General features: G+C 44.7%; 1 protein-coding gene across 1 annotated transcript; it reads right to left on the bottom strand.

The window, feature by feature from the left end:
* Window positions 1–53,539: 53,539 nt before the first annotated feature.
* On the bottom strand, window positions 53,540–59,874 carry LOC119185230 (uncharacterized). The gene is made up of 4 exons (XM_037434322.2): window positions 59,721–59,874; window positions 59,555–59,643; window positions 58,338–58,385; window positions 53,540–53,965 (listed from the first exon to the last, which is right to left on the bottom strand). Exons 1-4 carry the CDS (start codon window positions 59,752–59,754, stop codon window positions 53,609–53,611), a joined length of 528 nt encoding a protein of 175 aa, XP_037290219.2. The 5' UTR covers window positions 59,755–59,874; the 3' UTR covers window positions 53,540–53,608.
* Between the last annotated feature and the right edge of the window lie 12,215 nt (window positions 59,875–72,089).

The raw sequence follows: 72,089 nt of genomic DNA, 5'->3' as shown, positions 1-72,089 counted from the left end.
ACTTCGCTGACTCGTTTTTTTTTTTTTTGCTTCAAGCTGCGGTTACTCTTGTCGAAGGAAGCTGTTTATGCGAAGCAGTACTAAGCACCAGTTTCAACACATCTTTCCCACCAATTTCGCAATCGCCCAGGTAAATAAAATCCCGCCGAGAATACACCTTATAGCAAAAAATTGAAAGCTCAAAATATATAAAAACTGTGTAAAATTCGTCGTAGTGCTCATTGTCTTAGCAAGGCAACCTAGAAAAATAATTCTGGCCCACTCAGTACTGCGGGTATGGTCTGTGATGTCAATCGGTTGTGACCCACATCTCAATCTGACTAGACGTGCGCATACGTGCTCCCGCCGTTCGAGATGGCAGGATTGCTAAGCCTGACGAAGCCTGTCGTGGGGTGCTCGTGTTTCTTTTGTGGACGGCGTGAAGATGACCGTGTTTTTCCACGCTTGTTAATTACTGCGCCTGATGTGATGTGCTTCGTTTCCTGAATGTCCACCTGCTAGCTCACGCGATGGGCCCTGCTGCGGGTCGATCTCTACTGGATATTGAGAATGCGGCGGAAGTTGGAGTGTTTTTATTCTCAGCGGACTACCGATTGATTGATTGATTTGATTGAGTGACATGTGGGGTTTAACGTCCCAAAACCTCCATATGATTATGAGAGACGCCGAAGTGGAGAGTTCCGGAATTTTCGACCATCTGGGTTTATTTAACGTGCACCCAAATCTGAACACACGAGTCAACAGCATTTTGCCGCCATCGGAAAGGCAGCCGCCGCTAGACCACCGCAGTGGGCTGGTCACGTCTTTTGAGTCATTATATATAGTAATGCATATAAAATCTCTGCTACTTATATATTTACACATAAACAATAAAACTTCATAATGTTACATTCGAATCAGCGCCCTTTATTCCTTGTATTTCACACCCACAAGACAGCACTTTCAGTGCAGAAATGCAAGCAATGGTGTCAATGTAACGTGACTGGTAAATTATCTTACCTTGTCCTTCGGAGAACTTACGTAGCGCCGATAGAGCAACATAATCTGTGCCAGTTTCGAGCCCAAATTGGCTTTTTGACGCAAGTTAGTGACTTTTGCACAATTCGGCGTTTGCGAAGGCTTCTTTTATTGAAACAATTTCATCCTTCGTGAAATGACATTGCCTGTGTCCACCACTTACAAATTTTTTCAATGGTGACGCACCCACCCCCTTATTTTCGCGGAAGAATGACCTTTGGACATCGCTTTTCACATTGACGTTCACATAGTGTATTGCACGGGAACGGTTTTCCATCTCCGGTGGTGCAGCACTTCTTGAGGCAGCCGCGCTGACAAATGTTTGTGAAGACCTTGCGGGTTGCCTGCAACAAAAAAAGACTTATTTTGTGTTATAAGAAACAGATTCCGGATATTTACAGTAAAAAAATCGCACGAAAACACGCATTTCGTATTATCGTATGGTTGTCAGGATGAAATAGGAAAAACTCAGGTGGTAAAAATAAAACGCTTTGGGGCTCGAAGTTCTGCCCAGTAAAACAAGGAACATTTAACTTGAGGCGAAAACGGCAACACATTCATCGGTCCTGGGTAATGTTCCGTTAAGTTTGGTCGCCTAAAAGAACTCGGCCCATACAGAAAAAGGGGTTCAGTCCCCCTGTACCTTATAAAACGTATTTAGACACTAGGCCGCATAAAAAAAGTTACTGCTTTGCCACAAAGGTGAATCAATGAACGCGATAACAATGAATTGGATGGTCACAAGCAGAATGGCAAGTAGATCCAAATGTGTTGCACTTATCACGCACAAACAATGCACCAAACGTTCTCAGAGGTACATATGAATGCAAATAAGTCTCAGTTGTCACTTCACTGTGCCTGAAAAGCGCGCCCATTTCGCAAACTGAGGCTGTGTAGTGTTTGCAGTGACCTTTGTGCGCCCCATAACTACAACAGAATCGTTCCAGTGCAAGCCCTACACGTACCACGACGAATGAACCTCCCCACCGAGAGACAAGGGTGCGTGAGAGACCGGCCACAGCCCTCTCCTCCTCTCCGCGGGCCAAAGTACGCGTGAGAGATTAGAGCCGCCGTGCGGTCATTGCGCCATCTTGCAGATAATGCTGAAATTACGATAGTTCACCCCCCGAGATTCCCGCCTACAACGGTAAGTGGTAGGTACAAATAGCTTGCAGTTTGAGCGTCGAAGAGGGCACCCCTCGGTGGCTCAATAGTTCAGGTCTCTCATTTAGACGCGGAGGTCGCATGATATATATATATATATATATATATATATATATATATATATATATATATATATATATATATATATATACGATGCGTGATATCGACGTCGATGCCAGCGGTGAAATCTAGCTGAGAGTGTCTGTATAATTTCTATCGCAATAAAAAGATTCGGAAACCCAGAGATGAAGTGGACATGGAGGAGCCCTAATGGCGTAAATAAGAACGAAATAGACTTTATAATGACTGCACACCCAGGAGTCGTGCAGGATGTGGAAGTGGTTGGCAAGGTAAGATGCAGTGACCATAGAATGGTACGGGCTCGAATCCGCCTAGACTTGAAGAAGGAACGACAGAAACTGATACGCAAGAAGCCAATCCATGAGCTAGCACTGAGAGGGAAAGTACAGGAATTCAGAGTGTCACTGCAGAACAGGTATTCTGCTCTTAGCGAGGAAACCAACCTTAGCGTAGATACAATGAATGATAATCTGACGAGTATCATCACGGAGTGTGCAGTGGAAGTTGGAGGCAGGGTAGCTAGACAGGACACCGGCAAGCTTTCCCAGGAAACGAAAAACCTAATTAAGAAGCATCAAATCATGAAAGTGTCAAGTACAACAGACAAAATAGAACTGGCAGAGCTTTCGAAGTTGATTAATTGACGTAAAGTATGCGATGTAAGAAGGTATAACATGGAGAGAATTGAGCACGCTCTGAAAAACGGAGGAAGCGTCAAAGCAGTTAAGAGGAAACTTTGGATAGGCAAAAGGCAGATGTATGCACTAAGGAACAAAGAAGGCAAAATAACTACCAATATGGATAGGATAGTTAAAATAGCGGAGGAGTTTTACAGAGATCTGTACAGTAGCCGAGACAACCATAACCTTAATACTATAAAAACTAGCAGTAACCCAGACGACACCTTACCGGGAATGATAGAAGAAGTCAGAAAAGCTTTAGAGGGCATGCACAGAGGCAAAGCTGCTGGTGAGGATCGGGTAACATCAGATCTACTGAAAGATGAAGGACAGATTGTGTTAGAAAAACTAGCCACTCTATTTACGAGGTGTCTCCTGACGGGACAAGTACCAGAGTCTTGGAAGAACGCTATCATCATCTTAATACATAAGAAAGGAGATGACAAAGACTTGAAGAATTACAGGCCGATCAGCTTGCTCTCTGTAGTATACAAGCTATTTACAAAGGTAATTGCTAGCAGAGTAAAGAAAACATTAGAATTCAATCAATCAAAGGAACAAGCAGGATTTAGAACAGGCTACTCAACAATTGACCATATTCATACTATCAATCAGGTAATAGAGAAATGCTCAGAGTATAACCAACCACTATACATAGCCTTCATAGATTACGAGAAGGCGTTTGATTCAGTGGAAATATCAGCCGTCATGCAGACACTGCGGAATCAGGGCGTAGATGAAATATATATAAACATTCTGGAAGAAATCTACAGGGGATCAACTGCTACCATAGTGCTTTATAAAGAAAGCAACAGAATACCAATAAAAAAGGGTGTAAGCCAGGGGGACACAATCTCCCCATTGCTATTCACTGCGTGTTTACAGGACGTTTTCAGAAGCCTAGATTGGGAACAGTTAGGGAAAAGAGTTAATGGAGAGTACCTCAGTAACCTGCGCTTCGCCGATGACATTGCATTGCTGAGTAACTCAGGGGATGAATTGCAACTCATAATTACGGAGTTAGACAAGGAGAGCAGAAAGGTGGGTCTTAAACTTAATCTGCAGAAAACGAAAGTAATGTACAACAACCTCGGAAAGGAGCAGCGCTTTGTGATAGGTAATAGTGCACTTGAAGTTGTAAAAGAGATGAAAGGTAGAAGCAAAAAGGCGAGAAACAATTTTATCCTTCAGCTGGTACCACTAGCAACGTAAGCTTTCAGTTGTCAGAACATAACGTAGCGCACATAGAACAGCACTGCGGCCCGAACCAAACTGACTGAATGTAGGGAAGCTCTGTTATTGTTTGTTATTACCGGCGCAAAATGTCGCGATTTTTACAATAGTGAACGCACCTTGAAGTCTAAGTGCTGGTTCTCCAGTAAGCTATCGAACAGGCTTCACCAGTCGCGTTCCGCACGTAATCTCAAAGTAATATTTAGAATTTTTTTCTGAAAAATTATACGATATTACGTGCATGCTTGTGAAGTTTCTTCGAGAGCTTACTCATTAAATAAACGCTGCAAGCGCACTCAAATGGCTGAAGTACTCGGCTGCTGACCCCCCCCCCCCCCATTCGCGGGATTGAATCTGGGCTTCGGCAGCAGCATTTTCCGTGGAAGCGAAATAGCTGTAGGCCCGTTTTCTCCGATTTGGGCGCGCGTTAAAGAACCCCGGTGATCTAAACTTCCGGAGCTCTCCACTACCGCATCTCTTATAATATGGTGCTGTTGGGAGGTCAAACGCCACTTATTATTCAACAATAATCCCGGCACACGAGGGGGCTTTTTAAGAAACAATTGCTGGAGTGAGGCGAAACGACGGATTCAGAGAGTATATATATATATATGTATATATATATATATATATATATATATATATGTATATATATATATATATATATATATATATATATATATATATATATATATATATATATATATATATATATATATATATATATATATATATATATATATATATACATATATATATATTCAGTGAAAACTACACATAGGTTAGTAAATGAGGAGCAAGATTTTTTAGCATGGTAATTCATCCCGGGAACTTTACAGCGAAATCTCGTGAAGGTCACCTTGCATTGCCGTCAAAGACATTCTGCGCTGTTTTATGAGAACCGCTAGTGCGGGAACTCCTCATATTCTAATACAACTGTTTAATTGTTTTGTTTATTATCGGTGGAAAACAGCGTTTTTTTTTAATCGGTGATTGCATCTTCGCTCTTTTTTGCTGCGCCTGCCATAGGTTGTAGAACAAACTGCACAGATCGCGTTCGCAGCATAATCTCCAAGGAACCTTTTGAAACAACGTTAAACCTTCCAAAAAGTTGTTCCGTAGCTGGTTCAACAGTTTCTGTGGGGGAAAGCAGATCACATAAATATAAATAAATAATGAAATAAGGGGTAAGATGCAGTGACTTCCTTTAAAAAAAGCGTCGTTACGATACTGCAGAAACGAATGAGTTTGAGTTAGAAATAAAAAAATTGCCCACAGCTTCCCTCGGGGGAACACTGAGGAGAATGCGGAGCATATAATTGGTTAACGGGGTGTTAAAGTGCGATTTACTTGGGTCGAAGGCTGATTTGGTTAACGTGGTTGTGAAATGGGGTGTTAAATTGCGACTTACTTGGGTCGATGGCTAAATTGGTTAAGGTGGTTGTAGGAGGGGGTGTTAAATGAGTGAACACGTACACACGTATGCGAAAGGGCGGCGCTGGTCGAAGGGACGTCGTTCATTGTGTTTGTGGATTCGTTGGAATTCATTTCACCGCGACCTTGGACGTCGACGCGCCGTACAAACCAACCGACGAGCGGCAACTGAGCGAGCGAGCACCGACCTTGAGTATATATACAGCGCGACGGCGCATGCACTGTCAGCTGTCGAATGTTCGAGAAGGGGGAGAAGCGCAACGGCGCATGCGCGCGCGTCAGCTGCCGATGTTCTCGAAGCGCGACGGCGCATGCGCGCGCGTCAGCTGCCAATGTTCTCGAAGCGTGACGGCGCATGCGCGCTACATTATACAGCTACCGAATGTTCGTGAAGAGGAGAAGCGCACGCGGTGTGTAGAGGAGGAAGGATGCACAGATGGTGGAGGAGTGAAGCGCGCGCGGTGTGTAGAGGAGGAAGGGATGCACAGATGGTGGAAGAAGGAGGAGGACGCTTACGGACGGCGCCGCACTACAAGCCTCGAGTATTAGATGCTCGGTATCTAAAAAATATATGCCCAGTATACCTGCATATATAAACACAGGACAAGGGCATAATAAAGTTTGATGTCCTTGTTAGCGTGCACAAAACGGCTCAAGCTGCATCGATAAAGACCTCGGAAAGTGTCCTGTTCGTATTTTTGTGTAGTTTTTGCTCAAAAAGCTTGGTAAGGAAATTGTTGTGCACTAGTGTGTTGAGATCAGCTTTGTGACAGACGCAAAAGAAAATACTATGTGACACATTTGGTTTCTTGCGGTATTTTCAAAGTTCCCTGACGCTTCTCGTAAAACTGCGACATTCGCTTCGCGGTAGCTCATCGCTGTGATCAGCAGAGGCAACGGTTATTACTTGTACAGACGATTGTGACTTGAAGGTCATCCCGCCAGCATCCACTAGGAACTTCTACAGCACCACGTCCAAGGTATTTTTTCGAGCAGAGGGTGGTATCATGGAAGCTTTCCTGCTTGTTTTTATTTTCGTTTCTTAAGCTGCGATCACTCTCCTTTGAGGAAGCTGTTTAAAGGAAGCAGTGCCAAGCACCAGCTTCAACACGTCTTTCCCAGCAATTCCGTAATCGCCGGTGGGGTTGAGAGCCCATTAAGAATGCACCTGATCACAACGAATCGAAGGCTAAGTACGGAGAAAAATTGTGTAGAGTTTGTCGCAGTGGCGATCGCCTTAGCAACGCCACATAGGAAAATATTTCACGCCCACTCACTACTACGGCCATGGCCTGTGACGTCATTCATCAGTTGCAGCCTTCATCTCCTGCCGACTAGACGGGCGCATGCTTGCTCCCACCGTTCGAGATAGCAGGATTGCTTAGCCTTACGGATCTGGTCGCTGGGTGCTCATCTTTTTTTTGAGTGACTGCAGGACAATGGCCGTGTTTTTCTGCGCTCGTGAAATACTGCGTGCTAATGCGATGTGCTTCGTTCACCAAATATTCACAAAGTGCACGTACACCTGCAAACTCTCCCAATTGGCAGTGCTACGCGTTCAACCGCCACCGATATTGAGATTGTGCCGGAGGTTCGAGTGCTTTCATTCTCAGTGGGTTAAAAAAAAGCGAAGTGAGAGCGTGCCGTTCATCGCGATGACATCCATATTCGTTACTCCGAGATTCAAAGGAATGTGTTTGTCTGTACTAGTTGCTTTTAGGTTGTTTTGAAAGAACCACCTTTAGCACCTTCGGGTTCCTCCGTTGAATGTCGGGTGCGCTTCTGACTTGTTAGCCAGCCTTGATATTAGACACATTTAGCTGATCACCACTGGCACGCACCCCGTGATAACGTAGCGTGCCGAGATGTTCCTAGGAAGCACACAGGTGTCTGTTTTTTTGTTTTTTTTTACAATCGCGTTTGCCGAGATGCAGTCTGCTTGGCTGCTAAATGACGGTGCAACGAAGTAGACCAACCTTCACACTCTACTCAGCCAAGTTGACGAGCGCAGCGAAATAGGCGTTTAACGCTTCACTGTTCACGCCACAAACGCATCAAAATGAAGTATTAAACGTGCATGTCTATATATTCTCGTAGCAGGCGTTTTTAATTAAGGGTCAGTAAACATTTCTCAATTTGCGCATAGCACCAAGAGATTATTGTGGAATGTCTGATAATCTGATCAAAAGGGAAGAAGAGCTCGCGTCTGGTGTCGTGCATCTGTTACATGCTACGTAGTGCTTTTTAAAAACCGCTGCTTCAATCATTTTTGTGGTGTTATAATTATCTGTCACTCTTCCTAAAGACCTTCGCCTCATTCATTGTCTCAAAATAAGTGAACGTAATGAGCGTCTGTGTATAAACGTCAAGTGCGACTCCATTTAAACTTCGCGCTCAAGTTCAGAAGGCAGTATCACTGACATTGCACTATCTACGTAAGCAAGAGCTTGATATCGCAAGTGGAAAGTGTGCAGTCGTGGCGCTCCCCAGACAGCCGATATCCGCTTACGGTGTAATAATTAGTGGGCGACTGGTGTAGTGCACCCAGAGTCAAAGGTTCTTGGGAGTCAGGGCCAAACCTCATAAGCGCGAAAATGCACGCGACAGCGACGAGTGATACGACGTAGATCGTCTTCACGCGATCAGTCGCTAGAACAGGCAAACCTGATTACCGCGACGGCTTCGGCGAGCGAACTGCACTGTTGCTGGCATGAGGCCGTCTACTCGCACCAAAAAAACTGCGTAGCGAGTGGTATAGAATTTAAAAATAAGACATATATTTGTGTAATGGAAAGGAAAGTATTTATGAGTGCCTTGCAGCAATTTTTTTATATGCACATGCGTAAACATTGCGTTATTTCTTGTTGCGCATACGTGACTCGGGCAGGGTCACGTGCACCTATGTACTCGTTGTCTTTTGTGGTTTTTCGCTATTGGCTGCTTGAGCCCAGGACTTCCGGGCGATAAGCGACGGTTTCCAAATCTGGAGAAACGAGCAATCGCGTGAAAAGGAGCACCCGACACGTCGCGCGAACTCCCTGTTTCGTCGTTCATAGCATCGCTCGTCGCTGTCGCTTGCATTTTCGCGCTTCAGAGGTTTGCTCTTCATGATCGACCGACACAAGTCTTGGACATCCCCCACCCCTCCCCCCCGGTCAAACGCGTTATAAAGCGGCTGACTGCCATTCGCACTGATTCAGGTTCTTGCAGGCAATACTAGGACAATGTCCTTGCAGTCTATATTACAGCTGTACAGGATATTATTTGAGTTTCTGTGGTAGAGCTTACCTCTAATATTTACTACGTACAAAACTAGCATACGCACACCCCCAAACACTCAAGCCCAGGTTCTCAGGATATGCATTCATTTACGAAAAAGTGCATCAAGAATTGAAATAATTGCCGTTGCACGGGCTACTCGATCATGATGCACATCACTGTTGGAAAAATGTGTACTTGCCTCGGACAAAATTATAGGAAGCCATCTCACTACTTGACAATATCCGCTGTTCAAAGGCCCCGTACGATATTCTGTGCAATTGGCTGTTCGCATTCTGCATCAATTACTTCAGATTATACGCCTGTGGAGAGCGGCTGTATTCTCAACGGTGCCTGACCCTTCCACAAGTACGTCTTGCAATATCAGGGCTGCAGAAAAAATCGAACTTGCCTTCGATAGCCTTTAAACAATTTAGCATGCTTCTCTTGCATGACATTTACAGTGACCACGTGCATACCTACACAAATGGTTAGACCGCAGCGTCTTGGTCTGGTGGCTCGAGGAATACGAACTCGAAGAAATAACCGATGCGAATCGAGCTGTTACATATCACTACATCTACGGTGGCAGAAATACCGGCTCGGTGCGGTGGCCTAGGGCACGTCGATTGCCAGAGATCAAGCAACTGGACTGTGTTTTCTGACTCGAAACCAGCCTTACCGTTCATGCAGTTAGTTCTCCGACGAGGTTTTACGAGCAGCTCACGCCTGAGATTTTCAAGCCTCATCATCACGTTACAGAAACACGCAATGAGGTAAACTTACAGTGGTTACCTGGTTCTTGTGGGATCAGTGGCAATGCTTCCGCAGACAACGCGACTCACACATCCCATAAAATAGAGCACACCCTTCCGATACCCAAATCAACGACAGACACTCCAAAGTAACTTCTTCGCCTGGCACGTAGTTTGTGTCTGCTGGAGTGGAATACCGAAAGCATAAGACATACAAGAATCCATCAAATAAGCTTTCAACTTGACCTCCAACCTTCATCCGGACTCTCTTTGCTTCTTTTTCAAGTTTTGCTTTTTGTAGGTTTTAGTTAGGGGGCTGCCTTCACAAAAGCATATACAACGCTTATTGGAATGACCGAAATTGCGGAGTGCGACTTCTGCGGCACCGAAGAAGACATCGGTCATCTGCTCTGCTATTGCCCTCGATTTGCCTCTAAGAGAAGAAAACACCCTGACGCGTTGCGACAATTAAAGTGTTGGCCACTACGTGCAGATGCTTTTGGAGCACAGTCTATCCTTCATCGGCTCACAATGCAATCAAATTCTTTTGTTCTTCTTTAGCACTACGAATCTAGACGATTGCCTTGGACTCTTGTATAGTGCAACTAGTGCCTTGATGTCAGCCCATGTGCTGACACATTTCTTGTTTTTTTTTCTCCGTCTCTCTTATCTTTCTCTCTCTGTCTCATCTCAATACTTAGCTTTACGTTCCCTCAGTTTAGGGTAGCCAACGTGGCATACGCCTTGGTAAGTTACTTGCGTTCTCTTCTATTTCCCCTCCTTCCCTACTTGAAATAGGTACTCCTGATCTTCAACCATACTTGGATGCCTCTATACACTTCAAAAAATTTTTTTCGGTAGCTTCCCAGTAAACGGCATGCGGAGCCAAAAACATGTGACCAATTGTTTTCCTAAATGATTGTCAGGTGTGTGTGACCTGCATTTCAAACTGAAATGAGGACCACGGTGAGGTACACCAACCCAAACACAGGCAAAATAGTACCAACGCACTCACTCAGCACAGAACACCACACAAGGTTTGCAAATGATACGGCTCATTTCAATTGCAGGTTCTGGACTGTATTCTAAGTGTGTGCGTAAATAAAAAATGAAGAATGAATCAGTTTCTCCTATTTACTTCGTCCTTCTTTTGGGCTTTCAAACATTACTCTTGTTTTAGTCATTGGTAGATTGTCTTACAACTTTATTATCAGAGGAAAAGCAGTGGGAATTGTTATGATGTTTAGGTTCATATTGCGGAATACCGTTACGCAGGCTATTTACCAGAAGCCCCTTGAACTCCTCAACTTATTAATCAACATTTGATTTGTCAGTGACCTGTGACCACTCATTGGCTGACAAGTAATACTAGTAATGGAGATTTTACTTTTCACAACCACAATATGATTACCAGAGACGCCGTAAAGTTGAGGGCTCTAGAACTTTAGACCGTGTAATGTGCTTTAACGTACACTGACATCGTGCACTACACGGGTCTCTGCCATTTTGCATTCATAGAAATGCGACAGCCTCGGCCCTATCAAGCTCACAACCTCTCGATCAGCATCCGAGCACTGTAGCCACCGTTTCGCCTAGGCGGCACTTTCAAAATAATGTGCTCAGGCGTAGTGTAAAACAGTATGTTTCATGCAGCTATGATATATAAAATGTGTGTGCTTCTTGAAGCTGCGGTTTCATTGGCAATTTATATATACAGAGGTCAGGCTTACGTGTCCGTATGCTTGCTCTACGACTAGTGAAAAGAGGATCGCTGTAAGAAAAAGCAAAAAGAAAAACATATATTTGGTATGGTATTACATTCGCCACTTCGTGCACGACCAAATTCCCACATTACTTATTAGAACAAATTTGACAATTTCGCCATCAAATGCTTGAACGTAAGTGAGCAAGACTTCCGCCACATCAGCGGATCGTGGGGCGTAAAGTTATATATCTTTCGCAAAAATGTACACATAGCTAAAGATAAAGTTACGTAATAACACGTGCGGAAAACTGAGTATGTCATTAAAGAAAAGTTTTCAAGCGCAATATTCACATCGCTGAGCAGTACGGTGAAAATACATGTGTATCCAAAACTCGATAAAAGTAAGATGGTTTTAATGCTATCCAAAAGAATACCAGATATATATTTGTTAACAAGTAAAGCTAATAGAGCAGGTGCATTGACAGAAATATTTTTTTGGAGGGCGGGAAAAATCCTTTTTTGAGGAGGGGGCAATCCCTGGAAACGGTCGTTTTTCACTCGCTATTTCCTTGCAAATAAGTTTGAGCAAGAACGGCGGGGCACGGTCCCGCTGGGCAACCCTGCCTGCCACAATTTCACGGTTTTATGGGTGATACTATGAAACCATGGCAATTTCTCTTAGTGCAATGTTAAAAGGATTGTTAACAAAAGCATCCTTCGGATCACATACAAAGATAAGGAGCTACTCCTCTTTGTGAAAACGGCTGAGCTGCACGAAAGAGAGGTGGCGAGAAAATTCCTACAGCAGTGGAACCTGTCTTACTGTGTTGATTGCCATTGGGTAGCATACGCATAGCGTGCCGTTGGTTCTGACGTCATCAGCTCTATTGACTGTTTAACATGCACTCGATGCGGCACCGCATTGGTTGTTGGGCCGCAAACTTTAACAAAGCTGAAATTATTGTGATGTGTGCAATTATTCATGCTGGCTCTTTATGCACTAGACCTCGTAGTGTGCTATCACCCCTTCCCTGTCCAAACCCAATCAATAAAAAAACTAAGCCTTCATCGAAAGTGTTCTTTTTGCACTTTAAATAATAAAAACCTGCTGCTGCACACTAATACTTACCGCAGGCCATGAGGCAAACAGTTTTTCGGAACTCCATAATGAAGGACCTTTCTAGCTTCGAATACTGCCTCACACTGCTATATATACTGCCTCGCACTCCGTGATGCAATCACCCGATATACAAAGCATAAAAAATATACAGACAAGTTTTGTTGGTATAACATCGATCAATGTCGTTTAGTTTGAGTTGTTTTCATCTAGCCCACGTATTTTTCTAAATAAAAAACACGCAGAAGCCCACAACAATGCACAGAAGCCTTGCACCTCCAGGTGCGCACCATTCTTAAACAACCGCGAGAACAAATTTAACGCATGAACCAGCTCTCTTAGGGGTTTTGTTTAGTGTGTTTTTTTTCTTATATTCGCGAGCAGTGCATTTGGAGCACCTGCTTCTTTACTGCAAGATTAGACGAGATTCGTAACGACTGTGTGGTTTATACGGATTCACGTAACTTTATCGGGAAACATGATGTGCTCCTGGTAAGGCGTGTAGAAGCTGACTCTTTACTGACAGCCCACATTCCACCCTACACACAAGGGAAGGGTGGGTCTTAAGTTTGTGCGACGGGCGTGAGTGAAAAATGTACTGTTGTGAATGCATGTTGTCTTGTTACCTTTAAAACTCACAATATTTTCTAGCCGGTGGGAGCGCGCAGTAAGACATTCGCACATCTTACATTTATGTTTATGTAATATGCTCTAGGCAAACGACATGAGAGGTGGATAATTACCGCTGATTACAGAAATGGTTGAAGGTTACCTTTGGAAAGCTCGGAAGCTAACGCTTCTGCGTCAGCCCAGCAGGACATATTCGTTCCACTTTCTCTTCTGTATGGAACATTTCTCCCACATAAGCTGGCGCAATCAGTGCGATGCTAAGTTGCTCGTATGTTACCTAAGTTGTTGTGATTTCGAGAAAAAAATGTTTCACCGTTCTTTCTAGTGGTAAAAATAAGGCCATATTATACTGCATATATCACAGTGATGTATAGTATGTACTTTATTAATGCTACACAGCGCATTTTTTTAGCCGTACATGTGAAACGTAGGTTGAAGAAACTTGTGCATGTAAGATAAGATATTTTGACAGGGCCGTTGGTTGTTTTTGTATATTTGGTTGGCAACACTGTAGATGAACGCTGCAGTGGTTCTGCCATTGCTACAGGAACGATAGGGACAAGGCTCGTAGCTTCTGCCATGAACGCAGGAAGGCGTTCCACCAAGAAGGGGCGTCTCTTTCACTGTCCATTTTCACTAACTTTACCACAGCCACTGAATAAAAGGTTATCGTATTCGGTCATTCCAGCCACAAAGGCGGTGCTATGCAGCCGTGCTCTGAAGCTGTCACACGGTGATAATCTGCGATGCAGTTTGGTCTCTCAGTAGTCATAAACGCGTCTTCACGCTCTGCGACGCTGATGTGCACGCTAGCGATATCACCGTCTCGTCCACCATTTCGACCTACCGTTGCGCCGCCTATAGTCGTTGTAATGATCGAATATTCTTGCTGCCCCAAAACACTCACCGCGCTTCACAACACATTTCTCTTATCTGTTGCTATCGCACCCTAAGCAGTGGTTGGCAGATTAACGTGGGTTCGCACATGGAGTCGGCACGCTAACACGACACGAAAGGCAAAGCGTGCACTGAGCAGTCACAAAACCGAATGTTCACGTCGGTAGCAATGCGTCAACGACAGAGTATTTTACAATATTGCATTGAAAGCCTCCGTTGCGAGGAATCTCATCACATGCATTCGCACCAGTGCTCGTTAGTGGGACGATGCAATAGTTCACTTCCCCGCCTACATATTGCCACACCACCCCATCTACGATAAAAGAAGTGAGAGACATAAGACGCACTTGTAAAATGTCGTACGCTTACCTGGCCCCGGAAACTCGGTCCTGTTTTCGGTTTCCAAGAACATGCACGCTTCTCGCAGTTTCCGGGCATTTCGAAACCCGGTTGAACAGAGTGAGGTTGATTTAAGTGCTCGCATTTATTGACTTTCACCCCGCCACGGCAATCTAGTGGCTAAAGTGGCAGGTCGCGGAATCGAATCCCGGCTACGGTGGCTGCTTTTTCGGTGGAGGCGGAAATGTTGTAGGCCCGTGTGATCGAATTTGGGTGCACGTTAAAGAGCTCTAGGTGATTGAAATTTCTGAAGCCCTCCGCCTAGTCGTCTCTCATAATCGTATGGTGATTTTGGGACGTTAAACTCCACATATCAATCAGTCAGTCAGCATTTATTGGCTTTCGCAAGTTTTTTTACAAATAAAAAGATTGATATATCGGTAAAGATCTCCTCTCTTTTTGTTTTAAATCCGTTTTCTTATTTCGTAATTTAAATTTTGAATCAGGCGAAGCGCATGAAGTGATTCATTTGAGTTTATAGCGCTTGCTTCCTCTTTTTCTCACCCCTCGCTCAGTGATTTTAGAAGTTAGATCGCGACTACGGGGAAGATAAAGAGAGCAAGTAGTGGCGGGCAGAGAACAGAAGCCGAAGCGAGCTACGCCGAACAAGTAAACCACGCATTTGTCTATGATGACTTAATCAGGCAACACATGTTTTCCGCGGCTCTGAAGTGTGTTTACTCGGTTATGTCTAGTTCCGCGAAGGTTTCTCAGTGTTTCATATCGGCAACGCGCGAGCCCAAGAACTTCGACTGATTATTTGAGCAGGTATTGATTTTACTTGGCTACATGAGTAAACACTGTTTCCTGCAAGTCTGACTGGACTGACAGAAGTGCGCTGTCACTTGTTTAATTGGTGAAGACGGCAGCCAAGCTCGTGCAGGGAAAATGCGTTTATTGAAAGGCTTGATTTCTAGTTCGCTCTGCTACATAGTTCAAGTTTCTTTTACTTTTGGCGTTCAGTTCATTAGTATGTTATGATTAACGTCTCAAAACCACCATATATATATATATATATATAAATATATATATATATGAGAGACGCCGTTGCGGAGGGCTCCGGCAATTTCGACCTCCTGGGGTTCTTCACCGTGCACCCATATCTGAACACATGGGCCTTCAGCATTTTCGCCTCCATGAAAAATGCGGCCAGGCGTTTAGTTCAAGAGAAAGAGAGATAAATAGAGAAGAAAGGCAGGGAGGTTAACCAAGCTTGGCTCGGTTGGCTACCCTACACGTGGAGAGGGGAAAGGGATAATGATAGAAAGAAAAGTGATAGAAAAGCAGAGAAGGATGCATGGTCAGCTTGAGGCTACACAGCATGGTCTCAGACTGTTTTTTCCCAATCGGTAATCAAGCCTGATGGTCCTTGAGATGTACAAGAGGGCTTTCGTGGCTTTGCGCGTATGGGAAACTCCTGGACAAGGTCCCAGAATCTTCTCTGCTGAAAGCGGCCGTGAATCCAGCTGACAGAGCTTGGATTCCATAATACGTCGTTCAGACTGGTATGCTGGGCAACGGCATAGAATGTGGTCAAGCGTTTCCTCGCAGGCGCAGACATTGCATGCCGAATTGTTCGCCATTCCAAGGAGACAAGAGTACGCATTCGTAGATGCTGCGCCCAACCCCATGCGACACAGTAAAGTTTTAGTGCATCGTGAAAGCCCGGATGGCAAACGAAGTTGCAAGTTTGGGCCGATTTAATACAGGTGCGTGTTAGCGAATACCGGCGTGTTTCATTGTAGAGGAGTTATTCGGTGTCAAGTGATTGTAGTCGCCTCGCAGCGTCAGTTCTCAAGAGTGGTTTGGGCGTACACAGGTCTTGGTCATGAGTCGATCAAGCAGCTTCATCCGCGTGGTCATTGCCGTGAATTCCGCAATGGCTCAGGGATCACTGAAATACAATATCGTGACCTTCCTTCAGCGCTTCGTGGTAGTCGTGCCTTATCTGATATAGTGATTCTTTGTGTAACCCATGCTGAATTGAAGACCGTAGTGTCTGTAAGGCTGACCTCGAGTCGCAAAAGATGACTTATTGGTTAGGTTGCTGCCGAAGAATGTATTTTACTGCACCTTGAAGCGCTGCGAGCTCTGCTGCTGTCGACGTAGTGGTGTGAGAAAACTTGTTTGAAGCAACACATTATCAGATAAAAAAAGCACTGCTCCTGTAGAGCGCTTGGAATCAGTGATGTCATCGGCGTAAACATAAGTGCGGTTGAAGTACCTTTGTTCAACAGACGCAAAGTCAATTCCTTTAGGGCAAGCGGTGACATGCATGCCTTCTTAACGATTCAAGGAACTGATAAGCGCTTGTCAGGTCAACGGAGACTCCATAACGTAGCTGCTGGATGCATCGCTATTTTGAAGCTGGGCGGTAATGGGTTCTGATGTTTTGTCACAATACTGCAAAAGGAAGCATGGGGCCTCCGTGCTGTCGAACACGCTAAATAATGTGACGATAGCCATGATGAACGCCCTCTCAGCGTCTCAACAATGATGTGCGTTGCGACCGGCTGTTCTTGTGCGATAACAATAGTTGCCACTGTCGATGAGCGTCTTGGAAGGCCGAGACATGCATTAAGTGCTTAGTCTTGTAAGCTCAGTAGTGCACGGATGTTAGTCTTGCACGTGTTGGACAGGACAGGAAGGCTGTGCCGGTGAATTCCGAGAAAGAGGGCTGTATAAAGCTGCAACATGGAGTGCGCGGATGAGCCCCATGATTTTCCGGCGACGAACTTGAATACATTCTCAATGCCAATGAGCTTTTTTTCAGGTATGCGACATGGGAGCTCCAGGTTAGGTCACGATCTACAATGACACCTAAGAATCTATGAATGCTCTTACATGCGATTGATGTGCCATCGATGTACGATGGGTAGAAATACATCGGTTTGCGTGTAAACGCCACTGAAGCGCATTTTTCCACTGGCGATAGTCAAACCTTGCTTGCGACGGTATGCCGCTGTCATTGTTGCTGCTTTCTGTATCCTGGCGCGCAATTCAAGCCGTGTCGCACCGGACGCCCAAATGTAGATGTCCTCACCGTGGAGAGCTATATAAGCCGTCTGTGGCAGTATTTAGGTGAGTCCGCCAGAACGAGGTTGAAAAGAGTCGGACTCAAAACGTCGGCTTGTGGCACCCCACCATTTGTGAAATGCTTATTCGTAGGCCCATCTTCAGTTAAAACAAACAAGGATCTCTTTGTGAGGTAGTTTCTTACCCATCGAACGCCATGAACTCCAAGTTCTGCTGCTTCAAGAGCATTCGGAACATCGAAAGCATTGAGAACAGCCTCATGGGTCACGTTGTCATAGGCACTTCCCACGTCTTAGAACAGAGCTACCGACAGCCGCTTCTTTGCTTTCTGTTGCTGAACAGAGGTCACTAAGTCAATGACGCTATCAATTGAGGACCTACTTCATCGAAAGTCAGCCATGGCATCATGATAGTTGTTATATATTCCAGGTACAATCCTCTCCTCTCCAGCGTCCTATCCATGACCTTGCCGACGCAGCTTGCTAGTGCTGTAATCCCGTATGATGCCAAATGCAGTGGGGACTTTCCGGGCTTCAACAAAGGCACCAGGCGACTGCGCTTCCCCTCATCAGGCGCCATTCCACCATGCCAAGACTTATTGAAAATTTCCAGGAGACGGCGCTGCGCCTTCAGGCCTAGGTGACGTAGGGCAGTGAAGGTCACTCCTTCCGGACCTGGGGACGATGAGCGTCTGCAGGTGTTCAATGTTGTATCAAGTTGTTTCATAGTGAATGCAACCTTCATTTGCTGTTGTCGTGCGAATTGAACGTCCTATGGCAATAGAGCGATTGGTATAAAGATGTCACCGGTGATCTTTGAACAAAATTCACCAGAAACATCAAGCTGTGAGCGACGTTGATGTAGAGCCAGAGCGGCGAAGGGATGACGCTGTTGCGGATGCGAGTGAATACCTCGAAGAATCCTCCATGCGGAAAGCAAAGGCTTTCGAGGGTCTAACAAGTCATAAAAACTCTTCCATCGTTGTTCTTGGAGTTTGTGCATTTGACGCTGGATTTTCTTTTGAATGCGTCTGGATTCTCTGAGGTCATAGATAGATTTCGTACGTCTGTGTCGTCTTTCGGCACGTCGGCGGACCACTCGAAGTTGTTTCAACTCTTGGTCCAGTGCGGTACGTCTCGATCCTTTCGAACACATCTTCGTGGACGTCTCCATCACACACCAAATCACTCCTTCAATGAATTCCAGCGGTTTGTGCATGCATTTGCTCTGCACTGATATTTGATCGAATCATCGAAACAGGGCGTCGATGAAGCATATATAAGCATCCTGGAAGAAATCTACAGGGGATCAACTGCTACCGTAGTGCTTCATAAAAAAGTAAGCGAATACCAATCATGAAGGGTGTCAGGCAGGGGGACACAATCTCCCCAATGCTATTTACCGCGTGCTTACAAAAGGTTTTCAGAAGCCCAGAATGGGAGCAGTTAGGGATAAGAGTTAATGGAGAGTACCTTAGTAACCTGCGCTTCGCCGATGAAATTGCATTGCTGAGTAACTCAGGGGACAAATTGCCACTCATGACTACGAGGTTAGTCAAGAAGAACAGAAAGGTGGGTCCTAAAATAAGTCTGCAGAAAACAAAACTGATGTACAACAACCTCGAAAAAGAGCAGCGCTTCGAGATAGGTAATAGTGCACTTCAAGTTGCAAAAGACTAGGTCTACTTAGGGCAAATAGTAGCCGCGGAGCCGAACCACGAGATTGAAGTAACTAGAAGAATAAGAATAGGGTGGAGCACATTTGGCAAGCACTCTCAAATTATGACAGGTAGATTGCCACTATGTCTCAAGAGGAAGGTATATAACAGCCGTATCTTGCTGGTACTTAGCTACGGAGCAGAAACCTGGAGACTTACAAAGAGGGTTCAGCTTAAATTGAGGACGACGCAGCGAGCAATGGAAAGAAAACTGGTACGTGTAACCTTAAGAGACAAGAAGAGAGCAGAGTGGATTAGGGAACAAACGGGGGTTAAGGATATCATAGCTGAAATCAAGAAGAAGAAATGGACATGGGCCGGGCATATAGCGCGTAGACAGGATAACCGCTGGTCGTTAAGGGTAACTAACTGGATTGCAAGAGAAGGCAAGCGGGTTAGGTGGAGACAGAAAGTTAGTTGAGCACATGAGATTAAAAAGTTTGCGGGTGTAAATTGGCAGCATGCACGGGACCGGGTTAACTGGTGGAACATGGCAGAGGCCTTTTTCCTGAAGCAGACGTAGTCTGGGGTATGTTGATGATAATGATGATGATGATGATGATCAAGATTATACTGTTTCCAGTCAATGTGTCTTGAGTGTGCAGGGGAAGGAGAGTCGTCCAGACCTCTGACTGTCACGTCCGTGAGGATATCGTCGCTGCCGTGGGTTTCAATATCTGTGAACCCTTTGAGTTTCGCGACAGTACCATGCGACACTAATGCCAAGTTCAGGCAACGGCAATAAGTTAGTCCTCGGAGATAAGTAGGGCGGTCGTCGTTCAGCACCTGAGGCGCGTGCTCTGATGCAAGATCGATTAGGTTGGTGCCTGTTCGATTTGTCCTGATGCTTCCCAACAGTGTATGATGGGCGATGAAGTCGCCCATCAATGTCCAAGTTGCTGGAGTCATGCAAATATATAATTTATTATCTGTTGATTCAGTTGACGTGACGTGCTATATATGCGCCTATCAGAGTAAACGACAACTTTTTCTTTTTAAGATATAAACACACGCAGAGATTTCTATTGTGAAACTATACTCTTTCGCAAACACTTATGCACACAGCAACTTGACTTCGCTCAATGCACGATGAAGAAACGAACGATTCATAGCCCGACAGTTGAGGTATTTTTGAAAAATGCGGTTCACAAATGACGATGATGGGAAACTTATTCTCAAAAATGAACTCTCTAAACTCAGGCAATTTTGACTGTAGACCTCTGGCGTTCCACTGAATTAATGAAGCACGCTTGACAGTTTCTCGAAAAGGCTGATGTGGGCTATCGTGCAACATCTTGCTACTGAAGTCCAGCGCGAATTCGTTCTAGTGTGTCCAAGACTTGCAGCGCGCAATTAGCGGCAGGGATCTGTGGACTAGCCAAGAGAGTGCGGATAACACTCATAAACGAACTGAATGCAGAAAAAAGTTGTGCTTCTTGTGTGGATAGACTGCCTGCTGGGGGCACATTTGTTGGTGACTGTCAATGTTGTAGTTCTGTAGACACGGGTTCCCACGGTAAAGCGGGCCAGTCAGAGCCAAATGTTCTCTGTTGTGCCACAGTGTCCCACGGCCCATCTGGACGTACCTCACCAGGTGGAGGGGGCGGGGCAGGTCACAATAGTAGTGGCGGCGGCGGTGGTGGTGGCGGCCGCGTAAGGGAAGATACATTCTGCCCAGGACTGCTTTTTTTTCTTCGAGCACCTCCGTGCACGGGAATGCCATCGTCGAACGACCGTTACCACTTCTTTTCGTGAGGATCCGTCTTTCACCATTTGTCTCAGAATGCTTCTCTTCTTCATGAATACTGGGCAGTCTTTGGATGAGGTCTTATGGTTTCCTTTGCAGTTGCTGCATTTTAGGAGAGCTGTTTGGCAAGGCTCTGCTTTGTGGAGTCCGTCCCAACGTGGACATACTTGCTTGTTGTTACACACAGCACTAACATGACCCAGTTTTAGACAGTTGTGGCACTGCAGTCGCCTTGGGATGAATGGTCGGACAGTGTGACGAAAGTGACCAACCTTGACATGTGACTGGCTGCAATCCCCTCTGAAGGTCACCTTGATGAAACAGGATTTGCCGAGCCGGCATACTTGCAATATGTCCGTTGACACAGAGGCTGGCTTTATCAGCACAGGAAGGTCTGCGTTTAGTTGAAATGATGGCAAGTAAACATAGGCTACTTCCTGCTCATGAATTCCTTGTAGCCACTCTGAAAGTTTGCGACTTTTTACTTCTAATACTGTGACTCATATACACGTCATGAACTTTTAAATAATATTACAAAAAATGCCAGTGAAGCCACCGTTTTGACAAGTAAACTTTCTTTGTCATGGCAATGGCCTTTCTCTGATGAGGACAAGTCAACTTGCTGCAACACTGTTTCCAGCGACCTTCTTTCTCAAAGAATTTCTGCTCGCTTGAAGCCTCCCCATGCCTCTCAATTGCAGTCTTGTTTGGTACCCAAGTTTTGTAAGCGAAGTATGTGCGACGTCATAACAAACAAGATTGAGTCAAAACGACGTGTCCAACTCGGGATTACTGATTATTTTCGCAATGGTTTGGGTATTCTGGCTTCAATGTTTGCTCATTATGTCCATATGTTTATTGTAAGTTAAAGTTGATTTTATAGATTGAAACTTTTACACTCTGTCTATGTCTTTTTTATACAAATTATGGAATAAAAACTTCAATTTATTTGTGTCGATTGAGTTTCGTCTTATACTGAGATATCAATCAGCTTAACTTTCGCTTCTTCACAACACACGAACGAAATTGGAAAAATGATTATGAAAATTTAACACTTGACCGCATCACCCCAGCGGGCCTGAAGGAAGGCACGATCGTCTTCCGTTTGTATGCGAAGTGGGGAAGAAGGGCTTCCGTGGCAAGCCTCCTTCTCTCAATTTTTCATCATTTCCCTCTATTTGGTGACCTCACCAATGACGTTATGAAAGAAATTTTTTGTTCGTGATTTATTTCTGGTACAATACCAGACAACCACCAGTAATGAAAGCGGCGCAGCCACTGAGTATCAGCATGCCAGAGCAAATACATGAGAGATACAGGAAGTTCCCGCCCCTGCATGAACGTCGGTGGCGCATAGGGTAGGGCTCCTGGCCCCAGTAATCGTGGTCTGATATTGAGTTCCGATGGCGGAATAGAAGCAGCCGATGAACTCTGAGGGCGAACACTCGACTCTGGTGTAGAGCAGCACCTTTGAATCTGCGAGTGGAACACAATGCACTCAACCGAAGCAAGCTAGGAAGCGACGAGGAAGCATTAGTTCTTAAGTTGCCCAGAATAATTTGGGCATAAGTATTCCGTTACGCTGATTGCCCTCTCATATTGCTTTTGAATTCCGTTTCATACATATTAGGACTGTCGGTGACACAGTCCGATGAACGGCTCGTCCCGGAACTGCAGCTTTGGAGCTGTCACTAAACATGCACGTGACGGCGGTGGTGCCATGAAGTGGACGAACGTGCTAAACGGAGCGCATTACGCTGTATTTCGGGCTACTCTGCTGATTTCGGTGAAGCAACTTTTCCTGCTCCTCAAAGTCACTCTCGATCTTAGTTCACTCGGACTTTTTGTTTGCACATATAACTCCCGCAATTACTCTGCTATGGGAACCTACTTGTTCCAAAAGAAGCCGAAAAGTTTGCCCGTGCTCCACCATTAGAACTCAACGTAAGAGGTTGTTGGCTGGATTGTAATCACATCATTATCAACGAAAGTTTCATTGACAGAGCTGCTTAAGCTTTTTGCTGTGCCAAGTTGTGCAAACAGGAACTTTCATTATATGAAGCGGCACGCACTTGCCTCGTCCTCTGCTTAATCATTTGCTTCGCTCCCATAACACGTGTGCTAGCACATCCGGTGTGGAACGCAAGAAGCCTAGTAGTTGTGGTTGCTACGTCACTAAAATCCTATACAATCTTGTAGAAACTGGCAAGTTACTAAATAACGCAGCATTAAGAAATAGCACCCTAGCGAACAGCTCGCAACTATAGTCATGGCATTAAATCGCTCATGTATTTCCTAGTGCCGTCAATAAAATCACCCAGTAACTTGTCTTGGAACTGAAGTCACGTGAAGAAGCGTAACGGGCTATCACATTACATTTTTGTGTCTAAACCAGGCAAACAGCTCGTCTTAAATCACGTTCCTGACAAGAACTTTGTTGCATCTAGTCACATGAATTAAATCATGTAACACTATTAACAACTACACTGGTGGCTTACAATTGCGCTAAACCACGTAACAACTAGTCTGGCAATTAAACAAAATTGGCAGCATATCCACGGACTGAATGATGGAGAGTGGAGCGAAGAATTCGTCCGTCCATTCTTTCTTGCTTCCGTTCGTTTATACGTCTGTCTGTGGGACCGTCCTTGTGTCCATCCGCCAGTACGTGCATGCGTCTGTTCATGCGTCTGTCCCTGCGTTCGTCCATGCATCCGCCCATGCATCTGTCTGTGTGTCCGTTCGTCCATCTATACAACACTCGAAGTACCACCCATAGAGTTTCCCAAAATTAACTAGAGGGCACTCTGGCGCTGCGATCGTTCAGCGACTATGGGAATTATAGGTAGTACACACACTTGCCTGGTCGTCATACATGTGGGCGACAAATCGTACTTGCGAATTCGTTTATTGCTGTGTTTCTGTTTTGTTTTGAACGAAAGAACAAACCCTTTTGAACTTAGTGACTTGATTCGAAATGGTAAGCCTAAAAGAATAAGGTTGTGGATCGCAAGCGGTGAACTTTGCTAATTTTTGTTTTCGTGAAAAAACAGATCCAAGCCACACGGACAGGCACGGAGCCAGAAGCAGACCAGAAGTACGAAATATAGACAAATGTGTGTACTACCCATCATTCCCATGTTCGGTGAAGCGCCGTGTGTTGCAGCTCCCATAGACACTACAGCCAGAGTTCCCTCTGGTGTATATTAAGAAACTTTATGGTACCACCATCTCACAACTTTTCATCATATATTCCCCATATAGAAACACGCCATCCAGCGGACATTCCAAGGACTAAACGAGAGGTGGCACGCACACACTTTCTAACGTCTTGCGCTTCTTGTCTACTTCATACCTTTAACCACCTCGAGTTCATGGTATATACTATAGTTCGCTGTATTCATGGCACTGCCGCCCAACGCTCGCTAAACCTTTCTAAAACAGAGGAGGTTACGCCCAGCGAGTACAACGTAGCAACCTTTTCCTGTCAGATAGTGCTCAATGTACATACCAATAGCTGCTAATTGGAAATGGGAGACAGGAGAATGAGGGTTTCAGTTTCTTACGGCTTGTGCTTTGTATCTACTTCTCACCTTTAACCACCTCGTGTTCATGGTATATACTAGTTCATTGCATTCATGGCACTGCGGCTCAACACTCGCTAAACCTTTCTAAAACTAAGTAGGTTACACCCAGCGAGTATAACGTAGCAACCCTTTCTTGTCAGATAGTGCTCAATGTAGATGCCAATGGCTGCTAATGGGGATTTCAGCGTGCGCCTTAACTAAAAGCCGAATTATCCTGTCTCTCATTTCCGAGTAGCAGCCATTGCCATGTACATTGAGCATTATTTATTGTTGTTCAACAACGCACAAAAGGAATCTCTCACCGGCACCACCTTGGAGGTCAAAAAGTTATACCTGTTACAAACTACAACGGCTATGAGGGATGAATGGGTAGTGTTATAAAAAGTTTCGCCTTTGAAAAACCAGCCAATATTACGGGCTAAGTGCTCACGTGACATTTACCTGTAGTGTACTCCGTAACATCTAATGGCGTGACTAAAATCGAAACTGCAGAAGGGCACGAAAAATGAGGAATCATAAAAAAAAGGCACAGGGCCCAGCGGTCACTGTATAGGCTTTTCTCTTAAGAGGGTGGGTAAGAATTTGGAAACGCGAATGCGCCGTACAAAGCATGTCTGTAGCAGTACACTTATAGCTAAACCCATTGTCCGTTAACGCTACCGCAGGTAAAAAAACCCGAGAGAGAAAATTAACCTCGAGGCTTCGTATTTGTTCTTGAGATCAGAAGTTTCGCTATCTTCGAACAATGCATGTAAGCTGTAAATAGAAGCCACAACCACACCTACCACAATTAACCGCTATATATTGCCACCGGTTTTCGCTCCAAGACAACTGCTGTGTTCTCGTAAGTTGTCATTCACGGGCTCTAGTGTCTGAATAGCCACCTATACTTGTTTTCGCACAGATAAACGCATTGTTTGCAATGAGTGCTTGGCCTCTTTGTCTCTTTCTGTGTCTTCGATGTTGGAATCGTTCCGCTGTTATGAAGCCCTGAAAAGGAGGTCCCATACCTTCTTGAAATCACATTAGGCAACCGCTAGTATCTTGACTTCTTGCCACCAGAACCGCGTAAGAGATTCTCACGTTGCATGTTCCCGCGAAAACCATGTAGTTCGTGCGCAGTACCAATTGAAATGAAGAATAGCATCTACCCACGATTCGTACTGCTTGCAATATCTTAGAATTTCTAGCACAAGCTTGACATTGCTAGCTGCAATTCAGCAGTAGCAATGTCAAAAAGAGGCTCCCGTGTTGGCTGCAGCTTTGCGTCAGTAGTGTAAGCTGCGCACATTTTGAAGGGAATGGTCTCATTTGTCAATGTGTATTGTCGTCGTATGCTGCTTCCGTCGTGACGGTCAATTTCCTTGAGCACAAGAGCGAGACTGTCTTCTCTCGCCAAGACAGAGTTTTCACTCTCTGTCGTCACCACCGCAGCGCTCGCCACGTGGTGAGAGAGAGAGAACGCCCGAATTGGCTATGGGCACGTTCCCTAACCTTCGAGAAACAACGCGCTGGGCAATCATTCACCGGACACCCCGGATGCTATATAGGCGATGGATCTTCACCTGCAATGTACTGGCGGTGGTGAATTGCTCTCATGCGTAGTTGCACAATATTGATTATTTCCGTGCGCGTTAACAAAAAAAACAGGGTCCATTCTTCTCCCCTCTGAAGGCTTCATATTAGAGCAGCTGAAATTCCTTTTCAATAATTGCATCGCTCCTCCCAAGTTTCGGTGCTCACATTCGGCTCGCGTGGCGGGCAGACACACGCGGGGGCTGCGCGCTCTGTCCCAGTTGATGGGCGTGGCTGATAAGTGACAGCGTGCAATAAAACCAGCTATGTTTTTTTTGTGTGTGTGGTTTTTCTTTTCATCTGTTTCTGTGCATTACATCATACTTTTTACAATGGCCAAGGGGAAAAGAATGACATGTAAAGATGCACTATTTCACCATGCAGTTTAATTATCAGTCTCATACTAGCCCAGATATAACGTTGTTGATCTTCAATTTGCCATGTGCATATTTCGATTCGATATCGCATTGACGACCAATATGATGTCAATGAAGCGCTGGTGGACTCTGGCATCAAGCATTTTCGTAATAAAAGAAAACGTCTGGCGAACGTGGTTGGGCCCTCAGTCCGCGAGTCCACCGGTACGAGCTTGCTGGAATCGGTCGCACCTTCTGGTCCCTTTGTGGTGCCCTCCACTTTTTTTTTCCTGTGTGCCTTGTTGGCTGGTACGTTCATTGAAAAAAACGCGAAAAGCGTGCGACTAATGTTTCAGTCCCGCTGATACCTGAAAATTTCTAATGATTCAGCGACTGTTGATTTGTGACACAATAAGCTCTGAGGTCTGCCTGAGCGTTAAGCATCTTCGCAACGGCCAAACCAGATTCAAAGGTCCTTTGAAGTATGTCCCACGACACCAAATCTGTGCGTTTTTAAGTAGTTTGTTGGTTTCCAAGTTTCTTTTACACACTTCGTCATATATGTTTACCATCTAATATAGTACGGATCACTTATCAATAAACAGTTTAAGCATACAATGCAGTTACCTTGGATGTATTACGTACAGAGAGGCGTAGGAGTGCTTGAGAAAAAATTGTTTAATTTACACTGAAACCTTGCGAAAAATTCTTGAAAATCTGTCTCACGCCTCGTTAGCTGCCATGATATCGAATCACTTATTCACTCACGTGGCATCTGAATGACTGTTTCGTTTTAGGGGCGAAGTTCCTTATGGTCTGGCTTGTGCGCCGCTTGTAGTACGTAGTACGTTCTCGTAAAGCCGTAAGAAATTAAAAGCTGAATCTTTCTGTCTCTCATTTCACATTAGCAGCCACTGGCATATATATTGAGTACTACCTGACAGGAAAAGGTTGCTACGTTATACTCGCTTGGCGTAAGCTCCTTGGTTTTAGAAAGGTTTAGCGAGCATTGGGCCGCAGTGCCATGAATACAGTGAACTAGTATATACCATGAACTCAAGGTGGTTGAAGGTGGGAAGTAGACCTAGAGCGCAAGCCGTAAGAAAGTGTGCGTGTGCCACCTCTCGTTTAAACCTTGATTGATTTGTGGGGTTTAACGTCCCAAAACCACCATTTGATCTCGTTTAAACCTTGCAATGTGCACTGAGTGGCGGTGCTTTTATAAGGGGAATATATGATAAAAAGATGCGAGACGGTGGGACTTGGAGTGTTGAATAGATGGACGAACGGACACACAGACAGATGCATGGATAGACGCATGAACGAACGCAGGGACGGGCGCACGAGCTGACGCATGGACGGTCACACAAATGGATGCATGGACGGACGAATGCTTCGCCCCACTCTCCATCATTCACTCCTTGGATATGCTGCCATTTTTTTTCTCGTATGAACGTTGTTTGGTATGTTAAAGAATTTAGTAATCTTCGTACCTGCATCACCATATGTCTACAACTTAGGAGCTACGCTTTATATCTATACACATGAATTATTTTTCATCGTGAATATTCCTGCATTCCTTAGGGTAGCAGGTAACGTCTGTACATAAAACGATGCACTTGTAGCTTTATGCTTAAAGCCATCGTGGCCTGCCTAAATCACGTTCCAAGATTAGGTCACAATTTGCCATCGTGCATCGGTCAAAATTGTGTCTCGAAACAAAGTGACAACTCGTGAGAAGCAGCATTGTTACGTACGTCAAGAAAGCTTTTGTACCCTTCACGTATGACAAAAAGCTTATGTACATTTTACGTACGCAGAAAGCTACCGCACTCTCTCATGTACGGTCGGAACCTTCCGTATTGTTTACGTGCGGCAGAAAGGTTTTGTAGTCTTTCCGTATGGCAAAAAATGGCAGCATATCCACGGAGGGAATGGTGGAGAGTTGGGCGAAGCATCCGTCAGTCCATTTGTTCTTGCTTTCGTCCCTCCATGCACCCGTCTGTCTGACCGTCCGTGCATCTATTCGCTAGTCCGTGCGTGCGTCCGTCCCTGCGTTCGTCCATGCATCCACTCTTGCGTCCATTCATGCGTGCATCCGTTGGTGCAGCCATCGGTGAGTCCGTCCATGCATCTGTCTGTGTGTCCGTTCGTCGATCTATTCAACACTCGAAGTACCACCATCTCACGTCTTTTCGTCATATATTCCGCATATGCACCACCATTCAGCGGACATTCTAAGGACTAAATGAGAGGTGGCACACGCACTCTTTCTTACGGCTTGCGTTTCGTGTCTATTTCCCACCTTTAACCACCTAGAGTTCATGGTATATACTAGTTCACTGTATTCACGGCACTCTTGCCCAACGCTCGCTAAACCTTTCTAAAACCAAGGAGGTTATTCCCTCGACTGTAACGTAGCAACCCGTTCTTGTCAGACAGTGCTCAGTGTACATGCCAATGGCTGCTAAGGGAGGAATGAGAGGCAGGAGAATTCGGCGTTCAGTTAACGCGCCCGCTGCGATTTTTCCATTGTTCAACAACGCACAGAAGAAATCTCGCACTGGCACCACCTCGGAGGTCAAAATGTAGGACTGGTTACAAACTACGATTACTACTACGACTACGCGGGACGAGCAGGTGCTGCTATAAAGAGCTTCGCCCCTACAAAGCTTCTGTACTGTTTACGTATGGCAAAAAGCTTTCGCCCTCTTTACGTACGGTAAAGATAGTCTGTACTGTTTACGTACAGCCGAAAGCTCCTGTGCTCTTCGCGTACGGCAAAAAACTTCTGTCCCCGCCGCAGTGGTCTAGTGGCTAAGGTAGTCCGCTGCTGACTCGCAGATTGCGTAATCGTATCCTGGTGGCGTCAGCTGCAATTTTGATGGAGACGAAAATGCTGTAGACCCGTGTGCTCAGATTAGGGTGCTCGTTAAAGAACTCAAGGTGGTAGAAATGCCTAGAGCCCTCCACTACGGCGTCCCTCATAATCATATGGTGGTTTTTGGTTGTTAAACCCCACATATCAATCATCAGAATGCTTTTGTGCTGATCACGCATGGCACAAAGCTTTTGCACTCTTTACGTGCGGTATAAACGTTCGGTACTGTTTACGTACTAAAACTTCCGTAGTCTTTCCGTATAGCTAAAAGCTTCTGATCCTTTAACGTGTGGCTTCCACACTCTTTAGGTACGCTAGAAACCTTCAGTACTGTTTACGTACGGCAGAAAAATTGCGTAGACTCTACACACGGCAAAAAAGCTTCTGTACTGTTTGCAGACAGGTTACGTGCTTCTTGCGTATGACAGAAAGCTTCCATACAATTTACGCGCAGCAATAAGTGTCTGTACTGTTTATGAACAAAAGAAAGCATCCACACTTCTTACGTGCGGCAGAAAAAATCTGTGCGGTTTACGTACTGCAGGGAGCTTCCGTGCTGTAAAAGTACAGTGGAAAGCGTCTATGCTGATTACATACGCTGGAAAGCTTCTCAACCGTTTACGTATGGCAGAAAGCTTCCTACTCTTTACGTATGCCAGAAAGCTATCGTACCCTTCACGCACGTGTTGCTTCAGGCATGTTCACTATAAGCTCTACATCGCAGAGGTCGTGGGAAAGTCGTCCACTCATTGTGACAACACCCAAGCAACAGTGTCCTTGCAAGAAAAATGCTGACGAGAGCAGAAGTCTGAGTGCACGAGTTAGGCCACTAGTCCCGGTCTTTCGCACACAATAGTTCTGTAACATGTTGAAATGAGCATACCTTATTCACGTGCTTTCGTGCTACTTACTCGTTGAGGCTGCTAAGAAAAAGTGTGCAAGTAATCCGTTTATTCGCTTTGCGGAGTACTTTCTTCTTCTTTACACCAACGACGTTGTTCCAGCAGCTATGGTGCTCCGCTGCTTATCCGAAGGTCGTGTAATGGCAACCCGGCCGCGGCTGCCCTGTTTTCGTTCAAGGCGCCAATGCTTTGCGACCTATACTTACATTTCGGTGGATGTTCAAGTATCCAATGTGTGGAGATCTTTGTGAGCCTCGCGCCACAGCTTCTCGGGTAATCATATTCTTGTTTACAGCTGTTAAACCCCAGTATGTATCAACCTTAGACATATATAACGTGATCAGTACTCTGTTTTCTGATGAATGGCTCAAGGTGCAGCTTTTGGAAGCTCTGTCACGAACATTCGACAAAATTCAAGGTTGAAACCGGACTAAGTACCAATAGAACAAACGGTTTTGAGTATTTTTTACAAGATTTTGGTTTGTAAGCACAATTTCGGAAATAACATTTTATGATTACGGTAGAAAAATTCTATATATAGTCTGTCCGCGGACGTTTTCTGAGAACCATATATTTGATGGGTTCATGTATTCATCATAGTAGGTATTTATTACGTGCTATATTAAGCTTTATTAAGCTTTATTATCCTTATAGATAATAAAGCTTATCATTAAAGCATAATGAGGTAGTTTCACTCCTACTAGTCCGCACCAACTGGGGAGCTCTTTTAATGCAGGAATGCAAGTAATTATGAAAATATAGCACGGCTTGTAACACTGTTGCCGTAAGATAAGAAGCGCTTATCGAGCGCTGATGAGAAACCATGTCTGCACCAGTTTTGTTGGCAATACAGGCGTCTGGATTCATTTAGCTCTGAACAACCATACTACATATGGCGTTTGCCACAATGCGCTTTTTCTGAATTATGCTTTATTAAAACGTCTTTTTTGAGCATGGAATAACAGTTCATCTCTCGACCACCAAGAAGTTTTATCCACCGTGTCTCTGAAGGCTAAGAATTTGACACCTCTTTGCACATTCACGTTGACATTTCCAACCGCAAAAGTTTGGTATTTCATATCCTTTGCCGCAGAATATTGTCACGGGGTCGTGACGTGGCTGAAGACAGGAGACTTCGTGTTGGGATTTAACTGTCTATTTGGGCGAACCTGTGCCCGGCAAACGAAAAGTCCAATTACAGCAGCAGTCTCGCACAGGTAGCATTCTCGGACTGATAGCGGCGAACGGAGCGTCGGCCTTCGATCAACAACTGACAAGCGGCGAAGCACGTCGGCATTTATACTCTTGCCGTCGAATGTTCTAGCGTTATCGCTGGCGGCGGCGTAGGTTCCAAAACAATCTGTACCGTTCGCACAGTGGGCGTGATCTTATCGAAATGATCTCCTAAAGTCCGGAACCTTCTCGAAAACTGCAGGCGCGGTTCGCGCTGAGTATGGTGTGGTGTTTTGGGACGATAACAAAAACTTGGGAAATGGAACGTGGCATTGCCCCCCTCTGAAAAAAAGGCATCGTCCCGATGCTTTAACTAAAGATGAAGGTACAATAATAATGCTAGAAAGTACAACGAATAAATTACGATACAACTCTAATACAAAAAAACCACTGTTTCAGTTTGTTAACGCGCATGAAACGGCTTGAGGCGCGCGACATGTACGACTTCAGGTCGCGATCGGCGTCGTTGAGAGTTCGTGATGCCGTCGGGGACAACCTCGTAATCAAGTGGGCCGAGACGTCGAACCACCCTGTGTGGTCCGAAGTAACGTCGCAGAAGCTTTTCACTTAGTCCACGTCGGCGTATCGGCGTCCACACCCAAACACGTTCACCGGGCTGGTATTCCACGAAGCGTCGTCGAAGGTTGTAACCGTGGCTGTCGGTCGTCTGTTGATTCTTGATACAGAGTTGCGCAAGTTGCGGGGCTTCTTCGGCACGTTGAAGGTACTCGCTCACATCGAGGTTTTCTTCGTCGGTGACGTTGGGTAACATGGCATCGAGCGTCGTTGCCGGGCTCTTTCCGTAGACCAATTTGTATGGAGATATCTGCGTCGTCTCCTGCACCGCCGTGTTGTATGCGAAGGTCACATATGGAAGAATGGCGTCCCACGTCTTGTGTTCGACTGCGACGTACATTGACAGCATGTCGGCGATCGTCTTGTTAAGCCGCTCGGTGAGGCCGTTGGTCTGTGGGTGGTACGCTGTTGTCCGGCGGTGGTTTGTTTGGCTATATGCAAAGATCGCTTGAGTTAAGTCGGCAGTGAATGCCGTTCCTCTGTCGGTGATAAGGACCTCAGGGGCGCCGTGACGTAGGACGATATTTTCGACGAAGAACTTAGCTACCTCGGATGCACTGCCTTTTGGCAGGGCTTTTGTGTCGGCGTAGCAAGTGAGGTAGTCGGTAGCTACCACGATCAACTACATGCCGGCGTAGCGGGCGTGTAGTTGATCGTGGTAGCTACCGACTACCACGATTCTGGTAGTCGGTAGATTGTGGTAGTCAGTAGTCGGTAGTCGGTAGATCGTGGTACCGACTACAACGGTAGTCGGTACCACGATCTACCGACTACCACGATAGATCGCGGTAGTCGGTAGATTGTGGTACACGCCGGCGTAGCAGGCGAGGTAGTCGGTAGCTACCACGATCAAAGCCGACGTCGGGAACGACCCCAATAGGTCCATACCAATCTGCTGGAAAGATCGGCAAGGTGGATTAATTGGCTGCACAAGTGTCACTGGCCTTGTCGGCGGTGTCTTGCGTCGCTGACAGTCCCGGCATGTCCTCACATAACGAGTGACGTCGGTGGTAAGACGTGGCCAGTAGTACCTTTCTTGTATCCTCGCGAGCGTGCGAGAAACACCGAGGTGCCCTGCCGTCGGATCGTCGTGCAGGGCCTGCAGGAGTTCTGGTCGCAGAGCTGAAGGCACCACAAGGAGGTACTTAGCTCGAAGCGGTGAAAAGTTTTTTTTTTGTAGAAGACCGTTTCGTAGAAAGAACGACGCAAGTGCGCGCTTGAATACCTTCAGGACTTCGGCGGTCCTGCCTTCGAGGTATTTTATTAGGGCCTCAAGTTCCGGGTCGTTCCGCTGTCGTTCAGCGAAGTCGTCGGTAGTTATCGTTCCCAAGAAGTACTCGTCATCCGGGTCGTCGGGTAGCGGTTGGTCGACAGGCGCACGAGAAAGACAGTCGGCGTCAGAGTGTTTTTTGCCAGACTTGTAAATGACAGTAATGTCATACTCTTGAAGTCTCAGGCTACATCGTGCGAGGCGACCTGAAGGGTCCTTCAAGGTGGCTAGCCAACAAAAGGCATGGTGGTCGATCACAACTTTGAAGGGCCTGCCGTAGAGGTAGGGGCGAAATTTCGACGTAGCCCAGATGATGGCAAGGCACTCCTTTTCTGTTGTGGAATAATTTGCTTTTGCTTTGGATAGCGATCTGCTGGCATAACTAATAACCCTTTCAAGTCCGTCAGCCCTCTGCACAAGAACGGCGCCAAGACCTACGCTGCTTGCGTCAGTATGTATTTTTGTCTCGGCGAATTCGTCGAAATGGGCAAGTAACGGAGGCGTTTGGAGGCGATGTTTAAGCTCCTGGAAAGCGTGTTCCTGTGGTGTTTCCCACTTGAACTCCACGTCGGCCTTGGTAAGGTTAGTGAGAGAATCGGCGACGCGGGCGAAGTTTTTCACGAACCGCCTAAAATAGGCGCACAGACCCAGAAATCGGCGCACGGCCTTCTTGTCAGTGGGCGGCGGGAAGTCGGCGATGGCGGCTGTTTTCCGTGGATCGGGACGAACTCCAGACTTGCTGATAACGTGTCCCAGAAACAAGAGCTCCTCATACGCAAATCTGCACTTTTCTGACTTCAGTGCGAGTCCGGACGTCTTGATGGCTTGAAGTACAGCTTCAAGGCGCCGAAGATGTTTGTCGAAATTCGAAGAAAACACGACGACGTCGTCCAAGTACACAAGGCAAGTTTACCACTTCAATCCTGCCAGTACTGTATCCATAACGCGTTGAAAAGTTGCAGGCGCTGAGCAAAGGCCGAAGGGCATCACCTTAAACTCGAAGAGGCCTTCCGGTGTTATAAACACCGTCTTCTCTCGGTCCCTGTCGTCGACTTTGATTTGCCAATAGCCAGTCTTGAGGTCCATTGACGAAAAGTACTTGGCGTTATGGAGCCGATCAAGTGCGTCGTCTATTCGTGGGAGAGGATACACGTCCTTTCTTGTGATTTTGTTCAGGCGGCAATAATCCACGCAGAAACGTAGGGTCCCATTCTTTTCTTCACTAACACCATGGGGGATGCCCATGGACTCTTGGACGGCTGAATAATGTCATCCCGCAGCATTTCATCAACTTGTCTCTTTATGGCCTCACGTTCTCGCGTCGAAACCCTGTACGGACTCTGACGGAGTGGTCTGGCATTTTCTTCGGTTATGATGCGATGTTTCGTGATTGGGGTCTGCCGAATTTTTGATGACGACGAAAAGCAATCTTCGTATTGCAGGAGCAGGGCCTTGAGCTGTTCTTGCTTATCGTTCGGTAGTCTGGGATTGACATCGAAAGCTATGGGAGGGGCTTGGTTCCTTTGAGCAGGTTCCGCAGAATCGGCGAGGGCGAAAGCACTGGTGGCTTCGACAATTTCTTCGATGTATGCGACCGTTGTTCCTTTGTTCACATGTTTGAACTCATTGCTGAAATTCGTGAGCATAACCGTTGCTTTGCCTTCCCGCAGCTCTGCAATTCCTCTTGCGACGCAAATATTTCGGGTGACCAACAGATGCTGACTGCCTTCAACGACGCCTTCCAAGTCAGGTGATTTAGGAGCGCCGACTGAAATAATGACGCTTGAGCGTGGCGCAATGGTGACTTGTTCTTCCAGCACATTCAAGGCATGGTGTCCTGACGGCATGCGCTGTGGTAGTGCTTCTTCTGTGGATAACGTTATCGACTTTGTTTTTAGGTTGATGACAGCACCATGAAGGCATAAGAAGTCCATGCCAAGGATGACATCTATCGAGCAACGCTGTAGGACTACGAAGTCTGTAGGATAAATATGGCCGTTAATGGTGACTCTCGCTGTGCAGATTCCTGTAGGCGTTACAAGATGACTTCCTGCTGTGTGGATTTCAGGGCCTTTCCAAGCTGTCCTAACTTTCTTTAACTTCGCGGCGAACGACCCACTGATTACAGAATAGTCGGCTCCAGTATCGACGAGAGCGGTCACACTGTGGCCGTCGATGAAAACGTCGATGTCGCTAGTTCGCCGTCTCGCATTAGAGTTAGGGCGTGGCGTCGGGTCACGGCTGCGTCGGATTGATCCGCTGCTTCCACGTTGCGTCGTCAGGCCACCTCCGGTAAGTGAGCTTTCGCTGTCAGGGCTTTTCCTGGTTGGCATTGTGTTCGGAAAGCTCCGTCGCGGCGTCGTCGTCGTCGGAGAATCTTCAGTAGTTCGTCGCACAGCAACCGCACCTCCACCGGTTGCTGACCTTAGTTTCCCGGATACGGGCTAGGAGACCGGCCCCGCGTTGGGCCGGAGTACTGCCGGGGGTGCGGTGACATGCGGCGACTGGGCGACTGCAAACGGGAAGGACTTCGGGGTGTCCATTGAGTTCCTGTCAGGTAGTCGGCGATGTCACGTAGCTGTTCCCCTGTCTGCGGACGCGGTGCATCGACGGCGAAGCCACGCAGTCCCATCTGTCGGTACTGGCAACGGCGGTAAATGTGCCCGGCCTCGTCGCAGTGTTAGCACAGTGGGCGGTGGTCAGGGGTGCGCCAAACGTCGGTTTTCCTCGGTGCACTGCACTGGCCCGCTGGTGAACGGTAGGTCGTCGGTGAGGGTGGTGGCGGCGGTGGTGCCCGGCGACGGAAGTGCGACGGGGCGGTGTTTTGGCGTGGACGGGGAGGAGCGTTGTGGCGCACTGCAGCGGCGTAGCTCATAGTTTCTGGCTCGGGCAGCAGTGTTTGGGGAATTCGAAGTGATTGCCGAACTCCTTCTCGCACAATGTCGGCAATCGAATCCACTTGAGGGTGCGCTGAAGGCAACAGTTTTCGCAGCTCTTCCCGCACGATCGCTCAGATCGTTTCACGCAGGTTTTCGGAGTCACTGGTTTGAGCAGCAGCGCATTCTGGAGTCAGGCGACGATAATACTGTCTGTTGCGCATGTCAAGAGTTTTTTTGATGGTGGTCGCCTCGGATACAAATTCTTGGACGGTGTTCGGTGGATTCCTCATTAGTCCCGCGAAGAGCTCCTGTTTGACCCCTCACATGAAGAAACGAACTTTCTTCTCCTCAGGCATGTCTGGGTCAGCGTGACGAAATAGGCGGGTCATCTCCTCTGTGAAAATTGCAACCTTCTCATTTGGAAGCTGAACCCGGATCTCTAGTTGAGAAGCGGCCCTTTCTTTGCGAGCGACGCTCGCGAACGTTTGCAGAAATGCGCCGCAGAAGACATCCCACGTTCGCAGCGTTGACTCACGATTCTCTAGCCAGGTCCTTGCGGTGTCTTCCAGGCAGAAGTACACACGACGGAGCTTTTCTTCGTTGTCCCAGTGGTTCAGGGCGGCCACACGGTCGTATGTTTCTAGCCAGGACTCCGGGTCTTCGAACGATGACCCATGGAAAATTGGTGGTTCCCTGCGTTGATGCATGACCATCGTGGGCTGGGATGCGGCGGTTGTCATTGTCGCTGCAGTCGCAGTCATGGCCTTGGTCTTCCGCGCCTTGTCTTCTCGAAGCCCGTACTCCGGTGATAGCCCTTGCTGTCGGCGGCTTCTTCGCTGCTCCTAGTTGGCGTCGGTGTCTTCTCCGCGACGTGGGCTGGGGTCACGGCTTGACGGGGGCGTCCGGTACATGAACGAAGCAGCACCTCCACCAGATGTCACGGGGTTGTGACGTGGCCGAAGACAGGAGACTTCGTGTTGGGATTTAACTGTTTATTTGGGCGAACCTGTGCCCGGCAAACGGAAAGTCCAATTACAGCAGCAGTCTTGCACAGATAGCAGTCTCGGACTGATAGCGGCGAACGGAGCGTCGGCCTTCGATCAACAACTGACAAGCGGCGAAGCGCGTCGGCATTTATACTCTCGCCGTCGAATGTTCTAGCGTTATCGCTGGCGGTGGCGTAGGTTCCAGAACAATCTGTACCGTTCGCACAGTGGGCGTGATCTTATCGAAATGATCTACTACAGTCCGGAACCTTCTCAAAAACTGCCGGCGCGGTTCACGCTGAGAATGGTGTGGTGTTTTGGGACGATAACAAAAACTTCGGAAATGGAACGTGGCAATATTCTGCACCCTGTCCAGCAGATTGGAAGGCGATTCTGTCCTGATATGTCCAACTTCGGGAGAGCTCCCTGCGTCAGAAAAATGCCTTAAGTTCTCTTACGAAAAACTTGTGACTTCCACATTATAACATAGTTGTGACCACGAAAATGCAAAACGCTGCCCGTAAAGATGAAACGATTCAGTGGTATAGAATGTGTTTAGTAAACGGAGTCTTTCTAGTAGCCCTTCACAAAATACTTATTCATACTATGCGTAATAGAGTTCATAAAATCTATATTACCAAGATTCAATCGAATCAGCAGAAAGCTCTTCGTCTATTGTAGTTACGATAAGAACATTCCAACCTCTTAAAATCTTTGTAATCACAATGTCAATGCTCTGGCTTCACGTCGTCAAAGGAAAGCCCAATGTTTATTCATCCTTCACTAACTCCCCACGCTGTACCAGCTTTAATCAAAACTTTCAGTTAGCTCACGTAATTGTAATCGTTTGCCACTTTCATCTAGAACTAAATTGTACAAATGTGTGTAGCTAAATTCCTGCAACAGTTCAAGCTTGTAATGGTTAGCCTGCGTCTATTCGTGCTTCGCCAGTTTCCAATTCTTTTTCTGCGCTGGCATGGCCTTCCCCCACCTGTCATATAGTACATATTGTACAGTGGTATGTATAAGCAAACAAACTAAATCAAGAAAAAAATTGGCAGATCCCACGTACAGTGGGCATCGATGATATGCGAAGCACAAATGAGAAAAGTTATCCCACACTAAAATCAGTACAACGTTACAAGGTGGAGGTAAATGATTCCATACATGACTTCCGTGTCATGATTATAATGGTGGATGTGTCGTTTACCTTCTTCATTTATTCACATCCTCTGATACCAAAATTTATTACATGTAGAGCTAGCGAAATGGCCACGAGCACGCTATGAACGTGGTATGTTGTCATGTTCTTACATGACACACGTGTCAAGATTAGCATGTTTGCACCAGTCATATACTTTTGTCATTCATTGACGTCACGTAACACCATACTTGGTACATGTGGAGCTAAAAAAACGGCCACAAGCGCATCGTGAAGGGCCCAATATACTCCAGCGTAGCGTTTGAAGCGCGCGCACGCTGAGCACAGCGACGCTACGTTGGCAAAACGCGAACACTCTATCGTCTGACGGCAGGAGCGACCAGCGTACGTCGGCGCGACCCGACGTCAACCGGCGCGAAATGTGACATGCTGCATTTCGCGCCGATGCGTTACCCAGACAACACTGCGTCTCCCTCTTTTCCTGACGGAAGGACGCCGGATGCGCTGAAACGCGCATGCGTCAAAGCAACGCAGCGCGGCACGCGCCTGCGAGTATATGGCAGGACCGGTGCATGGCGTGGCAGCGCCGCTGCGACGCGACGAAATGAACGCCCCCGAGCACGCGCACCGCGTCACGTCCAAATGTGTTGGCGCCTTGAATATGAAATGTAGTCGTGTTCTCACGTGACACGCATCTCATGATTATCATGTTTGCCTAAGTCACATGCCTTCGTCATCCGTTGGCGTCACGTAATACCAAGTTGGTCATCTGTGAAGCTAGCGAATTGGCCGCAAGCGCATCATCAGTGTGGCATTTAGTCATGCTGTTACTTGACACGCATGTCGTGGTTATCATGCTTGGATGTGTCATTTACTTATACATGTCCGTTCGCGTCGCGTAATACCAAACTTGGTACATGTGAAGCTAGCGAAACGCCCGCCAGCACATCATGAGCGCAGTATATAATCATGTTGTTACATCACACGCATCACATGTTTATCATGTTTGCACCAGTCGCATACCTTCGTCATCAATTCACGTACTGTAGTACGAAAACTGATATATTTATCGCTAGCGAAACGGCGACCAGCGCATCATGAGCGGAGCATGTAGTCATGTTGTTACATGACACGCATGTCATGATTTGTATGATAGTGTCTGTCGCTTGTGTTCACCATGCAATCATGCCACGCCATACCAGTTTTGCAACATACCATGTGCCCGAAACCACCGCAAGAGCTGCACGACCATGAAATGAAAATCATGGGACTTATGACATCCAAGTTAAGATTTTCACGGTATGACTAGTCTTATGTGTTCTTCATACAGTCATGTTATGCCGTACCAAGATTGGTATTGATACCATTATCTAAACGGCTAGGAGAGCTGAAAGTCGTGGGCGGCTAGATAGATAGATAGATAGATAGATAGATAGATAGATAGATAGATAGATAGATAGATAGATAGATAGATAGATAGATAGATAGATAGATAGATAGATAGATAGATAGATACGCTCAAATTCGCCGAAGTTCACTAAGAAATGCTTCGAATTTAAAAGCGGGTTCTAGACCACGCTTTTCTTTTGGCCATCTTTGCGCAGCACATACGAGGCAGGGGTGTAAAAAGGGGGTGGCTGAGCGGTCACGTGCCACCCCCCCCCCTCGACACTTCTTTTGTCATGGTATAGAGAGCGAAAAGTGGCCATTATAAGGGAGGACCCTTCCTCAAAATAAGGTGGTTCTCCCCTCCCCCAGAAAATGTGTGGCTTCGCACCCGATGCAAGATAGCCACTATACAGCATGACGATGACCATGACGCTGATGACGTTGAAGAATAAGGCGATGATGATCACGGACGCCTGGCTTGTGCAGAATATGACGCCTCAATATGCTCTAGGGTGGATTTCGTATGACTAGAAACAACCAACAGCCATCATTAAAATGTGCACAGACCACCTTTGTGAACTTCAGACTGTATCCGATACCACTAATAAATAATAATGAAAGCAAAACAAAATTACTGACTCCACACAGCATACCAACGATGGCCCAATAATAGTGTATCTGAACTGTACACTGCTTTGTCACTCAGTTACGTGCTTTAGTGACCAATGTCAAGGGTCATTTACGGCGATACCAAATGATAGAACCCCCGTTGCCTCCTCGTCATCGTTACTTTTGGAATATGCCATATTTTTTTATCCTAGTGTCTTCGGGTCACCTTCTAAATGCAGAAGCCTCTTATAAATCCAAAAATTAGAAAACGAATAATTTAGGATATTAATATTGTGAAATCTTCATCCAAATTTAGGATAAGTGTCGAATTTTGTATTGTTGGAATTTAACGCCCAGCCTCATGCTATAGATGTTAGGTTGTTACTAGTGACTTATTAAACAATCAAAAAAGAACCGAAAATAGAGGGACTGAGTCAGTCCGTGCTACAGAAAAATGCTTTTGTTTATCATGTTAAACTGCGTCGGTACACGTTTCAACATTAGGCCAGATTAAGCAGGAGTGGCATGCATAATTGGGGCTGTGTATTTTTTCAAAGGCTGCTCTCAGGCATGCTCCAATGGGCTGTAACATAAACAAATATGACTCGCGTTGCTATAACCTGGAGATTTTGCCTGATTTCAAATGCTAAGAAGCTGCTGGTCCTCTAGACGTTGTTGAGGTAAATCTCACCCATCCGTAAGCTTGCTGTGCGAAAGGCGAAAAGAATAACACTGAAAAACAAAAAAAAACAAACAAACACCAAGACGCATTCAGAACTCTACGACTGTATAATTAGTGTTCAGATCAGTTCAATGCCATCAACGCGAGACCCATGCATGCGATGTTCTTGACAATGAGAACTAAGATAGCGTACCACAAATGGTGAAGTGAACCACTTTCCTTGCACGTCGATCTTCTCACATTGTCAACTGAAATTCTATGTGTGCGTCCGATCAAAGCGTTGTTTAAATATTACAGCGCTGTACGCCAAAACATTCCACAGAAAATCATGTGTTTAGCCCATATCGATGGGTTCCATTCAAGAATTTTAATGCCGTCGGTTTTACACTCAACTTCATCAATATAGCTCCACATTGTACGTTAAGTGCGTGCTGTACGACGTGTTTAATAGCTAAATAGATATCGTAGCCTGTTTCACTCTGTAGAAGCTGTTTCACTCTGTAAAGACAAATGAATTCCGTGGCCTGAAGGCGTAGTCAGAAAACATGGTCCGTCCCTCCGTCTCAGGAAACGTGGGAGTGTGTGTGTGTGTGTGTGTGTCTGTGTGTGTGTGTGTGTGTGTGTGTGTGTGTGTGTCTGTGTGTGTGTGTCTGTGTGTGCGGTGGGGTGGGGGGCATGTGTGTGGGAAGGGAAGAGGTCCACGCGTGCAATATCGCTTTTTCCGTTAGCCCTTTAAGGCAGACTTAAGGATCATGAAAGGTTTATTCATGTCTCGGTAATTTTCCTGACACTCAAATACACAGAACCTGAGATATACAAAGTATCGCAGTAGGAGAGCTGTCCTAAATGCGAAATTGGATAAAATCTTGAAAAGGCGAATCTTTGGTACGCGTTTCTTGAAAGGAGGAATAAAAAACATTGTGAAATGGAAGCTCCTGCCATGCCTTGCCAGCAGAAGTGAAGCCAGCTTTTGCCTCTGCGAAGATGGCGGACACATGCTCCTTTCTGGTAGTGCCCACTTAAAGATCAAGTGGCTTCAATAGGTTAATGTAAATGCCACGATACTTCTATATGAAAAAAGATAGCTGTTCCCAACGAACGAACACACAGAAACCAGTATGGGTGACTTAATTTCGCAGGAACTTTGCCTACAGTTAGAGGCTCACTAAGGGCAACTAGTAACACTCAGATGCAATTGAAGCACTATGTGAACCAAAAGGTTTCCACACAACACTCATCGGGAGTGCGAGAGGAAACGCTTCATTGTTAATCACTGAACTGTGATACTTTATCATGCCCCTAGTGAGATGGCCGCCTGAAACGCCATCTTGCCAGAGGCACGGCTTCACTCCCAGGCAATGATTTCCACCCCGGTAATTTTTTTTTAATCATCCTTAGTTTGTTGCACTGAAATTAATTCAGATTTTATCTTTATTGACGCCAATATATTCGTTTGTTTACGGTTTTAAATCTCAAGTAGATATACTCATTTGTCTGCGGTCTGCTGTCGCGTATTCCGTTTGAATTTGAATGTTCTAAGTAAAACTCCTGCATGCCTAAAAAACACTATTTACGTCATGTTCAAATGTTTAGTCTATCCCGAAGCCTTGTTTAATATAGCTGCCTTTATCTACATTCTTTATCTGTCTTGCTAAACTCTACAGTTATGTAATTTTTTCAGCGAGAAACCAATACTCACTTTGCTTGTTCCCAAACGGAGCAAGTGGTTCCGTAAAGCTTCTGGTTCTGAAGTGCTCTTAAATACTACTGAATGACGCTGCATCAAGTTCATATTCATGATCTAAAATTTACTAGAGTGATATTACAGAAAAATTGAGTGAACGCATGAAAACAACAAGCCAGCATTCTGGTCCTTTGTTTGCTTTTGTGCTACGTTTCCTGCCCGCAAACTGTCGTTGTGTTTTCTATATATAATCTTGGTTAATTTTATAAACAAATGGCGTGACAAAATGATAACAAAGTTATTTATTTTTTGTTCATTTATGGTAAGGTTACCAAACTTGTGATAAAATTAAAATTACGGACGACTGGGAAACAATATCAGGTTTCAATATGAGAAATGGATGATCCCCTGCAGGAGCATGATCGAGGAAGCATCGTTTTCAGTTAAACGGTGCATAGGTAACTGCATGTACACGTAGTTCACTAGGCAGTTGTTCTGTTACAAAGCGCATTTGAGGGCTGTATTTCTCTAATGCCATCGACGCCGAGTCTTATGCGTTTGGCGCCTCTTCTGCAATTTGCGTTCTATAAAAACTTCCCTCAAAATGTCAAACACACGGATATTCCCACTATGCACGCTCATCACAGACAACCAGCGCAACAATTACATGGAGCCACATATTGACCCACCTCTCTAGCCTCGACTATACTAGCTCCAACGCTTATACACAGTTCCATACGAACAAAAGTAAACAAACAAAATGCTGACAATCTTCGTCAATAGCCCGAACGGCAATGATCTTCGTTTATTGTGGGCTGCTTTTTTCCAGCGCACGTGTTTTGTGACAGAAAAAAAATGAACGGTTCCTTCAGGGCAGAGAATCGTTACTACTCCAAGTGTCGCAGATATGCGAACGTTGAGATTTGACGCGCGAATGACTCGCGTACGACTTCAGCATTGTTTTATCTCATCTTTCCACGAAGTGCTTTTCAAGCTGTTGCTTTTTAGGGGCGAAGCTCCTTAAAGCGGCACCCGTTCGTCCCTCGTTGTCGTATTCATTGTCGTAGTGTGTAACAAGTGTAACATTTTGACCTGCAAGGTGGTGCCAGTGGGAGATTTCTCTTGTGCTTTGTTTAACAATAAAAACTTCACTGCGTGCGCCTTACCGTAAAGGCGAATGCTCCTGTCTCTCATTCCCCATTAGCAGCCATTGGCATGTACATTAGCGCTATCTGACAAGAAAGGGTTGCTACGTTATACTCGCTGGGTGTAACCTTCTTAGTTTTAGAAAAATTTAGCGAGCGTTGAGCCGCAGTGCCATGAATACAATGGACTAGTATGTACCATGAACTCGAGGTGGTTAAAGGTGGGAAGTAGAATAGAAGCGCAAGTCGTCCGAAAAAGTGCATGTGTCACCTCTCATTTAGTCCTTGAAATGTCCGCTGGATGGCGGTGCTTCTATATGGCGAATCCAGACTACGCGTGGGAACATTGTATTAGAACAGAAGGCAGCAGAAAGGGGGGTGGTATAGGGGCATTCATTCATAAAAGTTCAGACTGGCAAAAGGTCAAGCAGGAGTACAACGAACATTTATGGCTGAAAGGGAAAGTGGCAGGTCAAGTGACACTCCTTGGTTTCGTGTACTTGTGGACGGGAGCAAAGGCCAGAGATGAAAACCAAGCAATAGTAGAGGGTATATCAAAGGACATTCAGGAGTTAGGAAGAGAGTGCGAGATAATTATACTAGTAGACATGAATGCGCACATAGAAGATATAGATGGGTATACCGACCCGACAGGCGAAATGATCACGGATATGTGTGAAAGGCTTGATTTGACCATTTGCAACACTACCGAGAAGTGTGAAGGGCAAATAACAAGGGAGGTAGGAAGGCTGCAGTCGACGATAGATTTTGCACTGATGTCACATAGGATGCATGATAAGCTCAGGGGAATGCACATAGATGAAGGTGGCTCCAGAAGTCTGGGTAGTGATCACCAACGTATCAAGCTAAGTTTTGGAAGAGCAGTGAAAGTGGGAAGGAGACAAGATGAGCAACTACAAAAAAGTTTTTATCCAGAAAGGCAAATTGAAGTAGCCACTAAACAAATTGAGAAACGAATCATGGAGGATAATAACACAGTGTGTACATACACGAATCTAATTAGACTCTTTGAGCTAGAGCTTGCTAAGAAGCGTGACAAGTCAACCCAGAAAGGAAGACACAAACCCAAAAGTTGGTGGGATGAGGAAGTTAAGAGAGCCATAGCAAAACGTCAGGAAGCCTCCTAGGAACACAGACATGCTAAGCAGCGGGTTGAACTGACAGATGATCTTGAAAAAAAAATGGGAAACCTTTCTAAGCTGTAGCAGGGATGCCTCCCTTCTGATCAATGAAAACATTAAAAAAAAGGGAGCTCAGTGGCTGGCAGAAGTACATCAGAAAGATAGAAAGGCAGCTGCGAAACTTTGGAACCATCTAAACTCCCTAAGAAAGAGACGAGCCTACAGCAAAGTTTTATAACTACAGCCCAAGGTGCTAGGCAAGAAGGGGACGAAGCTATTGAATATATAAGAACAAGGGTGACAGAAAAATTTCAACAAAAATTACTTTATGCACCACAATAAAGAAGGACGAATGAAGTAGTGCAATGGCTGAATTTTCACAACGAGAGTGGGAAAGGACTGAGAAAAGGGTTCCTAGTAGTACATCAACAGGCCCAGATGGCATTCCAATTATGCTGATAAAGACATTAGGTCCGAAGTCTAAGCAGGCTTTGAGAGAGGCAGTGAGCAAAATAATAATCGATGGTGAATTTCCCGATGGATGGAAACTTAGCAGGATGAGCATGATCTATAAAGGAAAGGGGGACAAAGCTGACATAAACATCTACCGTCCTATAACAGCGACAGCAGTGGTCTACAGGCTGGCGATGCAGATTATAAAGGAAAGACTGCAGGCTTCGATAGAGGATGAGGGGGTACTGGGGGAACTGCAGAATGGGTTTCGGAAACACAGGAGGTTAGAAGACAATCTGTTCTCACTGACGCAGTGCATCGAAATAGCAGAAAAAGAACACGGGCCCCTGTGGCTAGCATTTTTGGATGTCAAGGAAGCGTACGATAGTGTGAATCAAGAGGAATTGTGGGGAATACTGGACACACTAGGCGTGGAACATGTAGTCACTAATCTCTTAATGGATATCTATAAAGGTAACAAGGTAGTTATAAAGTGGGAAAAACAGGTATCCCAGTCTGCCGAGGTAAAACGGGGGCTTAGACAGGGGTGTCCCCTGTCACCCTTATTATTCATGATGTACCTACAAGGATTAGAGGTCAAATTAGAGAGGAGTGGACTGGGCTTCAACCTCTCTTTAGTCAAACAAGGAAAAATAATTGATCAGGCACTACCAGCATTAATGTACGCAGATGATATAGTGCTAATGGCACAAACAAGGAAGATTTGCAGAGATTGATGGACATCTGCGGTAATGAGGAAGATAGGTTTTTTTAGATCCAGTAAAGAAAAATCAGAAGTCATGATTTTCAATGACAACGAAGGTAGTGAGCTTAGAATACAGGAGGTCACGCTAGAGATAACAGATAAATACAAATATCTGGGCGTATGGATAAGCAATGGGACCGAATACCTGAGAGAACACGTAATATACGTGATGACTAAAGGTGACAGGCATGCAGTGATGAAAAATAGGGCACTTTGGAATTACAATAGGCATAATGTTGTGAGAGGAATGTGGAAAGCGGTCATGGTTCCTGGGCTGACGTTCGGCAATGCGGTCTTGTGCATGAGATCAAAAGTTCAAGCAAGATTAGAAATTAAGGAACGTGGAATAGGTAGGCTTGCATTAGGAGCTCACGGGAATACACCAAATCAGGGAGCACAAGGTGATATGGGATGGACATCATTTGAGGGCAGGGAAGCTAGCAGCAAGATAAAATTTGAGAAGCGATTTAGAGAAATGGGGGAGGAGCGTTGGGCTAGGAAGGTTTTCAGCTACTTGTACATGAAGATTGTCGATGCAAAATGGAGGAAGCGAACCGGAAAATTTACTGGTAAATACTTAGAAAACAGCAGGTGGCCAAAGCATAAAGAACTATTGGTTAAGAAGAGAGTGAAGGAAACGGAGAGTGACATGTGGAGAATGGGCATGATTAAGAAGTCCGCACTAGAGATCTATCAAACTTTTAAGCAGGAAATTGCCAAGGAAAGGTTCTGTGATAATACTCGGGGTAGTTCTCTACTGTTTGAGGCCAGGACGGGAGTACTGTGAACCAAGACATATCGGGCCAAATACGAAGGGGTAGACACGATATGCAGTGCGTGTGGAGAGGAAGAAGAAACTGCCGAACACTTGATGATGTTCTGTAAAAGGCTTCACCCTGTAGTTCAGCTTGATGGCGCAGAGTTTTTCAAAGCACTAGGGTTTATGGACAGTGAGGGCAAAATAGACTTTAAGCGGGTAGAATTAACTAGAAGGAGGTTATTCGATTGGTGGCTAAAGTCAAGGCACTAGTGTAAATTGAACCCTTCGCTGCAAAGTACGAATCCTCAACCTCACTATTTAAGGGAAAAAAATAAATCTAGTTTTTGGTTCATTAAGTATTACAGCTTGGTGGCACTAGCCACCGCCCGATCTAAAATGTACAGCCATATCCATCCATCCATCCATCCATCCATCCATCCATCCATCCATCCATCCATCCATCCATCCATCCATTCATCCATCCATCCATAAATCCATCCATCCAATATATGATGAAAAGATGCGAGGTGGTGGTATTTGGAATGTTGAATAGATGTACGAATGGACACACAGACAGATGCATGGATGGACGCATGAAAGGATGCAGGGGCGGATGCATGGACGAACGCAGGACACGGACGCATGAGCAGACGCACGCATGAACGGTCCCACAGATGGACGCATGGACTGACGGAAGCAAGAACGAATTGACGGACGAATGCTTCGCCCCACTCTCCACCATTCACTCCGTGGATATGCTGCCATTTTTTTAATCGCTAGACTAGACGGCGTGCGTAACAGCAGCGGAAGGTGCTCTTATCCACCCCACTCTTTAACAATAGACTAAGCCACCCTGGTGAGGCGTTCCTGACTCTCTACTGACTGCTCTCTCACTCTCTACTGACTGCCTATATTCAGCCCTTTATTCAAGGCAAGGGCAGGTCTCCACTCTGCTTGACTGGCGGTGGCTTCCTTGATGACACCCACATTTTTGAGGCTGTCCGCGTGGTCGTGCAGCCATGGGCGGGAGCCTTGGACACCCAACATACAAAACTAACACGCGTCAATCTGGCAAATCAGCTGGGAAGAAGTCATGAAGGTAGTACTCGGACAAGTGAAAGTTCAAGTCGTTTCTGGTGACTAGGCCTTGCGTTGTTTAATGCTTGCGGTGGAGTAATCTAGTTTTCTTTCTGAAGAAGGCTTTTCTCGGTCTCTTTCGAAAATAAATAGATATGTCAGTAATACCCACGAGGCAATTATTGCCATTAACAATAACAAAAGAAAGCGATCCTGCCTCTCACAATGCATAAACTGTGGCGTGCCCGTGGATTGGTAAAAAAACTCGAAGGAGCCGACTTTGTGGAACAGAAGTTTATTGCTGCTTAAAAACTTTCAACGCCTTTCAAATCACAATAAAATAACAAGCCATAACAAAAAAGTTATAGCATACTTGAATTCAATATAAAGACTCGGTAAGAAGAAACGCTCTGCACAGCTGCTCTAAAATCGAATATTCTGTGGCAGCGTTGAAAGACGGTGGAAATCTTCCAATCTGCCTTGAGCTGTGTGCTGCTGTACATGTGTGTTGGTTAGTCACCTATGTCAACTGAAGATCTATTGTAGTCGGTCGAAGAACACAGCGAAAACATAAACGGCTTCAAAGAACAATTATTGACAAAAAAGCTCCTAAAACCAATCAATTCAAACTGAAAAAACTATAAATGAAAGCTCCATGTACAGCTGCTCTTAAGGTGGAGATCTGCTGAGAGTGTTGACAGCTACTGCCAACTTTTTTTTTCTGAACGAAGTACAGTACTTTTGCGAATGTGTGACGATTGGTCACCTACGTTATCTGAAGATGTATTGCAGTCGGTTGGAAGACGCAGAGAAAGCGTCGACAGCTTGGATTTAGTTTTATAAAATAGGCTATAGGTAAAATTGTTGAGACGACTATAGTTGATCTCAAATACAGAAATACTCGAAAACCACCTCCTTTGTCAATATTACTTGGCATTTGCAACGTTTCGGGTTTATTCCATTGCACTTCAGTGTGACACATACGTGCCCCTTTCTCATCTGCCCCGAAAATTCTGTCACACATAAGCCATTGCTAATAGTGCAATACTAAACCCCTTATATTTTACTTAAGCCTTTGTGATCTCGAGAAAATTGTGTTACCAGTTTTGTAAGGGTGGTAATAGGGCTAAAAATAGACTTCAAATTTATTCAATTTATTACAAAGCTTCTGGATTTTACTCTTGTTTAGGTAGAAAGAATCAACCCTTCAATATGCTGGATAATTTTCTCTTCCTTCACTTTTTCAGCGAAGTAATTCTAACGCCTAGATGCAGTATTTTTGTTTTGTAAATTTCCCCGTTAACTCCAACGAATAATGCATCTAAACGTAATACCCTGTAGAATTGTCCCGTTTATCGCTAAGTGGTAATGGTGGTGACGGAATATTTTTCTTGATATTTTATGCATCTTGAGAAGTGGGCAGCTATTCAGGTATAACAACAATACACGATGATTTTGACAGCAAAATAAACCACATGCAAACGAGCCAAAAATGCGTAGAATATACGATGAAGTGCAGCTTTTCAGGAACAGAATCCAGGGTTATGAATAATCGCAACACGCGCAGCTTTAGGTGACTTTTTAAGGCTAGAAACTAAGTGCGCGCAGCAGTATTTAGCAAGGCTTCAGGTGCTATCCTTTGGCCACTTGTTGCGGCTGTCGTTTGCAAAATGCCGGTCATTGCAATCCCAGGATGGTGCTTTCATGTGCCACTGTGACGCTCTTTTTCAAGTTTTTGTATTACTGACATGAGTCAGTGGGGCATTTGTGTTTTACTTTTTTAGATAAGTACTTGCTTGATATGGACAAAAAGTTATACTCCTTTGTGATTTATATGTATACACCATGGCCGTTTTTCGCATCAATGCACCAAAAGCGTAAGGCAACGTAGAGAGGGTTAGGAAGCTACAAAGACGTACTGAGAGGAACACTGTCGTGTGAAAGACCAGTTTCTCGGGTGTTAAGCTTCAGTTTTGCTCTTTGAAATGAATATTGAATTCTAATATTGATAATATTCGGAACGTTTTTGTATTGTCTTGAAGCACTTTTAGTACTGAAAGACAAGTGAAAACATGTCCCCCATGGACCTTTTCAGAAATTGACGCGCGCCTTCCTACGGCCGCTGTAAAGCATTATGGGAAACCACAGCGCCGGCGGAGTGTCGTCTGCTCGCGGAAGCGTTGGCTCACCCCGTTTCCCACGGCGCGCGGTTGTACGAACGCATCGTTGCGGGAATGTCGCGCGTCATTACCCTGCTTCAATCTGCACTCACAGAAGAGGCACCACCCAGAGCAACATATATGCAGTCACAAAACACCGCTGTCCTTGACTTGTTAATGACTTGGGAAATTGCTCACGTACCCGCAAAAACGCCCATCGAATTGGAAATTTTTCTCGGCTTTCGCGGCGACTCGGTCCCCTGTGCTTCGTTGATCGTATTTTCACCTAGCGAAGCTTTTGTCATTTGTTTTATTGTCAATATGGCCGTACAGATTCTCTATTAGTAAATTATATCGGGGACTGTCACTCGTAATATCGTCACGTGCTTGCTCAAGAAAGACGATGGCAGTTGTGCATGTGCCTTGAAGGACTACGAAATGGACGAAGAAGAAGAACTCGCTTGTGCGTTCTAATTAAAAAGATTGACCTGCTTCTGGTGCCTCAATCTCTACGGCAAGACCCCTGTTTTGACGTCGTGACAATATGCTTCCGCGTGGTACGCAATGCAAGATCATGCACCTCACGAATGATAATGTCGAACTTCCACCCTTATAAGTGAGTTCTAGCCCCACTATGCTGTGTATATTTGAATGCTAATTGCCTGTTCTAAATGCTTCGTTTGAGAAAGTTTGCACTTCAAACACTGAGAGTAGTAAAAATCAGCTAGCAGCACGTCTATAGAGCGGATACTTCGCATGGAGTATTTGCTTTCAAACAGCGTAAAACCTGCTGTCTCTGCGTACTTCTTGTTTCCACAACTGTGAGTAGGAAATTAACCTACAAATTTTGGACCTGACTGCACGAAAGGTAATGACTAGTTAACAATTGGAAGAAATATACAACAGAATGAGCGTCAGTGTACATAATTCACCCATTATTCTATTTTACTGTGTCGGCTCCCATGAAAATTCTTACATGAACATTCTTACGGTACTAATACGCACTCACTGTCTGGGCACAGATGGTTCAAGTCAGACTGATTTACTGTGGAAGGCTGTTAATGGTCAGAATGACTTTAAAAGCAATTCGGAAAGCCTCATTCAGTGTGGTAAAAATATAGATGGCCACAGCAGCGCTTCCATAAGCTGAAATTGTGAAAAAAAATACTGACGGTGAGTGTAGCTTTTGTATGTATAATCGTTAAACTACATCTAGCGCTCCTTTGCCTTAACACAGAAGAAAGAGAGAGAGAGAGAGATGCATGAAGCAAAAATAGGTGAGGCCTCTAGGTTTATGGGCCACCAAAAAGCATACGCGATTGAACGTAACCATGCAGTTAACAGCTAAATAAACACTACGTAACAGCGCAAAAAAAAAAAACGCAGGTTTTCTCATGTATTCACCCAAAGCGACCTGAAGGCGACAGCCGTCTGATTCTTTTTGTTCAGTCATTTTATTGACCCTCCCCCCCCCCCTCTGGGAATGTTTTTTGCACCTAAAGTGGCCTTGCACTGATTTATGATTGGAGACATTGCAAACTTTCAGCACCTTACCTTGTTCTGGTCGGCCTCTGTGATTGGTGGGCCAATCACACGATAACAAAGCAGTGCAAAGCGATGATGTCGTTTCATGACGGGATCATAGGGCCATAAGAATGACCTTAAACATTCTGGTGACCCGTGATGTCACGACGACGTCATGTGGTGACGCCATCAAGCGATGATTTTTGCAGCACTCCTGTTGACGCCGACGCCGTGGGCACCAAAACCACTAACGGTCAATTTTGTTTTTAGGCAAAAACCTTAGATGCCTCATCAAACATGAAAGTCGACCGTTTGCGTCTTGCGTCGGTGACGTCGAGCGATCGTAAAAAAACCACCGCGTGATGACAACATATATGACGTCAGACATCGCCAAAATTGTGACGTCATCAAAACGTCACATGACTGAACGTGACACGTCATCGCATGACGTCCGAGCTTGGTGCAATGTGGTATCATCATACAGGCAATGAAATATCAGTTTTACACTGCCTCCGTTTTGAGAGGCAGTGAAAACCTCGTTAGGTACAGCAAGTTTTCAAAGGGCGGTGTGAATGGTTGCGGGCTGGGGCGTCGGCCGGGGGTGGCAAAAGGGGCACTGGCCCCCTTCAAGCCACACCGGCATGTGCCCACGCCCAAGCTACACCATTGCTCTCTCCCAGCTGCGACGCAACAGTGGTTCGCACCCACGGCAAAGCCCTGCTGACAGTCATAGACTGGCGGGGTAGGATCAGTACACCGACTGAAAAGAAACACAAAATGGCCTTCTCTATCAAATCATCTTAGGCGGATAAATAGGGGACCCTGAGAGTTTATTACGGGGTATGTAAGCCTTTCGCCTTAACAAACTTGCGTAGTTCATTGCAGGGTAAGCTGCAAGTGTAAAATTCCTGCCCCGTAATCACAGTGAGGACACAGATAACAAAGGTCCAACTTAGCTGCACCACAAACATCGAAGCCATGAGGTAGCACTAAGCAATGAACGAATAAAATAAGCGTTGGGGTTTAACATTCCGAAACCACCATGCGATTATAAGAGACGCCGTCGTAGTGGAGGGCTCTATCAATTGGAGCCCACGGGCCTAAGGCATTTCCGCCGCAATCAAAAATGTGGCCACCGTGGCTGCTATTCAACCCCGTGACCTGCGGGCTAACAGCCGAGTGCCTTAGCCACTGGACCACCGTGGCGGGTAAGCAGTGAGTGAAACGTTCAGTGACTTTCACGTATTATCAGTTTATCATATCTCAGAACCGAGCAAGCGTGTCCGCCATTTTCCTTATTCGGCATTGTTCAGTGATGATTACGGTTATTTGTGACGAACAACACAGTTTAGTATGCATGAATGAAAGTCAGAGCTGTTAGAAGAAGCGTTTCTTCACAATAGCCGCTTCTTACACCTGCTAAAACCACTCACGGCGCGCGATGAAAGCAGGCGAAAGCGGGAAAGCGTGTATACGTCGTCTGCTCTGACCACCGGTGCTCCGCTCTCCCATAATGCCCCAGCGCCGATCCACCATGGGAAGGCGCGGCGTTGCAATTTTCGGAAAGGTCCATTGGTTGCAGTATTTGTTTGCAGAAATTCTCATCAGTTGCAAATTTGTATAGCTCGCAAATTTTTTTCGTCGTCCTGCATGTAATAAACATCTCTCACAGTGTTTAGAGAGAAAAATATGCAACCACTCGACACGTGGCTGGGGCAAATGTAATCCGATAGAGCGCGAAACATGAATGTTTAGCATAATTTTGCAAATCACTAAACACGTCCTTTTTAGTTGTCCAAGTTCTCGAAGTTCGACATTGCGAATGCTTAAAGGACCTCCTTTCTTCTGTTCACCAAATGCATACTCATTACATAAAGTGAGGCACCATATGCATCTTTATTACATAAAGTGTGATGCGCCCGCACAATTTTTCGGGTGCTTTCAACGGCGAGCACATCCCGTAAGACATGCAGCGTGACATTTATCTTTGCATGCGTCGTACGTTCGCGATGCAACGGAAATCTGGGGGATCCGGTCGAAATGTCGGGGTTCGGTGAAATTAGAGGCAGGAGTGCACGAGTCACGCGTCCGCTCGCAACGACCATTCTGCCTGCCATAGTGGCATGCTTTGTAGCAGTTCAACGCGCAATCCCGCATGCACAGCCCCCTTCGTTTAGTTGTCGCCGTGGGCGCCCTGGTGTTTGTTTCCGGCAGTGAGGAGCACGGGTTGAACATTGTTGGGCAGATGCACTCTCCAAGACAGCACCGGCCACGGCCTCCAGCGCACCATGGCGGCAGCTGTCATTGAAAAGCGTTCAAACAACAATGTTAGACATGGGTGGACAGCTTGGTTCATGTTCATACAGATGGAAACGCAGCGCTAAAGTGAATGCGAAGGAAACAAAAAGCAGCGGAAGTCCTGTCTTTTTCAGTATCAGTTGTACTCGTTGAAGCACAACTTTTCTATTTCTAAAGACAGCGTAATCTATCCATCAATATAGGATGATGCTAAATAAGAAAAGATATGAAGAGTGCGCCAGCTGTCTTCTGTGAGATTTACAAAAAAAAAATGTCCATCAATTCTACGACTACGAGTCGAAATATTTGCTTTTTCGTATTACATGAAACAAATAAGACTAGTTTGTGTATTTCGCTTATTTGACTATTCCATCATATTAATGTAACAAGCTTCTAAAGCAAGAAGGCCAATCATAAAATGCTATGCAGAAAGTTTTACATCGATTTGTGATACACTTGATCAGACAGTTGAAATTGGTATCCGCCAATTATTAGTGTTTTTCTGCTTACTACAGAAGCCCACAAAATGCAAAAAACACAGCTTGTGACAAACGCTTTCACACTGTAATTGCAATGCTCTCTAACGTTTTGCGCATAAACGATATGCTTCTTTCGCGAAGGTTCGTGACAGCGATGCAGCGTATGCAGCGTCCCATGCAGATGCAGCGGTTATCGCACTTGACACTGCAAAAGTAAATGTGCGTCATCGCAGAGCCACTGTCATTGTTACTGTTTTGTCGTTGCAGCACTCAAGGCTCTGTGCTATGCTCGTTTGCACGGGTTTATCACGTGGTATCGCTTGTGTGTTGTTTGCGGCTATCTGTAATAACCAGAAAAACGCTAATAATCGACAGATATTGATTAAGAAACAACCTAATTTTGTGTTTTGTGAACTTAATTACAACGTTCTGTAAACAAATGTCTACTAGCTTCGTTGCCTCAGAAGTTTGTTGACTAAACATCTAAGCCAGCAGTTGCGTGTAAAAAAAAAACTTTACTTACTCGACGAAATAGCCACACTCACTGGGCGCAATCTTATAGAGGGTGTGAGGAAAAGGTAAATACCCTGGCAACACTGACACTGTCAAGGAGCACAATAGTACTGTGCAACTATATAAGCAAAAAGAAATACAAATCGCGATGTTATATCACCTTACTTACTTACAAAGATAGAGAGATGGAATACAGCAAAAACGCTGACATTTAGTACACCTTATGCACTTTGTGACATGCACTTCGGGAAAGAACCACAGACATGGCTACAGTTAAAACAGTGTTACATACACCCCGCCGTGGTGGTCTAGTGGCTAAGGTACTCGGTTGCTGACCCGCAGGTCGCGGCATCGAATCCCGGCTGCGGCGGCTGTATTTCCGATGGAGGCAGAAATGATGTAGGCCCGTGTGCTCAGATTCGGGTGCACGTTAAAGAACACCAGGGGGACGATATTTTTGGAGCCCTCCACTACGGCGTCTCTCATAATCATATGGCGGTTTCGGGACGTTAAATCCCACATATCAATCAGTCACTGTTACATACTATGCAGTGCTAACATGGTACCCTAACTCGAACCAGGGCCTTAAACTAATATGAGTTATACAATCTGTTCATTAAACGTATACTCGCATACAATCACAGCCTCAATTTTGTCCCTGTGTAACGAATAAAAAAATTGTCATTCTAAATGACCAGCTTCCTTATTTGTCTTTGAATCAATAACGTTATATATTACGTTGGAGGCCAGACGAAATAGCCCCAGAAATAAAATTTATTTCTAGTTAAAATTTGGCAGTTCATTTTTGCGAGGTGAATGTAAACTTCGCTAAACATTCCAATTATAAAAAAGACCCGTGGTGGCCTGTAAGGTGCATGAACACTTGCAAGCACTTCATCGGTTAACGTGCGTTTGCGTTAGATGAACGCTGCATCATATAGGACTTCACGCTTCGAAGTGCTAGTGGTGTGCAAATTCCGGGAGAAGCAGAAGGAAGAAAGTAATAAGCGGGAGGACAGGTAGATTACCCAGTTCCTGAACTGGCTGGCTACCCCGTGCTCAGAAAGAGGTAAGGGGAATTAAGTTTGGTAGGAACAAGATGTTATAAAGAGAAAGAGAGAAGACAAAAGATAGCAATACTCCGGGTGGATGAACTGATAAGCATTGTACTTGTAGGAAAGGAGGGCTGCAGTTTACGAACAGGAAAAACTGTTACGGCACTTTTATACGCTTGGCTAATTACGCCTTCTTTTCTTTTCTTCCTTAAATATACAGATATGCTAGAGCAGTGTAGATTAACAGTATATGATGTGGCAGTACTTGTGAGTAAGCATGTGCCGACGCTTGGTCCGCCACCGGTTGTGTCGCGACGTCCAAAGAACCATACTACATGGCGAACGTTTGCACGATACTGCCATCACAGAATAAAGCCGTAGTTGTATCAAACATTGGTTGCATGACCTTGAATAGCAACATTTATGCGCGCGAGGCTTCACTTTGAACATGCATCTCAGACTTTTCTTCTTTTTGCAATCGCACGCACTGATATGAACAGTCCTAGCACATTATTTTAGTTCTCGTGATGTAAAGAATATTAGTTAACCTAATATAATATCTCTGCCCTTTATGCGTTATACGTGCGAAAAAGTGTAAGAGCATTGAGTATAACATCTTAAGCTCATCGGAGAGGTAATTTTGAGGAGTATTTTCCCCCGTTTGAGATACTCAACAAAGCTTTTCTTTTTAACACTACATATCAAGAAGCTGGGAATGAGACGAACATGGAAGTTTCGCCACCAAAGGCGAGAATGGCTAAAAGTTTTTTACTCAGATTCAGAGGGTTTATACAAGGATAACATAGTCAAAATAATGTAGGCTATACAGAATAATACTATAAGTTTTGTTGACATCATGCTACAGAAATGATCACATTAAAGCTATGGTAGAATGCAGCCTATATGCGTTCACCGCTTTGCTGCAAAAATGTAGGCAATCTCTAGGAGTCCTAATCCACAGTATGAAAATTCCGCGAAGGCCTCAATTTTTCCGGCAAGCTTCCAAATGTTTTCTTAAGTTCTATCCTTCATTGACAGACTGCTTCAAAAGTCGTTCACGAGAAATGCACTCACAATAAATTATGCGTAACGCGGGAGAAGCGTTGCAAAACAGGTTGCCCTATTATGAGCCGCATGACGCCTGACGGGCGCCATTACGAGATTGTATTTTGTGGTTCATTAATGTAGCTAGTTGGGCAAATTCCTTCACAGTTCTATGTAAGAAAACGCGAGCAGTTCACAACAAAAACAAAAAAAAAGTTACAGGAGATACCGATATAACGAAACGGAGAGAAGAAGAAAAAAGAGGCTGAACTATTAGCTGACATTAGGTCAATGAAAAAAAAACACAACAACAAATCACGTTGAAAGGTATTTTATGGCTACATACTTTAATCCTTCTTCAAGAATTATTTCCATGAGTCGCTTGCCCCCGAAGGCTGCACTCTGATTTAGAGGCATGATAATGACGGGCATCGTACGTTCCCCACGTTTTCGACATCAGTAATTCCCTCTTCTACTTGTTTCATCCATAGAGCGCATTACTACCCAATCGATAGGGTAAAAGACGACACTACGCCTTGTCTTCACAAATCTTCAATCTATATACTTTTTATTGGAAACCTTGTCGCGACTCTCCAAAAGAACTGAAATGATAAACTGCAGCTCATGCAAACAATACGTGAATATAAATACGCAATATTGTACCATTCAGTGCCGAAATAATTGGAACAGTCACGTGTAAATACCACTCAATAAATAAATCAAATAGTCGTACTAGCGTTTAATCCAAAGTACTGAAGTGTTTTAATATCACCTGAACGAATGCTTAGCACTTTCAGAGAGTACTGTATGTCTGGTGAAGTAAAAGTAATTAACAAAACAACTTTGACAATATTATGTAAGCGCTTTTTCCAATCTGTGTATATGTAGTACTTTTTTCTTCGCAACTAGTTAGTGTTTTACTTATAAAAATGCACATGTTGGTATACTAATGTTTTAATTCATTGAGCAATCTTTTCACACAGATGCCTTTCACAATTTTTCTTTTTTCGGAGTGGTGCTAGTGACATAAGCTATTCGTTCAACTACAAGTCAGCAATTCAGTTTTTTTTTTAAAATAAATACGGGTTTCTTTTTATTCTATTCACTTTATTATGCAGCCAATGACGCTGATGCTAAGCGCTGTAACGTATGAAGAACACGCGGTACAAGCCTTGCGTCCTATATACGTTCTTTTCAGCATCCACGAAGTTGTATAGCCTCTTGATATTTTTAGCAGTCAAGTGTGTTTTGCAAATCAAGAGCGTGATAATCAATTTTTACCTTGCATTTTTCATGGTCTCTCAAGTCAAGTCCACATAACTCGTAAGCCTGGTCCAAAAAAAAAAAAACCAAAGTTAGAACAGCTCGCTAGAGTTCATACAGTTCGTACACCTCGTAGCTGTCTGATATTCAATGCCTTCTGAATGAAAATTATCGCACAAAATTGGCATTTTTACCATGCCAGCAAGGAATATTCTGTTTAAGAAATAATCAACTCGTGCAAATAGTGTTTCGAATTCGAACAGCTTTGACCATTTTTTGTTATTTTTGTATGCAATTTTTTCTATTATATAACCCATATATTGATAATACAATATGTTACATTATCGTGTTTATGTGCTGATTATTCTTTCTTTAGTAGTAAATTTTTCACTTGCTTTTGATGATGCCTTTGTAACTTTTTTTCAGTATTGATTATTTTATTACTATATGTATTATTCATAAGGTTATAGGTAATCAACCTTGTTCGTTATTCCGAATACTTTTGCTACACTTTTGGTTATTAGAGCACTAATATAGGCATAAGAAGTCCTCATCATAGCTTCTTGAATGTTTGGGACTTCTTGCTGTATATGCCAATTATGTAATTTCAAGGAAATATCTGATAAACTTGACTTGACTTGAATTTCTTATTATAATTCACTGAATGTTTGTGCCTTATAACATTATAGTTATCAATCTACCTGTAGTAACATTATAGCTACGAATCTCTTTGAGAACAAAGAACACAGTAAATACTATTGAGAACTACGACCTTATTCACTCCTACAACACTGAGCAAAAAAATATACAGCGAGCGAATGGTTTTTCGTGTTTTCTCAACAACCCGAAATGATTTGCCAATTTCGGAAAGTTACCACGTGTCTGCTGAGAACGTTGGCATAAGGCTATGAAATAGAAAATCAAGCATACCAGTAGAATAAGGCCCTGTTTATTTTTGCGAATTCACTTTGTTGAAAATAAAATTTACTCTTCTACGAAATAGTAGGATTGACCATGGCTTCTAGAACATGCTGTCAATATTACAAGTCCCCTGTGCCCCTGAATGATGTGTCGATAGAAACAAACGAATGCGAAACGTTTTCAGCAAACGTCAGTAGAGCAGCTTAGAAGAGAAGCATACAATTGAATATCTACTCTATAGGGCTACTTACAAGAAGAGTGTTGATATAATAAACTTCCCCTAAATTTTTCTGAGATTGCATGAGTGTTATCACCTTGTCTGCCGGAGGCTTCCAAACCGGATACACCGTGCGTCTCGTTCTGTTTTGTTTTATTGAGGTATCAGAGGAACCTTGACAATACCCTGCAAATTAAGGAACAATCACCGCCTGTTCATTTTCTTCATAGTCGTAGAAAATACGAGTTTTCGGTAGTACTTACCGCACAGCAGAAACAATAGCGGAATCCAGTTCATCTTGTTTTGTGACACGAACCGTGCCTTGCGAAGGTTTTTGGGAGGCAAGAACGAAGCAGCTGCGAATTCCCCCTCTTATCTTGCCGGTAACGCAGTTTACGTCTCTCTGTTCGTGCTTTGGCACGTGCCGTTTTTGATACCCTCCAGATCGGCCCAGTTTTTCTGCTTGTTCAGGTGCTCTTTTCACAAGCATGCGTCGTAAATTTTCTCAGAATCTGGGGCCGCACTGCGTATTCCGTGCCTAACTTGCACAGCCCCGGTGGGGAACGATTTTGGTGGTTTTCGTACTTATGTAGATCATGAGGGCAATAACCTGGTAGGGGTTATGAATTACATCGACTGGGCTGCCAGATGTATATCTATGTTTGACCTTAATGGGACTGTTTGGAAACCTTATGGGAGCTCTTTATTCTTTTAGTTTCTTTATTATATATAAATTCCGTTGCTTGGTACACGTCTTTGTGTTTAGAGGTGTCGCAGCAAAGACAAACAAAAAACAAGAAATAACAACCAGTGCTCACCACTGTAGCCAACAAATTTTCGGAACGTACCCTATGTCGCGGTCTAAATTGCACTACTTTACCATACGGAACTTCTCTATTACCCTACATTTCAGCCTAACACTTGAGCATAGCGCAGCGTATCAATAAACAGGTTCAGAATTCACTTCATTGTAGCACATGCAGACGTGTAGTGGCACTGATATCGGTAGCTACTTTTAAAACTGGTTTGAAAACATTTCGGAGAGAGAATAACGAACAGGAAATAGAGAAAATTAGAAGAGGAGGAGGAGGAAGAGCAAGAGGACGGAAATGCAAGAAGGTCAACCAGATGAGCGTCCGGTTCGCGATCCTACGCTGGGAAAAAGAGATTACGGGATTAAAAGAAAGAAAAGTTGTACATGGAAGGAGAAAGGGTTCCGGAATTTGTAATGAAAGAATGTTAATCCACGGTAGAGAAAAAAACAGCGGGAGACTCATGAGAAGTATTCGGCTAGTGAGTAAGCGGTAAAATCATAAACAACATTAAGAGAGGAGGAAGAGATATATTAGATAGCAGAGATGGAATGAAAGCCGGCTGCGGGCAACCGCTGGAAAGGTAAAGGCGAAATGAGTAAGGGTAAACCACTCACCATAATTCAAAGAGATGTGCTTCGCTGTTTGAAGCGAGGTGGGGTTACGTTGTTACGCGTGTAGTTGTAAAGCGAAATTTTTTGAAGCGAAATAAATAGGCATGCTCGATTAAAGCCGGGAAATGATGGAGCGTGTTTAATTGATTGTGAAGACAGTTACCAGGTTGCATGTAAGGACGAGAGCCTATGTATAAAACCTTGGGTTTTAAGGATAACAATAGTAAATAAACTGGCGTCTATTAAAATAGGTTCAAGATGTATGGGGACTTTTTCGTGTAAACGTACGTAGGTGGCAAAATAAGCGGGTAAACTAACGTTAATCTGCGCTAAAGCCCTTAAAGTTGCAACGTGAACTGGTGAGTTTTTAAAGGACCAGGACCCTAGTTTTTTCGGAGTATAATAGGTCGTAACTAATATTCATAGTAATATAACATTCTAATAATAATAATAATAATATTAATAATAATAATAATAATAATAATACTAATCGCATGACATTGGTGAAGCGCAAACGACCACCCCATCATAAACGAGATGCTATTTCCTCCACCCATCCCACGTCACGAAAAAATCGCATGGTTCCTTGCGCTGTCTCCAAAGATCACACGAACCGGAAAATGATCTTCTTTTACGTAATCTCTATTACATGTTACCCCAGCCCAGCAAGGCGGACGCCTTAGTTCTCATGTCTGCCCTATGCTGTTGACAAGAGAACTCAAATAGTCTTAGTTTTATTCTAAAGAAATACGTAGTTTAGGAATGTATTTCGGAATGCCACTCTCGGCGACGTCACGTCGGTCGCCCGTATCTTCCGCTGATCAATGAGCAAGAAGTGGAAGCAAATAATATTTCCATACGCCTCAAAAGAAAATCGAAATAGTGCCATACAACTCTACGGTGCCTGAAAAAGTGCGTAAGTACCCTACAGGTACCCTGCGGTTAGCAACCCTGGTGCTCGTGAGTGCCGTGAAGCATGGCCCTGGAAAGAGCGCTAGCCGCGATTGTATTGCTATGCTCCTTTGCTCTTCCGATAATCGCAAGCTTGTATGTGACGAGACGCTTGTGTCACTGCAATATCATTTGTTATCAAGGTAACTTGTCATTTCACGTTGCCTCTACTCATTGTTTTCTAGATTTGAAAGCATATTTGTCGTTGTTGTCAGTAACAAATTGAAGTGCAGCTCCACTGCGCGTAAGCATGAGGGCAAAGCATCTGGCTTGAGAATATGCATGAGCAGAATGAAAATTATTTGGGTTGAGATAGTAAGTAAGCGCTTCTTGAAGGAAGGCAGAAAAAGAACTAGTGTCTATCTTCCTTGCAGGCAAAAAGTTTGATCATCACGTGTACATTAGGAGGTCCATACTTTATGAGGAAGGGATGGTGACTATTGCGGTAGCTCAGTTGGTAGAGCATCAGACGTGTTATTCGAAATTCGCAAGTTCGCTCCCTGCCATAGGCAAGTTACCTTTTGGTCTACTTTTCTTTCTTCATAATTACACCATAATTACTGCAAATAAAATCTGATATACTTTTTCCCTGTTCCTAGTGTCTAACAAAGAAAAAAGCGCCAGTATTATTCCTCTTTCAAACTCTAAAAAAACGTCTCAGTTTACAGAAGAACTTGCTGCTAAATCGGTGCCGGGTTATTTTTATTATTAAAGGACAACAGCAGGCTCTGTTTCACGGAGGTTCTGTAAATTGATTTTCTGTATCGCGTCACATAGCACGCACCGTTATTACGTACACGTTATCTGTCTGTTCCTAAACATGGCAACTCGTTATCCTTAACACAGGATAACTGTGTAACTCGGAATACATCATTTCCGTTATTGAAAAATTTAAAGGGGTTGGCTTAGAATGAGCTGCCCACAAATTATTTCTTTATTGAATGAAAGGCGAAGCTTTCAAAGCTCCTCTCACCTCAGAGAGAAAAATATTGACGCAATAGCAAGCACAGGAAGCGACCACAATGATGGTCTTTTCCAGTGGTCGGTGGTGCTTGAGCGTCTAAAATATTTCTCAAAGTGTTGCGCCAACTGTCCCAGCCACAAGTTTTTCGAGGTACACCTGTCAGTTTTTTTTATTTTTGTTTACATTTTTTGTCGTGACTCAGATTGGGAAACATGTGGTTTCGTTTAATGGGCTTATCTGTACTCTACTGGGCTGTTTTGTTTACTGTGGTGTTCCCCAGGGGGGCGTATTAGCCCTGTACTATTCAACCTGACGCTAATTGCTCTCCATGAGCATCTGCCAAGTACTCTGAGATTTGCAATGTATGCAAACGAAATCTGCGTTTGGACGTCTACAGCTCCGAGCACAAATTCAGAAAGCTGCCACTCAAGCTGCTGTTCACCTCCGTAAACGAGGTCTGGAACTTTCTTCTAACAAATGTGCACTTGTGACATTTACGTGCAAACTAATGCAGAGCTACAGCGTTTTGATAAACAGCGAAAGGATACTTTACCTCCGATCGTACAAGTTTCTAGGTGTTATAATTGACAGAGACCTTTCATGGAGCCCATATGTATCAATATTGAATAGGCGGCTGACAGGCGTCTGCCATTTTGTTCAAGTTCTTAACTGGAAAGAACTGGGGAATGTCCACAGTCGTTATGCTGTGACTATACAGGGTTCTTTTCTTTAGATTCATTCGGTACAGCCTAGGTGCGTTAACCAACGCAAGTTGGTTACGCAAGTATACGAATGCTTCAAAGTGTTTAGGCTCAAGCACTTTGGTTTTTTCTAGGCTTGCCCCAAAGTGCATCAACAGCGGCAACTATCGTCATCACAAGGAACCTCCTCACCTCATAAAGACCACATTAATGTTGAAGCGCTGAGGACACGTAAATGGCACCTTGCTCGGGCTCCTCGCCATCACGTAGCCTCTCTACCAGTGGACTGATCACGCACATCTTACTGCAAAAAAGTGACCGCACATGGCGAGTCAATCCTAACTTTGTTCTTTCCTGCCGCTTGACTTGTGACTCCACCATGGGGCCTCGCTCAACCAACTACTAATAATATGATACCTGGCGTCCAAAAAAGCCGATTTGTCTTCACTGTCATTTAAGCAGCTCACAATACTTCTCTTGTATGAAAAATACCAAGACTTCACACACACACACACACACACACACACACACACACACACACACACACACACACACACATATATATATATATATATATATATATATATATATATATATATATATATATATATATATATATATATATATATATATATATATATATATATACTGGAGCAGTCATGATACCAGGGTTGGTCACGACGATTAAATTCAAGACATCCCTCGCAACAACATAAATAGCAGCGGAATCGGCAGCCCTTCGTAACGCGCGCCAATTTGTCATTGATCAACCTACACGCAAGTTGACTATTTTCTGTGACTCGAAGGCGGCACTGCAGTCTCGACTATCAGCCTTACGCTGTGGACTGCACCAGAAGCTGGTACTACAGATATCAGAGGATATACACCACCTGGCTGAGAAAGGGCACCAAACTACAGTTCAGTGGTCACCCAGTCACTGCGGAATCATCGGCAATAAACGGGCTGATCAAGCAGCCCGATCAGCCAACGCAGAAGATCATGAACTGCTACTTTCACTGTCTAGGACAGATGCTGCACGAAAGTTTCACTGGCTTGCTTGCCAGCAAACCACATCACAATGAAATCCGCCGCACTTCAAGCATGCCCGACTGTACTCGTTTGACCCTACGTTAAGTCTGAAGTCTCGTCGAGGCTTTGCCGAGGAGATCAGACACTTTTATGTGGACTGTTGTTGGGTGTTGCGTTTACCAATGCCCGCGCTTTCCGCATTGAGATGGCCGACACCACAACCTGTGGCCACTGTGGCAAAGAAGAAACTATCCAATATATCTTTTGTGACCGCCTAGAGTATAGCAGAGAATGACCATGCCTTCGCAAGAAACTCAGCAAATTATATAACCAACCTGTGTTGTAGGAAAGGATTTCACAATATCGACAAGATATATCTTCACAGAAGAAGGCCCTGAAAGTGCTACTGCACTTTTTGCTATTTACCAACCTTTTTGAACGTTTGTAGCCAGAACGCCCTTCCAGTGTGTTTTGGCTTTCTCATGTGGGCACGTGCGTTTTTTTCCTTCTCTATCTAGCACCTCTTTCTTGCCCCTGTTTCCTCGCCCCAGCGCTGGGTATAGCAAACCGGATGTCAATATCTGGTTAACCTCCCAGCCTTCCTTTCTCTCTCGCTCACTCTCTCTTTCGTTATTTTAAAGGAAAGGTTACTTTTCCACAGACACATAGCTTTCGAGGTAACTTGCAAAAACTAACCAAACCTTTTGTTAAACTGAGGGCTGGTATTGAACACCAATACTGTGAAAAATCTCATCTTTCATGGCGCATTTGGTGCTTATTATGTTTTGAAAGCAGGGCATTTTATCATGTTGAATGTACACACCAAAAATTGATGATGGTGCGTATCGCACGTGTGTTTGTACGTTTGAAATTGCTGTTTCAACTTACACTATAATGCCGTCTTCATGTAATGTGCATAAAGCCCCTAGAGCTTCGTAAAGTAGTGACACTTTCCTCCATCGCGTCATTCCTTCTCGGCATTCTCTCTTTCGCACTCTCTTTTCGAACGTGGCACCACCTACGTTGCTCTTGCGTAGCAGACGACCTTTAGAAAAGTGAACGGTGCGTGCCAGGCAGCATGCTCTAAGCATTCGCACTAGCTGTCTCGCTCTTGCTATCTTTTGCTTTTAAAGACGACAGTCTTTCTCAGGGGCCTTCGATGCAATGTTTTTGTGTGTCTGTGCATTTGTCTGTTTGTCCACGCATAACGATACCGGGTGCTGTAAACGGCACCAGCCGAAACCTTAAACGGCCGACCCCATCCGCTGCGCCCATCAATGGTGCTCAAGATCCAGCATTCATACTTGTGCAATAGTCCAATAAAAAGATAAGTGCAATAATTTATTGCACTTATTTGAGGCACCATAACAACACGTATATAATCTGAATATGCCTCTTTCACTAGAAAATGCACACATAAGTATTTCTAAGGATCATAGCGTTTATCACGCTGCGCTGATCATGCAACGCTTGCATGAAAAGGCAAGTGCTACACGCTTTGCTAAGACAAAGGTCCCTAGATGAAACAAGGTAGCGTCACTCATTGTTCTCGAGCCGTCCTCCTCACTTTCTCGATTACTCCTCTTTTTCTCTGCCATCCAAGGTCTGTGATAGGTGAATTCGTTGCACGTGACGGTATTAGTGCATGGTGGTGATATTTATTATAAAGCAAAAGGTTCAAAACGAGTGCGCATGTGCATATGGTTCCAGTTGGATTCTTGCCGCGACGAAAGATGAGATCGTATCCTAAGGTCCCTAGACTAGGGACCTTATCGTATCCAAGACATCAGCTGTAGAAGAGGAGCGTTCCATTTGGCGCGAAGTCACCCGGCCAAGCATGCTTCGCAGTGGATCTTGAGTACGTTAAGTACGTGCCAATTTTTGAACAATGCCGGGTTGTTGTGCTGTAGGCTGCAGCAACAAAACAGAAGATGGTTTCTCGCTCTGCAACATACCTCGTGGCATCCGGAATAATGCACGCCGTGAAGTGTGGCTACAAAACATTTCACGCGAGGACTTCCGTGCAACGCCGTCGACGCGGCTTTGCGAGGTGAGTTGATTTATCGGCTTTTGTTGAAACGCTACACAACGTGCGTCTAACGCGCGCCTAGTACGTGACCTTTGTTACAAATATTTGTGCGTATGCATGTGCGTTTTAATACAGCTTAAATGACTGCACTTTCAGGAGCATTTGACGCCAGACCAGTTTGAGCCACTTGCTCTTGAACGCGGCGTAAAGAAGCTCAGACGCGACGCTGTGCCAACGCTTTTTAAGCCTTCCCGGCAGCGAAGGCGCACGAAAAGACCTCTGCTTTTAGGTATGTCATTGCGCTGTTTGTATTACTCGTGCTGAATTATCTGAATAATCGCACTGCTCGATATCTTGTAGGAGCATTACATGTTCAGTTTTTAGGTAGACAAACGAACATAGCAACTTGAACATAGCTACTGAAAGAGATTGTCGGGCTGTACGCGACCGATATTTGGTTCCTGCGGTAAGCACGGGATGACTACACTGAAAGGCGCAGTGGAGTAAAAATGCAACACAGCTGATCTCGCTTTCACGTGATGCTGCAAGATTGCTAGTTTGCATTGCCAGCATACCATCCCAACCCCTCCCCCCCTACCCCCACTTTATTTGTTAGTGGTAGCGCCGGCACAGGAACGTTTTGTCTTCACGTTTGAATTAAAGAACATTCTGCATTCGCAAGAAATCGATAGACTGTGAAAAAAATCAACATGTACGGAGAGAGAGAAAATTCAGTTTTAACATTATTTATGTCATCAATGCGTTACAAGGAATCACTTGCAAGAGCTAATCACTTTGTTCGAAATAACCTAGTGTATTTCTTACGGACTCGCATGCATTAATGAGGGAAAAGTCGCATGCTTTATGCGTTACGCATAATTTTACAATATAACTTTCTGGGCCTGCAGCAAAGGGACTCATTAAAGAGGTACGCACGTATGAAGCACACCGCATGATCAGCTGCGTTAATGTTGTCATGTGTAAGTGACGACAGGGGTTAGCGACCGCATCAAAGCTTTGTGAGCCGCTGAGACCACTGCGGTGCTTGGGGCACCTGGCTTTCCGTGTTGGTTGTTTTGTGCACTGCCCGTTGGGGCCATCGAGTAATTGAGTGCATCGGACGTCCCCTAATCGAAAACTGATTGTTTTAAGCTGAAGCCACCGTTGCTGAAATGACGCATTACGGATTTGGAGTTTCGAAATGGCAGCCGCTTGGCAGCAAACAGCATTTAAGGGTTGTGCGCTCCTTGCTACTGCAAACAGTTGAAAATGCAGTCATTTCTCCTCTGTGTCTCTCTTTTTGTTGGTCCGTTTATAGCGCTTCATTTCACCAAGTTAGAAATGCATTTTGGTGCACAAATAAAACACATGTACGCATTGTTGCATGCAATCCACGTCGTAGCAGTTGGAGGCCATGCAACAAAATCCAATGCATTTTGTTTTCCTTTTGTGCATGTTTAAATCTGGCAGCAATATTACGTGCACTGTTGCATGAACTTCAACTGCCCTGCCTTAATTTGCACAGCTGAACATGGTCTCTGGTTTGTGCAATCGATGCGCCCTTTTCGATATTTGTAGCGACAAATGTTACGTGCACACCGTAAAAAGGAATGTGTCCATTGATTGTGATTACGTGTACATGAAAGCATACGCGTAAGACTCGAAGCAATGTTGTGTCTCACGTATTCATCAGGCATCCCATCAGTGTGGCATACACGCTAGATTTGTGTTCAGATGCCGGAGTTGAGGAACTGTGTGACAATAAACATTGAAACACTAATACAATGAGTGCCGTGAATTTGCTAGGTTGGCGTATAAGGAGACTTCAAAGTTTGTTAACAAAGCGTCGACTTCTTTGGAGCGGTTTAAGTGCAAGCAGCTGCTAGAATGGTTGAATAGAACGGCATTTCAATCAATTGTACTATCCTTGTCTCGTTTGATTTTATAGTGTCTGCTCATTTATAAACGACATTTTCAGGAAATGGCAGGAGCATTGACAGCAGCTCAATAGGACATGACCATTGCTACTTTCACGGATCTCATGAGAGTGATACTCAAGGTACGATTGCGGTGACATTTATGGTGTAGACGTGGAAGTAATGCTTGTAATTAACCGAGAGGGGTGGCTTCTATCTTGTAGAAATGTCCCCAGAGGATACGCCCCACCTTTCAATTGAAGCAGAAGTGGTTGGCTACTCTGGACATTGTGCAACAGAGTTCTGCGTGCAGTATACCAAGTAAGCAGGTGTATGTTTATTGCACCAAGCACGTAACTATTTTTTTTCGTTTAGTGGAGAAAACAATTTTTGAAGTTTAGTCCCACTATTGCACAATTTTACTACAGGGCTATAGAAACCAACTCAATTTTTTGCATAAAAAAGAGTTGTGTACTCGCACTACATGGTTTTAGGTTTTTTTATTAGCACTTTATTTTGTATGTTCGTAAATGCATCATCCTAGTGGAAGTATCTCCTCATGACCATGGAATTGGCTTGCGTAGTTCCACAACGAAAAAGAAAAAACACTGCAGTGATTGTGCGCATGCACAGCTGGGCCACTTGGAGTTCGTTGCTACACACATAATGGTTGTGAACAAAGAATACTGAAAAAGGTAGACCTGCCTAAACTGTATCGGCTGCTAGTACTTTATTGTAATTTCACTGTACAGCTAAGCTGACGCACCGTTGTCTTTTGAAGCAGACCTAAGTTATGCAACTTACTCGCATTTATGATACCATGTGATGCACTTGCAGTGCTATTTAAGGAAGCGCATTCACACTGCATGTGCTTAGGTGAAGCGTCAGGTATTTTGAAGCTTCCAATTACTTGAAACTCGTAACGCTGCAGTTTATGCGCAGGGAATTTGTTTACGTTTTGTTGCGAAAATAAAATTTATTCATTCCCGTGATTGTTTTTAGCTATAACTGTCCATATGAAGCTACAGACGTATACACGCTTCACGAATTCCATGACGGCGTGGAACTGAATGGAAGAGCTTTTAAAAGAAAATGGCTTGAAGCTTGCACTAATCTACGCAATGTTCGATACACAGCTAAGCTGATCGGTGCCATGCTTATTTATTGCTGTATAAAGACACAGCCTTTGCTCTTAGGGTGCTTGAATTTCGCTGCAGCAATGTTGAACTTTTGCTTGAACTTGGCTTGGTGGACCCCAGTATATAACTCTTTCGTGTTAAAAAAGCAATAATATGTATTGTCAAGCTGCGAACTTGCTCCAGGGGTCTGAAATATGCTGACTGCAGCCTGCAGAGGACTGTCTTTGTCCCGTATTTCTTTTTTTTTCATTTTCTTAATAAGTGTGTTCATGAGCTACACAGACATGGCCGGCCTCAAGAATTTTTTTCGTGACGCAGTGCATTAGGCCATCACACGTTGAAACATGGTCGTGGAACGAAAACTCTCCATTCAAGAATTGGCGTCGATTTCAGTCATTCTGAAGATAGGTATCGTTATTTCTCGAACCCTGACTCTAAATACCATGCGTAAATTAGACACATATGTGATATGAGGAAACCGCTCTTTCAAAAGGTAACTATAGCTGTCATATTGTTCAAACGCACCCACCGATCCCCTCGCCCACTAGTTAAAACTGCGCCTGCCCTTGCAGTACTCAATGTAGTGTCTTCAGCTCGCTGGCTGAGGAGAGTTTGAGACCGCTGCTTTACACAAACGCCTTTCCTTAATATGTAGACTAAACTTGGTATTGCAACGAGATGCAATACTCTCGCCATAAATTATTTTCGTAAACAACACTCCGACGATACCCTACAAAATTCGGAAGGACTCCCACGCGATAAAACAAAAGAGATTTTTTCCAAGAGAATCTAGCAGCAGACTGTTTTCAGTTCAACAGATCTGTACTATTTTTTAAATACATTTGAGATGGTAGCTGAAATGACTTGGACGTTTCACGTAGAATAACCCAGATGTCAATGTTTTTATTTAAGTATACATCCTTTACTTACAGGTACAGCCTCACGTGCAGCTCTGTTGGCCAGAATAAACGCACAGCTGACTATTGTGAAGGCTAAGGCGAGGGTGAAAAAGCGGGAGCACAAGAAACTTATGCTGCACCTGTCTTCGTACATAAATGAAGATCAGTTCACCAGCTTGCATCGTTCACCAAGAGGCACAGTGTAGTCCGAGGAAACATTGACCAAAGCACTGAAGATTCACCTATCCTGCGGCTCGAGGGGCTATGATATGGTCAAGGAGCTCGGCCAGCCATTGCCTTCGCAGAGTACACTTCAACGTCACATCGAGCACTGCAAGTTTCGTCCAGGGCTGCTGGTGGACATTATAGACTCTCTCGCTGTTAAGGTAATTGTAGCGAATTTGTCCATTTTGCAACACTATGGAAGTTTCGATACTTCAAATTTTTGTTTGTATTTTCTGTACTTATGCTGGCATGCCTCATAATACAATCACGGTGTTCCCGAAAAATTGTTAGCACTTCATGGTTGCCTGAATAGAAGTTAGATAGCATAGAATTGTCATTTTAGCGGCAACCCATCTAATAACAACCTAGGCCTTGCAGGAAACTACAGTACAATCTAAGCCATCAAACATCCATTTGATAGTTGCCTGATCATGACAGGATGCAAGAGAGTTTTGTGATAGGAAGCTCATAGTTTATAGTGTAAGGTAGCGCGAGATATTGGCCAGATAAAGTGTGTTATATAAAATAACGAAATTGTTCATTGCACGTTCTGGTTGTGGCAAGCGTACCGAATCGGTGCGCTGCACCAAAACCACGAATCATCACTGATTGACTGAACATGCATATTTCTGACGACGCTTTTGCGCATTGCAAGCTCTCAGTGACATCTTTCGACGGCTCGTGTGTTTGTGTCATGATAAACAGTTATTTCATTACATAGGTCGACCTCATTCAAATGGATGCTTGGTTGGGAAGTGCTTCTATGGACGTGACCTTAACGTTAACGGAATGATTACCTTTGACTGTGGGGCTTTTTACGTTATGGCACCTTATTGCAGCCTACTTGTGCGACGTAATGTACTTAAACAGTAACACTGCTTTTATTTCCTGCCTAACCTTTCATGTTAGTTAATCATATCTTCCAATCATGCGCAGGTCAACTGCACGACAGAGTACGAGCGCCATGCGTGCCTCATGATGGATGAGATGCAGATAACCCCAGGCCTCATATATGATCCTTCGGCTGACGCAGTACTGGACAGACCTACGATTCCCTTGGCAGATGGCAGCCTCCCTGCAGACACCTTGGCTACCCATGGCCTCGTACTTATGCTGGGTGGTGTTACTACCAGATGGAAGCAGGTCATTGGGTACCATTTGACTGGCAATCAGGCTCTATGGAGGTTATTTCTTGTCAGAATGGGCAAGCACAGTCGGCCAAATCGCAGTGCTACACACCCCTGTGATTCGAATCGGAAGCTATAGTTTATAGCAGATGCCCTTCACCTGTTGAAAAATCTGCGCAATCACCTCACCAGGGGCCAAATTTTGTATCTTCCTGATGACATTGTT

This window comes from Rhipicephalus microplus, chromosome 6 (assembly GCF_043290135.1).
Source record: "Rhipicephalus microplus isolate Deutch F79 chromosome 6, USDA_Rmic, whole genome shotgun sequence".
Lineage (NCBI taxonomy): Eukaryota > Metazoa > Arthropoda > Arachnida > Ixodida > Ixodidae > Rhipicephalus > Rhipicephalus microplus.
Note: the sequence above shows the minus strand (reverse complement) of the source record. Positions and strands in the feature narration are given on the sequence as shown.

Coding starts and splice junctions, on each gene's coding strand:
- LOC119185230 (XM_037434322.2), bottom strand. CDS start 59,754: ATGAACTGGATTCCGCTATTGTTTCTGCTGTGCG. Junction 59,644..59,720: donor GCTATTGTTTCTGCTGTGCG/GTAAGTACTACC, acceptor CTTAATTTGCAG/GGTATTGTCAAGGTTCCTCT. Junction 53,966..58,337: donor GAGACCATGAAAAATGCAAG/GTAAAAATTGAT, acceptor TTTCAATGACAG/CTGCCGCCATGGTGCGCTGG.